This window comes from Pan troglodytes, chromosome 10, assembly GCF_028858775.2.
Source record: "Pan troglodytes isolate AG18354 chromosome 10, NHGRI_mPanTro3-v2.0_pri, whole genome shotgun sequence".
NCBI lineage: Eukaryota > Metazoa > Chordata > Mammalia > Primates > Hominidae > Pan > Pan troglodytes.
Window position 1 is genome coordinate 61,517,414 of NC_072408.2, and position 72,089 is coordinate 61,589,502.

At 35.8% G+C, this 72,089-nt stretch overlaps 1 non-coding gene across 1 annotated transcript; it reads left to right on the plus strand.

Moving 5' to 3' along the window:
• The first annotated feature begins 24,001 nt into the window (after nucleotides 1-24,001).
• Nucleotides 24,002-24,108, plus strand: LOC112205056 (U6 spliceosomal RNA). Its single transcript, XR_002938921.1, has one exon. It is a non-coding gene; the product is annotated as a U6 spliceosomal RNA (small nuclear RNA).
• The last annotated feature ends 47,981 nt before the right edge of the window (nucleotides 24,109-72,089 follow it).

Below are 72,089 nucleotides of genomic sequence, written 5' to 3' on the forward strand. Positions count from 1 at the left end.
TTTCCAAAACATTTTGGGAAGACTGAACATTTATCAAAAAAATACAAAAACTTAGAAATATATTTTTTCCATTTTCTGCTATTTATTTTCAGGGAAGCTAAAGGGGTTTATAGATTTACCAGTTATAAGGAAGCTTGTTATCATGCATGTTTTCTCTACGGCAAATCCTGATCCACAGAATAGCGAGGCAAGAGAAAATGCATCCTTCTGATCCCTCATGATGGCAAAGGACAGACACTTAAACACAGCCAGACCTACCTAAAACGGTGTATGAAGTATTTTGAGGTCAAACAAAAGTTTTCTCCCTAAAATATCATAATTATTCTTGCTTATCAGTGCCTGGGTCATTCACCAATAAATCATTTTTCTACTGTTCAAGAATTTTGTATCTCAGAAGGCAACACTACAACCTGAGAAGCAGCCCATTAGTAACTGTTACAGCTCAGCATGAACTGGCAAGTTGCTTATCTCAGCTTATCAAAGAATAGCATGTTATCCAAGAAGGATAGATTTTAATAGGGCTGGAAACATCTTGAACTTCAACCGTGGCATGGAGAGCAAAAGGGAGGAATACTTTATGGATTTGCATGTCTTCACAGGGCAGAACAGGCGGATCTTTTTTTTTTTTTTAGGTTATTTTCTTCAGCTGTTAGGGAACTGTCTCCTAGAAAGGACTAAATTTAGCATTGCAAACATTATCAATAGTAACTGGAATTCCATTTCTTTATAAGCAGGCTTCCTGTCAACTGGTTACTATTTGAGGGTTTTTTTTTTTTCAAACCAAAATTTGAGGATTTTTTTGGTTAATAATACACTTTGAAATGTTCCAGAGATGTCTTGGTATCTTTTTTTGTATTATGCATCAAACCCATCCTGGGTTGACATTTAATAGAATAATATTCCATATGAAAAATTGCTTACTTCAATTTTCCTGTTAGATAACAGAATCTTAATTATAAAGGTGATATAGTTCATTCAATTTAGTTATCTAGCTGAAACTAACCAAGAAAGGGTTTTATAATTAAGAATTTTATGAAGACAACAAAAAATGTAATGGTGGCTAAATCTACATTATTGTAGAGTAAAATTGTAATAATTATATAAAGCAAAGTACATAATTATTATGTAGGGTCTGACATCAATTTCTCTTCATTAGAGATTGGTAAAACCTCTTTGCCAAGGATTGACTAAAGAACGTGTTTCTACTTTGATCTGTTTTTAGTTTTCCTTTCTTTTTTATAAAAAAAAATAACATCCAAGTTCTGTCTTTTATATGTGATTTACCCTAATAACTCCGATGGTGATATTAGTTATTATTGCTTCTTTGATATTATAAATTTCATTAGTTATTAATCTCTGCATCTGAAATTGCTTAAAGCTTTGAATGTAAAATTTTAAAGTTTCATAAACTGAATTTATTTTAAAAATAAATTTAGTTATTCCCTTTAGCATAAAACTGGCACATGTATAACATAAAAATTTAAATAAGAAAATAACTATCCATTAGTCTACTAAACTGTATATTTCCTTTATGATTTTTAATGCATCTTTATGTACATAAAATTTCTAAGTCTCTGTATGTCTGTTTTGTATCCTTTACCTTTCACACCAGAGAATGTGCAAGGCAGGGTAGAATTTTATTGAGTGACAGAAAAGTTCTCGATAGTGAGAGGTGACCAGAAATGGGTAGCTGTCTGTATGGCTGAGTCCGGGGTTATTATGAGCTTGGAATGGAGGCGTTCATGTGGATTGGTCCATGAGTGGTCTTGGAAAAAGCATCATTCAGTTGGTTAAAAGGCACTATCCAGAAGGAACCAATTCAGAGAGAGAGTAGAGTAGGTAAGACAGGGATAGAAGTTTTCACTCCAGTCATGGACTCTATCTGGAACTGGCAGCTCAGTCCTCAGGTTGAAGGTTGAGTCCTACCAGGGACCCGCTGCTGTCTGCCTTGGAATTTGTCGATCTCCTGTCGCTATCACCATGACTAAGTACTGGGTACCCCTCTCATAGCTCACAAATATTAACTTAGGTATCCCAGAAATGCCTTGGGAAACTTGATTCTTTTCCTGTATCCCAAGTTCTTAATGACTGAGATCTGCCTCATTCCTCTGTGCTCTCACTGACCATGTGTTCTGCCTGGAATCTCATGTTGCCTAGTAGCCTTCACCTCAAATGGCATTTTTCACTCCTGACCCCCTGATCCATCTGTTATCACTCTCTGATAATGATTAGCCAGCCACCTGCAGTGATCTTTTGGAGTTTCACCTATCCTAACTGTACTTGAGTAACCAGTTTGATTTTCATCTCCATTGAGATTCCTGCATTACTATTTCTTGAATGTCTTTGCTTCTGGTTTCCTTAACTCTTTCCCTAGGATAACTCAACTCTATCCTTGACACTGTGTTTAGAATGCTCCTTTTCTTGCATTCCTTCTAGTGCCTCTCACCAGTCTTTGGTGCAGAAATCAGTCTTTGGTACAAAAATCTGTTATATTGCTGGGTTTCATCTTCAATTTCTTCAATGTTCCTAATTTAAATGACAGCGCTAATAGTTTATTGTTCTGACTACTGAAAGTTGCTTTCTTTCAAAGGCATTTTTGTGTTTGTTTACTTTTGAGTAGTGAATCATGAACATTCATACTCACTGAGTAATTTAGCAAGACAATTCAATTTATTATTATCACCAGTTCTACTGATTCTGCAGGGTAATGGTGTTTTCTGACTTAAGTGATTAAAATGTTTTTCACTTCAAAAGCTTTTAGAAACATTTGTTTACTGTTACTTAAAAGACTAATTGTAATGTTGGGCTATAAATATGCTTATTCTTCAGACATTTTTTCTTCAGGGTAGTTGATTTCGTTATCTCTCAGTACTCTTGTGATTGCAATTAAATTGAAAGCAGTGTTATAAAATATACATTATTTTTGTAAGCTGAGATGATAGCTCTCAATCTTACCAAATACAAATTTTGAAAGCTATAACATTTTTTAATCTACTTACATTTATAGGACTATAATTTTTGGACAAGCATATGTCTACGTTATTCACATAACTATTATCTTTGTCAATACACAAATGAATAACAAAAGATAAAAGATCTGATTTATGTATCTAGTTATCAGAATTCAGTTAGGCTTAATAGTCTTTATCAGGAATAGCATAAAAGCCTGTAAGATGGTAATTTATTTAGGTTTGCATAGATGTGATAGAAACACAAAATGACAGTAGCTCAAATATGGTGAAGGTTTGTTTCTCATGAAAGTATGAATTTAGGTAATTCAAGGCTGTTATGGTAATCTGCAGATTTATTTGGTGATGTGGTCTTTATTCTAAAGTTTCAAAGTAGAGAGAGCTCCAAGAATTCCTCTTTCAAACAGTAAGATAAAGAAAATAGGGTCATCAGGGGCACAATCCTGTAGTTTAAGGACACGATCCAGACATTTTATACACCACTTCCATTTACATTTTCTTAGTGACAGCTTAGTCATGCAACCACACCTATTTGCAAGGGAGGGTAGGAAATGAAGTCTTTGTTCTGGGTAGCCATGTGCCCAGGAATAGCCATCAGTCTATGATAGGGTTGAAATGTGCTTTTATATAATATATTCTGTATGAATGTGAATTTTATTGCAGTGAAGTTCTTTAAGACAGTGGTACCCAAACATTTCTTCCAACCAAAAGTGAAATCCAACATATAAACTAGAGAAAGCTGAGCTACCTGATTAAAATGGTGGGTATAGGAATGCTACCTGTATCACGCATCTGCCTCTGCTCCCAATTAATCCAGTCTTGCAAAGGAGTTTGAGGTTTCTAGGCCTTCATGGACCAGTATATAAAACATTCCTTTATAGTTTTAAATAGGTATTGATGTGTAATAAGGAACATATTTTGACCACTGTTAAAAAATCAATAGGTATTGCTAAGAAGAAATAAAATAATTTTATTGAGAGCAAGAAACAACCTCAGATAAGATTCCTTCAACTTTTGGTTAAATAATTTATTTTTCAAATGATATCTATATGGTGATACCTGGGAGAGGCAAGTAATACTTTTTTGTAAACAAATGCTCACAATATTATTTCTGAATCAGGAAGCCATTATTAATTTATATTCATCAAACTGCTAAGCAATGGCATTGTATTATATGTTTGAAATAACCAGATATTTTTAAAAGCTTAACTAATGACTTTTCCATATCAGTAACTGTGTCTGACTTTACAATGTGTGTGTGTTTTTTTAAATTTTATCCTTAAAATAAGTCTGCAAGCATGCCAGGTAAATGAGATTTTGTTAAGCCTAACTTTAAATCTTCAAATGCAATAAAGGAAGCCTTGCTTTTAAGGATATTTATAAGAAGTTTTATTTTAAGAAAGTAGACTGATTCTGTGCTTTGATCTACATCAACAGACGATCATAGAGTTTTTGAATTGCATGCTGGAGAAGGACTTTAAGGACTAGGTCCAATGACCCATCCAATGTTACATGTATTTTCATACTAAAAGGCCCAAGCTATTAATGAACTACACCACAGGGGGACTTCATTTAAGGGACACATACATTATCACTAATAATGTGATTTTGCATTTTCTGTTTCTTCATTACATTTTTGAAAGATCACAAATATTATTATTTCCTTCAATACAGGCACAGGAATGACTTGATAAAGCAAATGTTAAGTTACTAAACCTACTTATATTTATTGTGGGAAAAGTGGCTGTTAATTGTTTAATTGTGGCCTGAGGGAAATTACTTGGAGATACATTTAATTTTGACTTATAGTCACATGAAAGGTGATCTCTAGACATGTCTGTAGAAAATGTGGAAACAAACACTGAAAAATTATTATGAACATTATATTTGTGGGGCTCCTTTTCATTCAGTCTATTAGAAGGTTTTCCAGCAAATAAATCATCTGAACAGCAATATAACTAGAGGTGTAGAACATAGCATCGAGTTCTGATATTAAACCAACCTGGGAGAGATAGAGTTTATATTACCTTTCTATTACTACAGTAACAAATTACTGCAAACTTGGTGGCTTAAAACAATTTACATTGATTCTCTTACAGTTTTGGAGATCTGAATTCCAAAATTATCTTACTGGTTTAAAGTCAAGGTGTCGGCAGGGACATGCTCCCTCTGGAGGTTCTAGGAGATAATTCATTTCCAAGGTTTTCCCATTCCTCAGCTTGCGACCCCCATTCTACATCTTTAAAGTCAGACACATCAGCTACAGTTCTGCCCACACCACATTCATTTTACCTTCTCTTCTGTCTCCTTCTTCCACATGTAAGGACCTGTGTTAACATTGTAAGCACCTGGACAATCCATGCTATCTCTCTGTTTTAGGGATATTTGATTAGCAACCTTAATTCCACCTGCAATTTAATTCTCCTTGTAATTAGCCATGCAGCCTTACATATCCACAGATTCTGGGGATTAGGGTATGGGACCTTTCAGGGGATGTTATTCTGTCTATCTCAAGGTTCTAAGGCAATATTTCCAAGAATTTTACAGAGTTCTTAATTATATTATACATAGAGCTGAAATTTTAAGGAAGGAATAGTTTATTTTCTGGTTAGAGTAAAGAAGACAAAGCATTAAGTTGCCTTCTCAATATCTCTACTTAGCCAACACAAAATAGATTTTCTTCTCACTTGTCTCCTTACTTATAAAAACATCAACAGCACAGAGCAATAAAGTCAAATAAAAATCTCACTATGCTAGAGTATTTGTAAAGAATTAGCAGTAAAAATCTAGGTGGCAAATTTACTTGTTACAATTACTAAAAAATATGAATTCTCAAATTTAGTAGAAATGCTGTCTTCATAGTCAAGGGCCTCAAGTCAGTTCTAAAATATTAATTTCTCTCATTAGTAATGTTCTTGCTTCCCTGAAAAAAAAAGTTAATGTTTATGCCGTCACATAATACTTTAGCATCTGCTTTTTTCATCCATCCCCCAAGGGTAAGAAAATTGTTAAGCTTTTTCCTCCTCTCTTGGAATTCATCAGTTACTGTCAATGAAGGGCCTGTGCTATGCACAGTAATGTGCTATGTTTTATGGACATGAAACGTAAAAGAGCAACAACACATGTTTCTTGCCCTGAAAAATCAGTCAAAACAGTGGCATAAATTTTGAGATACTAAAGACAGCATATGATCCTTCACATCATCACAATATAGTGACCCAATATCTCTGAAGGGAAAGAAAAAGGGCTTATATGAAATGTGCAAACATGAAGTATGATAAAAATGAAAATTAGCTTTTGGTTTGCAAGAGTAAATATTGAAATATTTTCATTAAGTTAGAATTTTAAAACGCCAGTATATGAATCCAAACTCATTGATACATTTACTGTCTCTTTATCAGATCACGCCTCCTCCATGATGCCTGTGAGAGGAAAAGATACTACCAATAAAGGCTGCAGTCTGAGTTTTTACTAAGATATGGACATCCAATACACAGCCTGTTGGACATTTTTAAGTTAAAACAAAAATATTTTCCTAATTAGCTAGTCCAAATGAAAGTGCAGTAGTGTGAAAGACCTTCAAGAAGAGTTATTCCACTAACTTCCAAAGGTTATCAGATCTAGTTTTAAAGAGAGTTGAAAGTTATTATAAATTAGAATCATTCAAGTTTAATTTTGCTAATATTCTGAAATTGGGCACTATGCATAAATATCAGCACTAATAAACATACTGGCCTGGAGTTGGAGTCATGTCTTACATCCACATAACAAATTGATTTCGCCTTTTCTGAAAATGTATAATGTAAAATTCATATGTGTGGTACATATATACTAACACATCTCACCATTTAACAAAGCCAGACATCTCAATTGTAGGATAATACTGTTAGCTAATTATGACTGTAGGGAGAAACTTACTAAAATGAACTTATATTTACAAGGGAGTAATAACTTGTTTTCATGCCTTTGATTGGCACCATAGACTGACCTCGGTCTTCTTTCATTTTTTTCATTATTTGATCCTTGTTATTGACATTTTGTTTGCCACTCTTAGCAGCTGTTTAACAATTACATTTATAAACTTGACAGGAGGCTTTTAGAAAATGGCTGAGAGTCTGTAATTGGGAAATGTACTTCATTTTTCTTGCTTCTGTTTTCTCTTCATAATAAGATGTTTGTTCCTTGTAAATAACTTTCTTAACTGTGTTATTGCCTTGGGGAGTACATGCAGTCACTCTGACCCAGGCAGCCTTATTATGGTGGTGGGGCCCTGGCGTCAGGCAATATTCAGACCAGCCAGGGCCCATTGTCACCTTCTTTCACTGCTGCTTGCCATGGCTGGAAATAAAGGGCAACAGTAATTACTTCTCAAAAGGTAGTTGCTGAGAAGGCATTTTTAAAGCGATATTGAAAGAAAGTTAATAAAGGCATACCTATAGAAAAACAGAATAGAATTTGGAAGACCAGAAGGAAGTTTATTTTAGAAGAGATACTGCCTCTCTTTCTTTCTCTTTCACTGGTGCTGATCAGGATTTACTAGCTCTTTCTACTAGTTCCTGAAGAAGAACAAACTGTACATCACTCCCTTTTATGAAACACTACCTCATTTCTAACTCAGTGAGATATAAATTAGCATAGGTACACTTGAGGCTACAACACATAATTTTCTGAGGTTATTTGAAGGGTTACAAAAGAGAGAAATAGGCTACACATAGGATCGTCTTAGTCCATTTTGTGCTGCTATAACGTAATACCACAGAAAGGATAATTTAGAAATAACAAAAGTTTATTGGATCATGGTTCTTGAGGCTGGGAAGTCCAAGATTGAGGGGCCAGCATCTGGCAAGAGTCTTCTTGTGGCATCATCCCATGGTGCAAGGGGAAAAAAAGGGTGAGAGAGAAAGAATGAGAGAAGGGGGCAAACTTGTTTTTCATAAGGAACCCGCTCCTGTGATAATGATATTAATCCACTCATGATGGAAGAGCCCACATGACCTAATCACTCACTCTAAATACTATTTTAAATACTTAGTGCAGTATTAAAAAGATTCCACCTCTTGATGCTGTTACAATAGCAGCTAAATTTCAACACGATTTTGGAAGAACCAAACATTTAAACCATAGCAGGGGTCATGATTATAATCCTGGGAGAATGCCTATGAATGAGTCAAACAGCCTCCTCTGCCCCATAGTGGGCAAGGCCAAGAGCCTCTCCACTGTGTCAGTGGGGGTTATATTAGTTCTTGTGAATCCTATGGAAACCACAAGGGTCTTATTGCATGGGTTCAATGAGCCTGGTCTCCTCTCCAATTCATCAGGGTGTTGGGCTCACAGATGAAATAATACACCATTGTGTCTTACTCTGCTGGGGCTGCCAGAGCACAACACCTTAGACTGGGTGGCTTAAACAACAGAAATTTATTTTTCACAGTTCTGGTAGCTAGATATCCAGATTAAAACATTGGTGGGATTGGTTTCTGGTGAGGGCTCTCTTTCTGGTTTTCAGACTGCTGCCTTCTTGCTTTGTGCACACATGACATTTCCTCAGCATGTGCTGCTGAAGAGATTGAGAACAAGCTCTCTGATATTTCATTTTTGTAAGGGCACTAATCCCACCATACCAGGACCTTGCCTTCATGACCCAAATACCTTCCAAGGACCCTATGCCCAAATATTATCACACTGCGAGTGAGAGCTTCAACATATGAATTTTGTGGAGACAAAAAATTTAGTACATAACACACTTTCCCTCAGATTGTTCCTAAGAAAACTTTGGGTGCTTGTAATTAGGGTTACACAATCTAAGCAAACTTCAAGATTACAAAAGATTTTAAAAGGGCCTGAGGGTACATTGCTAGCAAAAGTGACAAAATCTGGTGGTCTGATTCTTGTCCATTGAGTGAACAAGGAAGTATAGGGTACTATCTATAACTACAGTTAACTTCTTTTTTATGTTTCACTTCCTCTCAAAACAATTCATAAGTAATTTGATAATATTATGAATTATGGATTCCAAACAATGATACTCTACTGGATGTAAAACTTTGACATACTAGATCATAAATTAGAAAAATATAGACTCTAGCCAGCTTTGCAGCAAGGAAACATTATTAGGAAGAAATGCATTAATCCCATGTATTCTGCGTAATATGCATATTAATTTTTTATAGGATTTTAAGCATTAATATCATCTAAATTTATGTAAGTTTGTTTTACATCTGCACCTGTAGTGTTTATGGTATATCCTATTTATTGATATTTTTAAGAGCTTTAGGCATAAGAGCAGTAGGCTGAAATTGTTAAATTACCTACTTGATATTAAAAATGTCAGTTGATTAATCAAAGGAATTCCATCTAATTAATTAAACACCATTACATTTAACCTTTTCAGCTTAGGAAAATCCAACCACATGTAGGGAGCTGGCTCCTACACTGTATTATCTGTAGCACAGTCTTACTTGTTAGGCTATACCCATATTGTCTTGTCTTATAGTTGGAATAGTTTTCCTCGGGGTGGCTAACAAGAAGAAATGGATTTTTTAGTAATCAAAGTCATACTAAGTAACACATTCTTCTTGAATGCATAGCCAAAGTCATACTTCTCTGTGTTTGCTGTACCTACTTCTATTTCCTGATCAATAAATATTTCATCAGCAATGACACAAGTAATAGAGTTAAAAGAGCATGTTGCACAGGCTTTATATAATCAGTCCTCTAATACTACTTAGATTCTATTAGAATATTTTGTTTGTGTGATTTTTTATTTTTAATAGCTCAGAAAATACTACTTATATTAGGGGCATATCCTAAGTTTTAGAGATTGTAGGTAAGATATACAAATAATGTTTTGAAAATATTGGCCTACAAAGCCCAGAGGTTGTGCAAACCAGAAAGTCTGAATTAGAAGCAGATGTAAAATATTGTTGCCTAAACCCACTTAGTTATAGGAATGCAGTAACTATATGACTAAAAATTCATTTAATTCTTACTGTTTGGGGTCATGTAGATATGCTAAAGCATATATTAATAAAAATATAAGCAAACCAAAGCAAGATTCCAGTTGAAGAAGCAGAAATGGAAAGTTTTTTTGGATATATTATCGTATAGACAATGTCATTTTATAGACAAGGTATTTCTAATAAAAGTTTCATGATCCATAAGCCTTTTGAAATCAAGGATTAATTTTCTTTTTGTTTCCAGGCACTTGCTCAGTATGATTGTTGGTATTATTGATGACGTTGTTGTTAACTTATCTTGGCTTTCACTGTGGAAAATACTAATTTGTGTCTGGGATTCTACATACTTTTCCTTGTCTTTTTTTGTGTGCCGGGAAAGGGGAGGTGACTCCTAGCCATACAAATAAGGATGAAAAGTTGTTGCCAAAAATAGCTATAACTCATTGACACTGAATACATGGAAGGCACTCTGCAAAACACTTAAATTACCTCATTTTATCTCAAGTATTAGGGCCCATCTTTTGCAGATGAAGATACAGAAACAGAAGCACAAAGAGATCAAGTAACTTGCCACATAATACATATTCTATAAATTATAGTCAGGATTTGAACTGATGTTGGTCAAACTCCAGAACCTATACTGTAGAGTTTCATGATTTTGTGGCTAGGGCCTCATTTTAGGAATTGACAAACCAGAAAGAAGGTGAAAGTTGTTCAGCACAACCCCTTTAAGTGCATACTTATGACATGTGAAAAATAGATCTGTCTAGGGAGATTCCATGCCTCAGGGCCCAGAATAAAGTACCTGAGGGACAATTAGCAGCTTAAAGCTTTCTTCTCTAATTCAAATCTTGGGAATTTAAGTTATTATATTCAGGTTAATACAGGTGGGAGATGTAGGATAATGCTAATCTGTAACACTGCTCTAAGAATAAAAATTTTCTGCTAACAAAGTGGCTAGAGGTAGTGAAATATTGATTTATTTTTCTTTTTTTTCTTTTTTCTTTTCTTTTAATTATACTTAAAATTCTAGGGTACATGTGCACAACGTGCAGGTTTGTTACATATGTATACATGTGCCATGTTGGTGTGCTGCACCCATTAACTCATCATTTACATTAGGTATATCTCCTAATGCTTTCCCTCCCCCCCTGCCCCCCCCCCACAACTGGCCCTGGTGTGTGATGTTCCCTTCCTGTGTCCAGGTGTTCTCGTTGTTCAATTCCTACCTATCAGTGAGAACATGCAGTGTTTGGTTTTTTGTTCTTGCGATAGTTCGCTGAGAAAGATGCTTTCCAGCTTCATCCATGTCCCTACAAATGACATGAACTCATCCTTTTTTATGGCTGCATAGTATTCCACGGTGTATATGTACCACATTTTCTTAATCCAGTCTATCATTGATGGACATTTGGGTTGGTTCCAAGTCTTTGCTATTGTGAATAGTGCCGCAATAAACATACATGTGCATGTGCCTTTATAGCAGCATGATTTATAATCCTTTGGGTAGATACCCAGTAATGGGATGGCTGTGTCAAATGGTATTTCTAGTTCTGGATCCTTGAGGAATCACCACACTGTCTTCCACAGTGGTTGAACTAGTTTACAGTCCCACCAACAGTGTAAAAGTGTTCCTATTTCTCCACATCCTCTCCAGCACCTGTTGTTTCCTGACATTTTAATGACCACCATTCTAACTGGTGTGAGATGGTATCTCATTGTGGTTTTGATTTGCATTTCTCTGATGGCCAGTGATGATTAGCATTTTTCCATGTGTCCTTTGGCTGCATAAATGTCTTCATTTGAGAAGTGTCTGTTCATATCCTTCGCCTACTTGTCAATGGGGTTGTCTTTTTCTTGTAAATTTGTTTGAGTTCTTTGTAGATTCTGGATATTAGTCTTTTGTCAGATGAGTAGATTGCAAAAATTTCCTCCCATTCTGTAGGTTGCCTGTTCACTCTGATGGTCATTTCTTTTGCTGTGCAGAAGCTCTTTAATTAGATCCCATTTGTCAATTTTGGCTTTTGTTGCCATTGCTTTTGGTGTTTTAGACATGAAGTCCTTGCCCATGCCTATGTCCTGAATGGTATTGCCTAGGTTTTCTTTTAGGGTTTTTATGGTTTTAGGTCTGACATTTAAGTCTTTAATCCATCTTGAATTAATTTGTGTATAAGGTGTAAGGAAGGGATCCAGTTTCAGCTTTCTACATATGGCTAGCCAGTTTTCCCAGCACCATTTATTAAATAGGGAATCCTTTCCCCATTTCTTGTTTTTGTAAGGTTTGTCAAAGACCAGATGTTTGTAGATCTGTGGTATTATTTCTGAGGGCTCTGTTCTTTTCCATTGGTCTATATCTCCGTTTTGGTACCAGTACCATGCTGTTTTGGTTACTGTAGCCTTGTAGTATAGTTTGAAGTCAGGTAGCGTGATGCCTCCAGCTTTGTTCCTTTGACTTAGGAATGTCTTGGCAATGTGGGCTCTTTTTTGGCTCCATATGAACTTTAAAGTAGTTTTTTCCAATTCTGTGAGGAAAGTCGTTGGTAGCTTGATGGGGATGGCATTGAATCTATAAATTACCTTGGGCAGTATGGCCATTTTCATGATATTGATTCTTCCTATCCATGAGCATGAAATGTTCTTCCATTTGTTTGTGTCCTCTTTTATTTCATTGAGCAGAGGTTTGTAGCTCTCCTTGAAGAGGTCCTTCACATCCCTTGTAAGTTGGACTCCTAGATATTTTATTCTCTCTGAAGCAATTGTGAATGGGAGTTCACTCATGATTTGGCTCTCTGTTTGTCTGTTATTGGTGTATAAGAATGCTTGTGATTTTTGCACATTGATCTTGTATCTTGAGACTTTGCTGAAGTTGCTTATCAGCTTAAAGAGATTTGGGACTGAGATGATGGGGTTTTCTAAATATACAATCATGTCATCTGCAAACAGGGACAATTTGACTTCCTCTTTTCCTAATTGAATGCCCTTTATTTCTTTCTCCTGCCTAATTGCCCTGGCCAGAACTTCCAACACTATGTTAAATAGGAGTGGTGAGAGAGAGCATCCCTGTCTTGTGCCAGTTTTCAAAGGGAATGCTTCCAGTTTTTGCCCATTCAGTATATTGGCTGTGTGTTTGTCATAAATAGCTCTTATTATTTTGATATACATCCCATCAATACCTAATTTATTAAGAGTTTTTAGCATGAAGGGTTGTTGAATTTTGTCAAAGGCTTTTCTGCATCTATTGAGATAATCACGTGGTTTTTGTCATTGGCTCTGTTTATATGCTGGATTACGTTTATTGACTTGCGTGTGTTGAACCAGCCTTTCATCCCAGGGATGAAGCCCACTTGTTCTTGGTGGATAAGCTTTTTGATATGCTGCTGGATTTGGTTTGCCAGTATTTTATTGAGGATTTTTACATCAATGTTCATCAGGGATATTGGTCTAAAATTCTCTTTTTTTTATTGTATCTCTGCCAGGCTTTGATATCAGGATGATGCTGGCCTCATAAAATGAGTTATGGAGGATTCCCTCTTTTTCTATTGATTGGAATAGTTTCAGAAGGAATGGTACCAGCTCCTCCTTGTACCTCTGGTAGAATTCGGCTGTGAATCCATCTGGTCCTGGACTTTTTTTGCTTGGGAGGCTGTTAATTATTGCCTCAATTTCAGAGCCTGTTATTCATATATTCAGGGATTCAACTTCTTCCTGGTTTAGTCTTGGGAGGGTGTATGTGTCGAGGAATTTATCCATTTCTTCTAGATTTTCTAGTTTATTTGTGTAGAGGTGTTTATAGTATTCTCTGATGGTAGCTTGTATTTCTGTGAGATCAGTGGTGATATCCCCTTTATCATTTTTTATTGCATCTATTTGATTCTTCTCTTTTCTTCTTTATTAGTCTTGCTAGTGGTCTATCAATTTTGTTGATCTTTTCAAAAAAACCAGCTCCTGGATTCATTGATTTTTTTGAAGGATTTTCTGTAACTCTATCTCCTTCAGTTCTTCTCTGATCTTAGTTATTTCTTGCCTTCTGCTAGCTTTTGAATGTGTTTGCTCTTGCTTCTCTAGTTCTTTTAATTGTGATGTTAGGGTGTCATTTGAGATCTTTCCTGCTTTCTCTTGTGGGCATTTAGTGCTATAAGTTTCCCTGTACACACTGCTTTAAATGTGTCCCAGAGATTCTGGTATGTTATGTGTTTGTTCTCATTGGTTTCAAAGAACATCTTTACTTCTGCCTTCATTTCGTTAGGTACCCAGTAGTCATTCAGGAGCAGGTTGTTCAGTTTCCGTGTAGTTGAGTGGTTTCAAGTGAGTTTCTTAATCCTGAGTTCTAGTTTGATTGCACTGTGGTCTGAGAGACAGTTTGTTATAATTTCTATTCTTTTACATTTGCTGAGGAGTGCTTTGCTTCCAACTATGTGGTCAATTTTGGAATAAGTGTGATGTGGTGCTGAAAAGAATGTATATTCTGTTGATTTGGGGTGGAGAGTTCTGTAGATGTCTATTACGTCCGCTTGGTGCCGAGCTGAGTTCAATTCCTGGATATCCTTGTTAACTTTCTGTCTCATTGATCTGTCTAATGTTGACAGTGGGGTGTTAGAGTCTCCCATTATTATTGTGTGGGAGTCTAAGTCTCTTTTAGGTCTCTAAGGACTTGCTTTATGAATCTGGGTGCTCCTGTATTGGGTGCATATATATTTAGGATAGTTAGCTCTTCTTGTTGAATTGATCCCTTTACCATTATGTAATGGCCTTCTTTGTCTTTTTTTATCTTTGTTGGTTTAAAGTCGGTTTTATCAGAGACTAGGATTGCATCACCTGCCTTTTTTTTTGTTTTTTTCGTAGATCTTTCTCCATCTCTTTATTTTGAGCCTATGTGTGTCTCTGCACATGAGATGGGTTTCCTGAATACAGCACACTGATGGGTCTTGACTCTTTATCCAATTTGCCAGTCTGTGTCTTTTAATTGGAGCATTTAGCCCATTTACATTTAAGGTTAATATTGTTATGTGTGAATTTGATCCTGTCATTATGATGTTAGCTGGTTATTTTGCTCGTTAGTTGATGCAGTTTCTTCCTAGCCTCGATGGTCTTTACATTTTGGCATGTTTTTGCTGTGGCTGGTACTGGTTTTTCCTTTCCATGTTTAGTGTTTCCTTCAGGAGCTCTTTTAGGGGAGGCCTGGTGGTGACAAAATCCCTCAGCATTTGTTGTCTGTAAAGTATTTTATTTCTCCTTCACTTATGAAGCTTAGTTCGGCTGGATATGATATTCTGGGTTGAAAATTCTTTTCTTTAAGAATGTTGAATACTGGCCCCCACTCTCTTCTGGCTTGTAGAGTTTCTGCCGAGAGATCAGCTGTTAGTCTGATGGGCTTCCCTTTGTGGGTGACCCGACCTTTCTCTCTGGCTGCCCTTAACATTTTTTCCTTCATTTCAACTTTGGTGAATCTGACAATTATGTGTCTTGGAGTTGCTCTTCTCAAGGAGTTCTTTGTGTTGTTCTCTGTATTTCCTGAATTTGAATACTGGCCTGCCTTGCTAGATTGGGGAATTTCTCCTGGATAATATCCAACAGAGTGTTTTCCAACTTGGTTCCATTCTCCCCATCACTTTCAGGTACACCAATCAGACATAGATTTGGTCTTTTCACGTAATCCCATATTCCTTGGAGGCCTTATTGGTTTCTTTTTATTTTTTTTCTCTAAACTTATCTTCTCGCTTCATTTCATTCATTTGATCTTCCATCACTGATACCCATTCTTCCAGTTGATCCAATCGGCTACTGAGGCTTGTGCATTCGTCACGTAGTTCTCGTGCCTTGGTTTTCAGCTCCATCAGGTCCTTTAAGGACTTCTCTGCATTGGTTATTCTAGTTAGCCATTCGTCTAATCTTTTTTCAAGGTTTTTAACTTCTTTTCCATGGGTTCAAACTTCCTCCTTTAGTTCGGAGAAGTTTGATCATCTGAAGCCTTCTTCTCTCAACTTGTCAAAGTTATTCTCCATCCAGCTTTGTTCCATTCCTGGTGAGGAGCTGCGTTCCTTTGGAGCAGGAGAGATGCTCTGATTTTTAGAGTTTCCAGTTTTTCTGCTCTGTTTTTTCCCCATCTTTGTGGTTTTATCTACCTTTGGTCTTTGTGATGGTGATGTAGAGATGGGGTTTTGGTGTGGATGTCCTTTCCATTTGTTAGTTTTCCTTTTACCAGTCAGGACCCTCAGCTGCAAGTCTGTTGGAGTTTGCTGGAGGTCCACTCCAGACCGTGTTTTCCTGGGCATCAGCAATGGAGGCTGCAGAACAGTGGATATTGGTGAAGAGCAAATGTTGCTGCCTGATCGTTCCTCTGGAAGTTTTGTCTCAGAGGAGTACCCGGCTGTGTGAGGTGTCAGTCTGCCCCTACTGGGTGGTGCCTCCCAGTTAGGCTACTCAGGGGTCAGGGACCCACTTGGGGAGGCAGTCTGTCCATTCTCAGATCTCCAGCTGTGTGCTGGGAGAACCACTACTCTCTTCAAAGCTGTCAGGGACATTTAAGTCTGCAGAGTTTTCTGCTGCCTTTTGTTTGGCTATGCCCTGCCCCCAGAGGTGGAGTCTACAGAGACAGGCAGGCCTCCTTGAGATGCAGTGGGCTCCACCCAGTTCGAGCCTCCCAGCCACTTTGTTTACCTACTCAAGCCTCGGCAATGGTGGACACACCTCCCCCAGCCTTGCTGCCGCCTTGCAGTTTGATCTCAGACTGCTGTGCTAGCAATGAGCAAGGCTCCATGGGTGTAGCACCTTCCAAGCCATGTGCAGGATATAATCTCCTGGTGTGCCATTTGCTAAGACTGTTGGAAAAGCACAGTATTAGGGTGGGAGTGACCTGATTTTCCAGGTGCCGTCTGTCACCCCTTTCTTTGCCTAGGAAAGGAATTCCCTGACCCCTTGCACTTCCTGGGTGAGGTGATGCCTCACCCTGCTTCAGCTCATGCTCAGTATGCTGCACCCACTGTCCTGTGCCCACTGTCTGACACTCCCCAGTGAGATGAACCTGGTACCTCAGTTGGAAATGCAGAAATCACCCATCTTCTGCATCGCTCATGCTGGGAGCTATAGACTCTTTATCCAGTTTGCCAGTCTGTGTCTTTTAATTGGAGCATTTAGCCCATTTACATTTAAAGTTAATATTTTTATGTGTAAATTTGATCCTGTCATTATGATGTTAGCTGGTTATTTTGCTCGTTAGTTGATGCAGTTTCTTCCTAGCATTGATGGCCTTTACAATTTGTCATGTTTTTGCAGTGACTGGTACAGTTGTTCCTTTCTATATTTAGTGCTTCCTTCAGGAGCTCTTGTAGAGCAGGCCTGGTGGTGACAAAATCTCTCAGCATTTGCTTGTCTGTAAAGGATTTTATTTCTCCTTCACTTATGAAGCTTAATTTGGCTGGATATGAAATCCTGGGTTGAAAAACCTTTTCTTTAAGAAAGTTGAATATTGGCCCCCACTCTCTTCTGGCTGGTAGAGTTTCTACCGAGAGATCAGCTATTAGTCTGATGGGCTTCCCTTTGTGGGTCACCCGACCTTTCTCTCTGGCTGCCCTTAACATTTTTTCCTTCATTTCAACTTTGGTGAATCTCACAATTATGTGTCTTGGACTTGCTCTTCTTGAGGAGTATCTTTGTGGTGTTCTCTGTATGTCCTGAATTTGAATGTTGGCCTGCCTTGCTAGGTTGGGGAAGTTCTCCTGGATAATATCCTGAAGAGCGTTTTCCAACTTGGTTCCATTCTCCCTGTCACTTTCAGGTACACCAATCAGATGTAGATTTGGTCTTTTCACATAGTCCCATATTTCTTGGAGGCTTTGTTACTTTCTTTTTACTCTTTTTTCTCTAAGCTTCTCTTCTTGCTTCATTTCATTCATTTGATCTTCAATCACTGATACCCTTTCTTCCAGTTGATCGAATTGGCTACTGAAGCTTGTGCATTAATCACGTAGTTCTTGTGCCTTGGTTTTCAGCTCCATCAGGTCATTTAAGGACTTCTCTACACTGGTTATTCTAGTTAGCCATTTGTCTATCTTTTTTCAAGGTTTTTAGCATCTTTGTTTTGGGTTCAAACTTCCTCCTTTAGCTCGGAGAAGTTTGATCATCTGAAGCCTTCTTCTCTCAACTCGTCAAAGTCATTCTCCATCCCGCTTTGTTCCATTGCTGGCGAGGAGCTGCATTCCTTTGGATGGGGAGAGGTGCTCTGATTTTTAGAATTTTCAGCTTCTCTGCTCTGTTTTTTCCCCATCTTTGTGGTTTTATCTACCTTTGGTCTTTGATGATGGTGATGTACAGATGGGGTTTTGGTGTGGATGTTCTTTCTGTTTGTTAGTTTTCCTTCTACCAGTCAGGACCCTCAGCTGCAGGTCTGTTGGAGTTTGCTGGAGGTCCACTCCAGACCCTGTTTGCCTTGGTATCAGCAAGGAGTCTGCAAAACAGTGAATATTACAGAACATCAAATGTTCCCTGATCATTCCTCTGGAAGCTTCATCTCAGACAGGTACCCGGCTGTGTGAGGTGTCAGTCTGTGCCTACTGAGGGGTGCCTCCCAGTTAGGCTACTCAGGGGTAAGGAACCTACTTGAGGAGGCAGTCTGTCCATTTTCAGATCTTAAACTCCATGCTGGGAGAACCATTACTCTCTTCAAAGCTGTCACACTGGGACATTTAAGTCTGCAGAGTTTTCTGCTGCCTTTTGTTTGGCTATGCCCTGCCCCCAGAGGTGGAGTCTACAGAAGCAGGCAGGCCTCCTTGACCTGTGGTGGGCTCTGCCCAGTTTGAGCTTCCCAGCTGCTTTGTTTACCTACTCAAGCCTCAGCAATGGCGGGCTTCCCTCCCCCAGCCTTGCTGCAGCCTTGCAGTTCAATCTCAGACCGCTGTGCTAGGAATGAGTGAGGCTCTGTGGGCATGGGACCCTCTGATCCAGGGACAGGATATAATCTCCTGGTGTGCCATTTGCTAAGACTGTTGGAAAAGCACAGTATTAGAGTGGGAGTGACCCGATTTTCCAGGTGCCATCTGTTACCCCTTCCCTTGGCTAGGAAAGGGAATTCCCTGATCCCTTGCACTTCCTGGGTGGGGTGATGCCTTGCCCTGCTTCGGCTCACACTTGGTGGGCTGCACCAACTGTCCTGCCCCCACTGTCCAATGAGCCCCAGTGAGATGAACCCAGTACCTCAGTTGGAAATGCAGAAATCACCCATCTTCTGCGTTGCTCACACTGTGAGCTGTAGACTGGAGCTGTTCCTATTCTGCCATCTTGGAACCACCCCCAAAATATTGATTTAAGTTTGGAAGCAATAAAATGTATTTTTTGAAATCCACTGTAAATGTATATGAGAAAGTAAAAACTGAATGGCCCATTGCTTAAGGGTCACATCGTTGATGGGATTTAATGCCTAAGTTCAAGGCTGTGCCCAAGAATCTCTTGTGTTCATTTCTGTTAGAAGTCCCACTGGAAGCAGCAGAACTATCAGGATAAAAATAGTGCAAACTGAAAAGTATAAAAGACTGTCTGCTTTCAAAAGTGAGTAAACATTGGGAAAGGTAATACTCACCTAACACTTGTAAGAGGAGGAAAAAAATAAAAGTTATTACTGTTTTATTATGTTATATATATAAATGGAGATCTAATTCTTATAAGGAACTTTTGTTGAGTATGAGGCCAAGAAATGTACCATGGTCATGTTATAGTGAAGGTGATGATGACAATGGTGGGAATCCTTTTAATGCTGGAAGAAGAATTCTGAAGCCAATGTGTAGAGTTATTTTTTAAAAAATAGCTCCGTTCTTAGGATATTGCTAAAGAAACAAAACCATTGTAGCTTTTAGTGCATTAGAACCAAATCATGAAGATCTGGTGGCCAGAGTGACAGAGTATTTACTAACATCTAATACTTCATTAATGACCTAGAACATAATTACTTCCACATTTATATTATGTTATTGCCATATCTCAGGCTACACATTCAATTTCAATTTCACTTTTCCTTATTACTCTAAGATTTTTGGTAATCCAGTCAGGGTCTAAAATTGGTTGTACTGCTGCTGCCTTTTACAGTGGAAAATAAAATAATACTAGTTAGGATAATTGTCCTTTTTGGCTACACTGTGACATAGAGCGACAGAAGTCACTGGCAATAATCAGTTCTTAGCCATAATGTCGGGCCCAATTCAGCAGTGAGAACTAGGGTTAGATGTGGTAAAAGCCAAAACTCAACCCTTGTAGTTAAATGAAAGTCAGAACATGACTAGGGTCGAATGCCAGATTAACACATGAGGATTTGTTAGATCCAAGTAGGCCAGGCTGTACTGTCCAAAAGTTAAGATATAAACCTCTCAATTTAGGTCCAGAAAAATTCTCATGGCCTCCATGAATTCTGAAAGTACCATCATCTAGAATCACGATTGCCAAGAGGAAGGCAGCCATGGCATCACTTGTTAGCAGCAAGCCTCTGCTCACTGAGAAGTTGTCTCACATCTCATCTCTAACCCAGCTTATCTACTTCCTAGCAAAAGGCCACCTCACCCCTGCCCCTACTCCCACCTACATCTTTGTCCTTATTTGAATGGGACAAAAGTTGGAAAGCATAGCTTTATTTGATCATCTTTCCTTAGCCTTCTCTAGACTGTCAGGAGCCATAACTGGGTTTGACCTAAGATTAGGAACTTACAGTGAAGTTGTAATCTGTTTTTTAAAAGTTATTGAAACTGAGGCATATAACAAGAATTTATATTTCTAAAGATATTAACTGATTATAAAAGCCTTTAATATATATTACCTTAGTTATTTTTATAACAATCCTAAAAGATATAATAGGTATTATTACTCCAGTAACATAGAAAATAAAGTTCATAGTGCTAAGGGATTTTGTTTTACATCTTGTAGGTAACAAACGAGGACTCAGACTTTGGTCTTTTGATTTCAAGTTCAGTGCCTTTCCTATGATATTTTGTTTTGGAGTTGGAAGTAGCCCAAGATTGCAGTTACTGGATCAGAACTGTGGTTCAGTTGTACAATACATACATCAGATCAGTTGCTTCAATATTACCTGGGAATTTGTTAAAAATGAAAATTCTAGGCCCCCATCTCAGACTTACTGAACCTGAAACTTTGGGAGAGAAGACATATTATCTATATTAAGTGAGTCCTCCAGCTGATTCTGATGCATGTTAGAGAATCATCATTATAATGATTCTTTACCTTAGGTGTTTACAATAATAAAAATATTTTTGTTTATATCACCCCATATGGTCGGGTGCGGTAGCGCATGCCTGTAATCCCAGCACTTAGGGAGGCTGAGGAGGGTAGAACACCTGAGGTCAGGAGTTTGAGACCAGCCTGGCCAACATGGTGAAATCCCCATCTCTACCACACCCATCACCAGGTTGCTACTTGGGAGGCTGAGGCAGGAGAATCACTTGAACTTGGGAGGCAGAGGTTGCAGTGAACTAAGACCGTGCCATTGCACTCCAGCCTGGGTGACAAGAGAGAAACTCCATCTCAAAAAAATAAATAAATAAATCACTACATACTGTATCAGGCAGGAACTGCATGGTTATATACATTTTGCCAAGATGTTTATATATGGCTATTTATGAAATAATTATATATTATGGTTTTATATTTTCAGTTTATACTCAGGAATTTTGGGGTAACAGTATAACTAACGTCCAGTTTTAATTTTCTTTGAGGTTGCTGGTCCTCAGTTGTTTATACAGTTTCCACCGGGCTATATACTTGTTCCTTTAGGACTTTATTCTTCACAAAGAAAATCTCTTAATCCTTGCATAAATGCTAGGTTTCCAACAATTGATTCCCATGGAGGAATTTGTTTCCCCTCAAAGTATAATGCAAAATGCTGGCTATTTGCTTTATTTAACTGAAGAAACATTTTCTCTTTCTTTCTTCCTCTTCCTTTTTCCTCTCTCATTTCCATTGTCTCCCTCTTTCTGTTACATGCATAACAGAAACAAATGTATACATATGTTTAATTTTATAAAATTGTGATAATGTTGTATATACTACTCTATAACCAATATTTTAAACAATACACATTATTGTAAATCTCATGTTATTAAATATTTTATAAATAGCAATTAATTATCTACATAATATTTTGGAGCATAGATTTTTAACAGCTTTATTGAGGTATAATTAACATAAAATTTGATGATTTGAACATATGCATATATCTGTGTGTAGGAAAACAGCCTGTTGCATGTCAAAAGTGAGGCCATCTTGAAGTGAAACTGACATAATGACCAGTGTTTGACACCCACATACCAAAGTGTTCTGCAGTAAGGCCATTAAACAATCCCTGGTGCACAGGTAACCCCTCGTGAAGATACTTCTGTAAGGTCCACAGTATCCTCTCGGCTCCCTCAGCTTCCAAGAGGAAGGCATATGTCTGCTCTGGGGGTAGGTTTGCATATATTACCCACCCTGAACACTGTGAAACCATTATCACAATCAAGGTAATAAAAATATTCATCATTCCCAAAAGTTTCCTCATGTACATTTGGTATTGTATGTGTGTATATGTGTGTGTGATTGTGATAAGAACACTTAACATGAGATCTACTCTCTCAACAAATTTTTAAGTGCACAATACAGTATGTTAACCATAGATACTATGTTGTACAGGATATTTCTATGATCTCCAGAAGAACTTATTTACCTTGTATAACTGAATTTTTATACCCATTAAACAACTCCCTACATCCTCCTCTCCTCATGCCTTGCTAACCACCATTCTAATCTCTGCTTTTATGGTTTGACTATTTTAGATATCTCATATATAGATTTTGATAACATTCTGGCATTACCAAATTAAAGACATTTAGTTTATTTCCCAAGATTTTGCTATTAGAAGTAACAGTGGTGAACAACTTGCTATGAAAATCTTTGGGAGATATTTTAGATTATCTTCTTGGAATAAATTCCAAAATGTGTGAGTGGGTCAAGAGAGAAAGACATTTTCTTACACTTTGGAAAAATATAATCCATTTTATTCTAGCTTTCAGTTTGTGTTGCATCTATGCAAACATAACTTTTCTTTTGATTTTTTGTTTCATGGCAAAGGTGACAACATTTTGGTAGTGAAATAAACATTTTTTCATACTTTCCCAGGAGACATTTTGATTTCTTGTTAAAGCCGAGAGCTGTGCTAGAGCAGCAGGGTGGCTGGATTCCTCCTGCCATGGGCAGCTGGTTGTCTTACTGCTGATTTTATCCATGAGCCTTCTCAGAATTAGCTGCTTTCAAATTTTGTTTCTAAGAAAGTCAGGGTGGCCCTTGATGAGGAGTAATGGGAGGGAAGCCTAATGACTGAAATCAATAAGAAAAGTAAGTCTGCAGTGCTTTAAAATGGAAGGGAGAGATTGAGGCATTGGAGAAAATGGCTGCAGCTCAGGAAAGCAAACTTTAGGGGGGATTAAAAGAAGGAAACAGACTAAAAATAGGCTAATGTGTAGATATCAAAAGGAAGTAGATAATTGCCTCAGTATAAAATAAATAATATTCGAGCATGTCAGAAATTAGAATGAGTCATCTTGGGAGAAAAGACATTCCTTTTTGCTTAATGGAGATTTTTAGAGAGGATATGGAGACCACTTATGACAGATTTTTAAGGCTTAACAAGATATCCTCTAGCTCTCTTCCAAAACTATAATTTTGTGAAATAAAGTCACTAGTAAAGAGGAGATGTTGTGGATGTAATTGTCTCTTGAACTTATTCTTCTTTCTGGGTGTTTTAACATTACTGTCTTGTCCCTCTGTGGGTATTAATGAGAAGGCACTTGAGATAAAATGAAGAGCTGAACTGCTTTAAAAACTTTATCTGACTGTGAGGAACAGCTTAAAGAACTATGTAAGCAAAAAGAAAAGAGGCTACTGTATGGATTTCATCAGGTTGAATGAATAATTACAAGATGAGGCTTGATTTGTCCTCAAGGGATTCTTTCTTCTGCCAAACAAATCGCTACATTACTTTGTTAATTATACATATTTTTATTAATTGACCATGTTAAATGTAAAAATTCAAACAAATGAAAGTCTATAGTGCTTGCATAAGCAGCACATATACTAAAATTGGAATGATACAGAGAAGAAGAGCATGACCTCTGCACAAGGATGTCACACAAATCTGTGAAATGTTCCATACTTTTAGACCCTGAACAGTGCCTGGGCCCTGTGAAAACATCCAGAAAAGAAGTCTGCTGACTGTACTTACCCTACATCACAGTTGGAGAAACACCCAAACAAAGAGATGAGAAAGAACTAACACAAGAACATCGGCAACTCAGATCTCCAGTGTCTTATGTCATCCAACTGACCACACTAGTTCTCAAACAGGGCTTCTTAACAGGGCTGAGATGGCTGAAATGATTGATATAGAATTCACAATATGGATAGGAATGAAGATCATCAGATTCAGGAGCATGATAAAACCCAACCCAAGGAAACTAAGAATATAATAAAATGATAGAGGAGCTGACTGATGAAATAGCCAGTATAAGAAAAAACCTAACTGTCCTAATATTGCTGAAAAACACACAAGTATTTCACAATGCAATCACAAGTATTAATAGCAAAATAGACCAAGCTGAGGAAAGAATCTCAGAGCCTGAAAACTAGTTCTCTGAAATAATACAATCAGACAAAAATAAGAGAAAAGAATAAAAAGGAATGAATAAAACCTCTGATAAGTATGGGAATTATATAAGAAGGGCAAATATATGAATCAGTGGCATCCCTGAAAAAGATGGGGAGAAAGTAAGCAACTTGGAACATATATTTTAGGATATTGTCCATGATAACTTCCCCAACCTCTCTAGAATGGCCATCAATCAAATTCAAGAAATACAGAAAATCCCTGTAAGATTCTACACAAGATCACCCCCAAGACACATAATTCTCCAATTTTCCAAAGTTGAAATGAAAGAATGTTAAAGGCAGCTAGAGAGAAAAGGCAGATCACCTACAAGTAGAATTCCATCAAATTAACAGTGGACCTTTCAGCAGGAACCCTACAAGCCAGAAGAGACTGGGGGCCTACATTCTACATTCTTAGAGAAAAAAAAAAACCTTCATTTAAGAATTTCATATCCAGCCAAACTAAGCTTCCTAAGTGAAGGAGCAATAAGATCCTTTTCAGACAGGCAAATGCTAAAGGAATTTATTACCACCAGACCTATCTTATAAGAGTTTTTGAAAGAAGCACTAAATATGGAAAGAAAAGACTATTACCAGACCCCCAAAAAAAGACAGTTAAGTACACAGACCAGTGACACTATAAAACAACCATATAAACAAACCTGCATAATAACCAGCTAACAACAAAATAATAGGATAAAATCCACACCAAACTAACCTTGAATGTAAATGGGCTAAATGCCCCAATTAAAAGGCACAGAGTGGTAAGCTGGATAAAAAAGCAAGACTCAATGGTATGCTGTCTTCAAGAGACCCATCTCACATGCAATGACACCTATAGACTCAAAAGGAAAAACAGATGGAGGAAAATTTATCAAGCAAATGGAAATCAGAAAAAAAAGCAGAAGTGGCAATCCTAATTTCAGACAAAACAGACTTTAAACCAACAAAGATCAAAAAAGACATAAAAGGGCATTACATCATGGTAAAAGGTTCAATTCAAAAAGAAGACCTAACTATCTTAAGTACACATGCCCCCAACACAGGAGCACCCAGATTCTTAAAGCAAGTTCTTAGAGGCCTGCAAAGAGAACTAGACTACCACATAATAATAGTGGGAAACTTCAACACACCACTGACAGTATTAGACAGATCATTGAACCAGAAAATTAACAAAGATATTCAGGACTTCAACTCAACACTGGAACAAATAGATCTAACAGACATTTACAAAAATCTCCACACCCAAACAACAGAATATACCTTCTTCTTATCACCACATGGCACATACTCTAAAACTGACCACATGATCGAACATAAAACGACACTCAGCAAATGCATAAAACCCCACAAAATTATATCAGTCACACTTTCAGACCACAGTCCAAAAAAAAAAAATAGAAATCAAGACTAAGAAAATGGCCCCAAACCATAAGAATAGATAGAAATTAACAACCTGCTCCTGAATAACTTTTGGGTAAATAACGAAATTAAGGCAGAAATCAAGAAGTTATTTGAAACTAATGAGGACAAAGATACAATGTATCAGAATCACTGGAACACAAATAAGGCAGTGTTAAGGGGGAAATTTATAGCACTAAATGCCCACATCAAAAACTTAGGAAGATCTCCAATTAATGACCTACCATCACAACTACAAGAACTAGAGAAGCAAGAGCAAACCAACCACAAAGATAGCAGAAGACAAAAAATAAACAAAATCAGAGTTGAACTGAAGATGACTGAGACACAAAAAAAAAACATTCAAAAGATCAGCAATACTAGAAGTTGGTGTTTTAAAAATATTAATAAGGTGGGGTTGGTGCTTCCAAGATGGCTGAATAGGAACAGATCCAATCTACAGCTCCCAGCAAGATCAATGCAGAAGATGGGTGATTTCTGCATTTCCAACTGAGGTACCTGGTTCATCTCATTGGGACTGGTTGGACCCTGGGTACAGCCCATGAAGGGCAAGCCGAAGCAGGGCGCAGCATCACCTCACCTGGGAGGTGCAAGGGCTAGGATTTCCCTTTCCTAGCCAGGGGAAGCCATGAGTGACTGTACCTGGAGGAACGGTAAACTCCTACCCAAATACTGCACTTTTCCCATGGTCTTTGCAACTGGCAGACCAGGAGATTCCCTCCCGTGCCTGGCTCGGCAGGTCCCACGCCCATGGAGCCTTGCTCACTGCTAGCGCAGCAGTCTGAGATTGACCTGGGAAGCTGGAGCTTGGCAGGGGGAGGGGCGTCCACCATTGCTGAGGCTTGAGTAGGCCATTCTATGCTCACAGTGTAAACAAAGTGGCAGGAAATCTCAAACTGGGCAGAGCCCACTGCAGCTCAGCAAGGCCTGCTGCCTCTCTAGATTTCACTTCTGGGGGCAGGGCATATCTGAACAAAAGGCAGCAGACAGCTTCTGTAGACATCAACATCCCTGCCTGACATCTCTGAAGGGAGCAGTGGTTCTCCCAGCATGGCATTCGAGCTCCAATAGTGGACAGTCTGCCTCCCCAAGTGGGTCCCTGACTCCCATGTAGCCTGACTGGGAGACACCTCACAGTGGGGGCCAACAGACACCTCATACAGGTAGGTGCCCCTCTGGGATGAAGCTTCCAGAGGAAGGATCAGGCAGCAATATTTGCTGTTCTGCAGCCTCCACTGGTGATACCCAGGCAAAGAGGTTCTGGAGTGGACCTCCAGCAAACTCCAACAGATCTGCAGCTGAGAGGCCTGTCTGTTAGAAGGAAAACTAACAAACAGAAAAAAATAGAATCAACATCAACAAAAAGGACATCCACACCAAAACCCCATCTGTATGTCACCAACATCAAAGACCAAAGGTAGATAAAACCACAAAGATGGGGAGAAACCAGAGCAGAAAGGCTGAAAATTCCAAAAATCAGAACACCTCTTCCCCTCCAAAAGAACACAATTCCTCGCCAGCAAGGGAACATAACTGAACAGAGAATGAGTTTGACGAGTTGACAGAAGTAGGCTTCAGAAGGTCGGTAATAACAAACTTCTCTGAGCTAAAGGAGCATTTTCTGACCCATCGCAAGGAAGCTAAAAACCTTGAAAAAAGGTTAGAGAAATGGCTAACTAGAAACACCAGCACAGAGAAAAGCTTAAATGACCTGATGGAGCTGAAACCCACAGAACAAGAACTTCATGAAGCATACACAGGCTTCAATAGCCCATTGGATCAAGCGGAAGAAAGGATATCAGTGATTGAAGATCAAATTAATGAAATAAGTGAGAAACAAGATTAGAGAAAAGAGAGTGAAAAGAAATGAACCAAGCCTCCAAGAAATATGGGACTAGATGAAAAGACTAAATCTATGTTTGATTGGTGTACCTGAAAGTGATGGGGAGAATGGAACCAAGTTAGAAAACACTCTTCAGGGTATTATCCAGGAGAACTTCCTCAACCAAGCGAGGCAGGCCAACATCCAAATTCAGGAAATATGGAGAACACCACAAAGATACTCCTCGAGAAGGGCAACCCCAAGACACATAATTGTCAGATTCACCAAGGTTGAAATGAAGGAAAAAATGTTAAGGGCAGCCAGAGAGAAAGGTCGGGTTACCCACAAAGGGAAGCCCATCAGACTAACAGTGGATGTCTCAGCGGAAACCCTACAAGTCAGAGGAGAGTGGGGGCCAATATTCAACTTTCTTAAAGAAAAGAATTTTCAACCCAGAATTTCATATCCAGCCAAACTAAGCTTCATAAGTGAAGGAGAAATAAAATCCTTTACAGACAAGCAAATACTGAGAGATTTTGTCACCACCAGGCCTGCCTTACAAGATCTCCTGAAGGAAGCACTAAATATGGAAAGGAACAACTGGTACCAGCCACTGCAAAAACATGCAAAAGTGTAAAGACCATCGACACTATGAAGAAACTGCATCAATTAACGGGTGAAATAACCAGCTAGCATCATAAGGACAGGATCAAGTTCACACATAAAATATTAACTTTTAATGTAAATGGGCTAAATGCCCCAATTAAAAAACACAGACTGGCAAATTGGATAAAGAGTCAAGACCCATCAGTGTGCTGTATTCAGGAGACACATCTCACATGCAAAGACACACATAGGCTCAAAATAAAGAGATGGAGGAAGATCTGTCTAGAAAATGGAGAGCAAAAAATAAGCAGGGGATGCAATCCTAGTCTCTGATAAAACAGACTTTAAACCAACAAAGATCAAAAGAGACAAAGAAGGCCATTACATAATGGTAAAGGGATCAATGCAACAAGAAGAGCTAACTATCCTAAATATGTATGCACCCAATACAGCAGCACCCAGATTCATAAAACAAGTTCTTAGAGACCTACAAAGAGACTTAGACTCCAACACAATAATAATGGGAAACTATAACACCCCGCTGTCAATATTAGACAGATCAATGAGACAGAAAGTGAACAAGGATATCCAAGACTTGTACTCAGCTCTGGACCAAGCAGACCTAATAGACATCTACAGAACTCTCCACCCCAAATCAACAGAATATACGTTCTTCTCAGCACCACATTGCACTTATTCTAAAATTGACCACATCATTGGAAGTGAAACACTCCTCAGCAAATGTAAAAGAACAGAAATCACAACAAACAGTCTTTCAGACCACAGTGCTATCAAATTAGAACTCAGGATTAAGAAACTCACTCAAAACCACAGAACTACTTGGAAACTGAACAATTGCTTCCTACTGGGTAAATAACAAAATGAAGGCAGAAATAAAGATGTTCTTTGAAACAAATGGGAACAAAGACACAATGTACAAGAATCTCTGGGACACATTTAAAACAGTGTGTAGAGGGAAATTTATAGCACTCAATGCCAATATGAAAAAGCAGGAAAGATCTAAAATCAACACCCTAACATCACAATTAAAAGAACTAGAGAAGCAAGAGCAAACAAATTCAAAAGCTAGCAGAAGACAAGAAATAACTAGGATCAGAGCAGAACTGGAGGAGATAGAGACACAAAACGCCCTTCAAAAATCAACGAATCCAAGAGCTGATTTTTTGAAAAGATCAAGAAAATAGATAGACCACTAGCAAGACTAATAAGAAAAGAGAGAAGAATCAAATAGACACAATAAAAAATGATAAAGGGGATATCACAACCAATCCCACAGAAATACAAACTACCATCGGAGAATACTATGAACACCTCTATGCAAATAAACCTGAAAATCTAGAAGAAATGGATAAATTCCTGGACACATATACCCTCCCAAGACTAAACAAGGAAGAATTTGAATCTCTGAGTAGACCAATAACAGATCCTGAAATTGAGGCAATAATTAATAGCCTACCAAGCAAAAAACATCCAGGACCAACAGATTCACAGCCAAATTCTACCAGAGGTACAAAGAGGAGCTGGTACCATGCCTTCTGAAACTATTCCATCAATAGAAAAAGAGGAAATCTTCCCTAACTCATTTTATGGGGCCAGCATCATCCTAATACTAAAGCCTGACAGAGACACAACAAAAAAAGAGAATGTTAGGCCAATATCCCTGATGAACATTGATGCAAAATCATCAATAAAATACTGGCAAATTGAATCCAGCAGCACATCAAAAAGCTTATCCACCACTATTAAGTCAGCTTCATGCCTGGGATGCAAGGGTGGTTCAACATATGCAAATCAATAAATGTAACCCATCACATAAACAGAACCAATGACAAAAGCCACATGATTATCTCAGTAGATGCAGAAAAGGCCTTTGATAAAATTCAACAGTGCTTCATGCTAAATACTCTCAATAAACTAGGTATTGATGGAACGTATCTCAAAATAATAAGAGCTATTTATGACAAATCCACAGCCAATATCATGCCGAATGGGCAAAAACTGGAAGCATTTCTTTCGAAAACTGGCAGAAGACAAGGATGCCATCTCTCACCACTCCTATTCAACGCAGTATTGGAAGTTCTGGCCAGAGCAATCAGGCAAGAGAAAGAAATAAAGGGTATTCAACTGGGAAAAGAGGAAGTCAAATTGTCTCTGTTTGCAGATGACATGATTGCATATTTAGAAAATCCCATAGTCTCAGCCAAAAATCTCCTTAAGCTGATAAGCAACTTCAGTAAACTCTCAAGATACAAAATCAACGTGCAAAAATCACAAGCATTCCTATACACCAATAACAGGCAAACAGAGAGCCAAATCATGAGTGAACTCCCATTCACAATTACTACATAAAGAATAAAATCCTAGGAATCCAACTTACAAAGGATGTGAAAGACCTCTTCAAGGAGAACTACAAACCACTGCTCAATGAAATAAAAGAGGACACAAACAAATGGAAGATCATTCCATGCTCATGGAAAGGAAGAATCAATATCGTGAAAATGGCCATACTGCCCATGGTAATTTATAGATTCAAGGCTATCCCCATCAAGCTACCAAAGACTTTCTTCACAGAATTGGAAAAAAAACTACTTTAAATTTCATATGGAACCAAAAAGAGCCCCCATAGCAGACAATCCTAAGCAAAAAGAACAAAGCTGGAGACATCAGGCTACCTGACTTCAAACTATAATAGTACAAGTCTACAGTAACCAAAACAGCACAGTACTGGTACGAAAACAGATATATAGACCAATGGAACAGAACAGAGGGCTCAGAAATAACATCACGTATCTACAACCATCTGACCTTTGACAAACCTGACAAAAACAAGCAATGGGGAAAGGATTCTCTATTTAATAAATGGTCTTTGGTAAATTGGCTTGCCATATGTAGAAAGCTGAAACTGGGTCCCTTCCTTACACCTTATATAAAAATTAACTCAAGATGGATTAAAGTCTTAAATGTAAGACCTAAAACCATAAAAACCCTAGAAGAAAACCTAGGCAATACCATTTAGGACATAGGCATAGGCAAAGACTTCATGACTAAAACACCAAAAGCAATGGCAACAAAAACCAAAATAGACAAATGGGATCTAATTAAACTAAAGAGCTTCTGCATAGCAAAAGAAACTACCATCAGAGTGAACAGGAAACCTACAGAATGGGAGAAAATCTTTGCAATCTATCCATCTGACAATGGGCTAATATCCAGAATCTACAAAGAACTTAAGCAAATTTACAAGAAAAAAAACCATCAAAAAGTGAACAAAGGGTATGAACAGACACTTCTCAAAAGAAGACATGTATGCAGCCAAGAGACATATGAAAAAACGCTCATCGTCACTTGTCCTCAGAGAAATGCAAATCAAAACCGCAATGAGATACTATCTCGTGCCAGTTAGAATAGTGATCATTAAAAAGTCAGGAAACAACAGATGCTGCAGAGGATGTGGAGAAATGGGAACGCTTTTACACTGTTGTTGGGAGTGTAAATTAGTTTAACCACTGTGGAAGACAGTGTGGCAATTCTTCAAGTATCTAGAACTAGAAATACCATTTGACCCAGCAGTCCCATTACTGGGTATATACCCAAAGGATTATAAATCATGCTACTATAAAGACACATGCACACGTATGTTTACTGCGGCACTATTCACAATATCAAAGACTTAGAACTAACGCAAATGTCCATCAATAATAGGCTGGATGAAAAAAAAAGTGACACATATACATTGTCAGCAAAATATCACAAGGACAGAAAACCAAACACCACATGTTCTCACTCATAAGTGGGAGGTGAACAATGAGAACACACGGACACAGGGAGGGGAACATCACATACTGGGGCCTGTCAAGGAGTGGGGGGGCTAGCGTTAGGAGAAATACCTAATGTAAATGACTGGGGGAGGGATAGCGTTAGGAGAAAAACCTAATGTAAATGATGAGTTGACAGGCGCAGCAAACCAACATGGCACATGTATACCTATTTAACAAACCTGCAAGTTGTGCACATGTACCTTAGAACGTAAAGTATAATATAAAATAAGAAAATATTAATAAGGTAATTAAAGCCCTAGCTAGACTAATAAAGAATAAAAGAGAAAAGATCCAAATAAACATAATTAGAAACAACAAAAGGAATGGTACCACTGACTCCACAGAAATACCACTATCAGAGACTACTATAAACACCTCTATGCACACAAATGAGAAAATCTAGAAGAAAAGGATACACACCTGGAAACACTCACTCTCAAAACTGATCCAGGAAGAAAAATGAATCCTAAACAGACCAATACAAGTTCTAAAATTGAATCAGTAATAAATAGTCTACCAACCAAAAGAAGCCTAGAACCAGATGGACTTACAGCTGAATTCTACCAGATGAACAAAGAAGAGCTGGTAACATTCCTACTGAAACTACTCCAAAAATTTGAGAAGGAGGGAATCCCCCCAACTCATTCTATGAGTCTAACATCATCCTGATGCCAAAACCTGTCAGAGACACAGCAACAACAACAAAAAACTTCAGGCCAATACCCTTGATGAACATTGATGCAAAAATCCTAAAAAATGTACTAGAAAATCAAATCCAGCAGCACATTAAAAAGCTAATCCACCACAATCAAGTAGGTTTTATCCCTGCAATGTAAGGTTGCTTCAACATACACAAATCAATAAATGTGATTCATCACATAAAGAGAACTAAAGACAATAACCACATGATTATATCAATAGATGCGGGAAAGTCTTTTGATAAAATTCAAAATGTTAAAAACTCTCAACAAACTAGGTATTAAAGGAATGTACCTCATGATTAAAAGGGTCATCTATGAAAAACCCATGGCCAACATTATACTGAATGGACAAAAGCTAGAAGCATTCTCCTTGAAAACCAGCAAAAGACAAGGATGCCCTCTCCTTCTGTTTGACATATTTTAATACTATCGAAAGTCCTGGCCAGAGCAATCAGGCAAGAGAAAGAAATAAAGGGCACCCAAATAGGAAGAGAGGAAGTCGAAATATTCCTATTTGCTGATGACATGATTCTACATCTAGAAAACCCCATAGTCTCTGCCCAACAGCTCCTTAAGCAGATAAACAACTTCAGCAAAGTTTCAGATGCAATATCAATGTACAAAAATTTTCACATTTCTATATACAAACAACAGCCTAGCCATGAGCCAAATAAGAAATGCAATCTCATTTACAATTGCCACAAATAAAATAAAATGCTTAGAACTATAGCTACAAGAAAGGTGAAAGATCTCTACAATCAGAACCATAAAACACTGCTCAGGGAAATCAGAGATAATGTAAACAAATGGAAAAATATTCCATGCTCATGGATAGGGAGAATCAATATTGTTAAAATGGTCGTACTGCCAAAAGCAATTTACAGATTAAATTGCTATTCCTATCAAACTACCAATGACATTCATTCTTTACAGTATTAGAAAAAAAAAAACTGTTTTAAAATTCATGGAATCAAGAGCCCAAATAGCCAAGGCAATTCTAAGCAAAGAGAACACATCTGGAGACATCATGCCACTCGCCTTCAAACTATACTAAGGGGCTACAGTAATCAAAATAGCATTGTACTGGAACAAAAGCAGACACACAGACCCATGGAACAGAATGGAGAGCCCCAAAATAAGGTCTCCCACCTACAGCAATCTGATTTTTGGCAAAACTGGCAATGGGAAAAGGACATTTTATTCAATAAATGGTGCTAGGATAACTTGCTAGTCTTATGCAGAAGAGTGAAAGTTCTGCATTTGAAAGTTTTCTTTCCTTAAGGATGTGGAGAAATAGGAACGCTTTTACACTGTTGGTGGGAGTGTAAATTAGTTCAACCATTGTGGAAGACAGTGTGGCAATTCCTCAAGGATATAGAACTAGAATTACCATTTGACCCAGCAATCCTGGATATATACACAAAGGATTATAAATCATGCTTCTATAAAGACACACGCACACGTATGTTTATTGTGGCACTATTCACAATAGCAAAGACTTGGAACCAACCCAAATGTCCATCTATGATAGACTGGATAAAGAAAATGTGCACATATACACCATGGAATACTATGGAGCCGTTAAAAAGGATGAGTTCATATGTTTGCAGGGACATGGATGAAGCTGGAAACCATCATTCTCAGCAAACTATAACAAGGACAGAAAACCAAACACTGCATGTTCTGGCTCATAGGTGGGAACTGAACAATGAGGTCACTTGAACACAGGGAGGGGAACATCACACACTGGGGCCTGTCGGGGGGTGGCGGCCTGGTGGAGGGATAGCATTAGGAGAAATACCTAATGTAAATGATGAGTTGATGGGTGCAGCAAACTGACATGGCACATGTATACCTATGTATCAAACCAGCCTGTTGTGCACATGTACCCTAGAAAGTAAAGTATAAATAAAAAAAAAGAGAAAGTTTCCTTTCCTTACACCATGTACAAAAATCAACTCAAGATGGATTAAAGACTTAAATGTAAAACCCAAATGTATAAAACTTTTGGGATACAACCTAAGAAATACTGTTCTGGACATAGAAAATGGCAATGATTTCACGTCAAAAACACCACAAGCAATTGGAACAAAAGCAAAAATGACAAATGAGATCTAATTAAACTAAAGAGCTTTTGCAAAGCAAAAGAAACTATCAACAGAGTAAACAGTCTATAGAATGGGAGAAAATACTTGCAAATTATGAATCTGACAAAAGTCTAACTTAAACAAATTTATAAGCAAAAAAATTAAAAAATGAATAAAGGACATGAACAGATACTTTATAAAAGAAAACATATGTGGGCAGGAAACATGAAAAAAGCTCAGTATCACTGCTCATTAGAGAAATGCAAGTTAAAGCCACCATGAGATACCATTTCACATGAGTCAGAATGGCTACTATTAAAAGTCAAAAAACAACAGATACTAGCGAGGTTGCCAAAAAAAGTAAACACTTATACACTATTGGTTGGAGTGTAAATTAGTTCAACCATTGTGGAAAGAAGCATGACAATTCCTCCAATACCTAAAAACAAAACTACCACTTAATACAGCAATCTCAATACTGGATATATACCCAAAGGAATATAAATCATTCCTAAAGACATATTAATATGTATGTTCATTGCAGCACTATTGACAATAACAAAGACATGGAGCCAACCTAAATGCTCATCAATGGTAGACTGGATAATGAAAATATGTACATATACTCCATGGAATACTATGCAGCCACAAAAAAGAGCAAGATTATGTCTTTTGCAGGAACATAGATGAAGCTAGAGGCCATTATCCTTAGTAAATGAACACAGGAACAGAAACCAAATACCACATGTTCTCACTTACAAATGGGAGCTAAATAATAAGGACATAGTGACACAAAAAAGGGAACAACAGATACTGGGGCCTATTTGAGGGTGGAGGATGGGAGGAAGGAGAGAATAAGGAAAAAAAAAACTATCTGGTACTAAACTTAGTACCTGGGTGATGAAACAGTCTGTACACCAAACCCCCATGACACAAGTTTACCTATATAACCTGCACATGAAATCCTGCACCTAAAATAAAAGTTAAAATTCTTTCACTAAAAAAAGTCTGTGTGCAATTTTCAGCACCTATGAATAATAATAATAATTAGATGTAATATCTTCTTTCTCAAATGTCACATGAACAAATTTCCTGTTAAATATCATGATGTATTAGAAAGAGCCCTGAATTTGGAGGCAGCATATGTTATAACGTACATGCCTAGTGACAGAAGGCAAATCATAACATAAAACACATGCCCAATTTTCTTATATAAAAAATAATGATAAAAATACCTGCTGTACACAGGTATTTCTACAGATAGAGAGGAGTTTTGAGGATTAAGCAATACATGTGAAACTATATGGTAACTACAAAGCCACAGCACAAATATAATGACAATGAAATAAAAATAAGGTAATCTCTTAAATCTTCCTACAACCAAAAACACAATATTCTATATTATTCTCAGAACCTTTCTTCTTCTTCTGAAGTGTTATTCAATTTGGTATTTGGTAGCATAGGATCATTTACCAATTACCAAAGATTACTAAGTAAAAAAATCAGAAAGCAGATAATAAGAAAATAAAAATCACTGACAATACAATTAAGCAGACATAAAGCTATTAATATTTATATATGTATATGAGTTTTTTCAGAAATATGTTCTATTTTAATTTTTTTACTAAACCATGAATTATAAACATATTTCCTTATGACAATGTATCCTTCTATAACCTTATTTAATAGTTGTAAAGTATTTCCTTGAATAGACAGATATACTATGATTTATGTTATAAAATATTATAATTAGTTTTGCAATTTTTCACAATGATAAATAACACTGCGATGGGCATTCTTATTTAAATTCTTATATCCATTTAAAATTATTTTTTATAGAATTAAATCATGTCCTTTTCAGTAACATAGACGGAGCTGGCGGGCATTATCCTAAGTGAAGTAACACAAGAAGATAATACCAAATACTGCATGTTCTCACTTTTAAGTGGGAACTAAATATTGAACACATATGGACACAAAGAAGGGAACAACAACATCAGGGATTACTTGAATGTGGAGGGTGGAAGGAGACTGAAGGCTGAAAAACTGCCTATTGGGTACTATGCTTATTTTCTGGGTGAAAAAAATCTGTGTACCAAATCTCTGTGACGTGCAATTTATCTATATAACAAACCTGCACATGTACCCCAAAACCTAAAATTAGAGTTAAAAAAGTTTAAAAAACACACCAGAAAAACCCAAATGGAAGTGAATAAAATTATTTTCTACATGTAATTCATTAACATAATCAGATACCATTTGATTTTCAAGTATTTCTATGTATAATTTTATATACATATATGGATAAATGTCATTGTACTACATATATGGATAAATGCCATTGTACTACATATATTGTTCTTTGGTCTGTGATTTTGCAATTAAAATATATTGTGAACACATTTAAACATCTATACTCAGAGAAATTCTTCACGCTTTGAAGTGATTCCAGTGTTCTGTTATTTGGGTATGCCATAATTTATGTAATGAAGCCTTTATGGATGGATGTTCAGATTGTTTTCTTTTTTTTTTTTTTTGTTCTTACTTTCTACACCTGCATCATTACTTTTTTGCATTAGTGCTTTCAAACTTTTTTGTCAAGACCACTTTTTCCTCTTAAAAGTTATTATTAAGGAAAAAAAACCCTGCCCTTGTGTGAGTGTGAATACAATGACTGCCAATACAGTTTGATGCCAATGACTTAATTACTGATTAAGATGTCATCAATTCTATCTATTATGTGCATCACTGCTTTTTACCATTAGTGCCAATGTCAACACAGAACAAAAGGCAAATGGCATCTCAGTATTACCATGAAAATAGTTTTCGCCTCACCGATTCCCCATAAAACTCTTTGGGACCTCCAGGAGTCCTGTGATCACACTGAGAAACACTAGCTTCGATAAAATAAATAGAGATGGCATTGTTGAATTAAATGATATATTTTCAGATCGAGGGGCAATTTTTATGACCAGATTGTTTAAGGGGTACTAGCTATGTAAGAACTAAAGGACTTTAACACATTTATTTGAAGACAACTTCTAGAACTCTTGGCTTAGTATGGTGAATATAAAGTAGAACTTTCATAGAATTTCCAGGGGAAAAAAGTATCTGAATTTGTTTTTTGCTAAGCTTCTCAGAACAGGGAAGTTAAACACAAAGCTATTGTTGGTCCCTCACTAAAGCATTATACCATTCCTTCTTGTAAAATTTTATTTCATGCCGATAAGTTTATGCTTCTTAATATAGAAATCAAGACCCTCCACAACCTTACTTTAACCTACCTTTCCACCCATACTTCTTGGTTTCTTTTGCACATTCCTTTGTAGCAAGCAAATGGAAAACAAAGAAAAGCAGGGGTTGCAATCCTAGTCTCGACAAAACAGACTTTAAGCCTACAAAGATCAAAAAAGACAAAGAAGGGCATTACATACTGCTAAAGGGACCAATTCAACAAGAAGAGCTAACTATCCTAAATATATATGTACCCAATACAGGAGCACCCAGACTCTTTTTTTTTTTTTTAATTGAGGAACAGAAAATGTTGCAGGAGAGGTGGCAAAAAAGACTGTCTTGTACTATTTTCCAGTTGTTATGTATATCATTCTTATTTTCTCTAAAAAATATTTTCACTATGGTAGAGGCTATGACAAAAGCTCCACGATAAAATGGAATCATTCTAGGAGTTAAAGAGCAGAGAAAATTTGTATAGGTCAAAGACGGAAGAGGGAATGTCAGACTGAGACCACAAAGCAACCAAAAAGTAGGAAAGGGTGGCACACATAGAAAAGCAGGGAAGATTTCTGTTCAGCTGGCACAAAGAAATGTGCACAAGAAAGGCATAATGATAGCTAGATCATAAGTGATAATTAAACAGCTTTTAAAAACACTTGCCTTTTGTACTGTTATGCATGAGATCTAATGTTCTTGCATTCTTGACTTGAATGTGTATGTGGATGTATGCAATTTAAAGCAAGGTACACTACAAATATTTATAACCAAAAGAATAATAACTGGAAAAAAGAGAACGGTGTAAGTGTATGAGCAACATCTAATATTTATTAGGTTCCCAATGCTTACTATGTTAACGTTTTTTTTCAGTTGAGGTAAGTGACATAGTATGTCCTTCAGAGGGTGGAAATTAACTCTAGGTTTTGAATAAAGTGAGGATTACTTATTCTGGCTCCTTCTACATCCTTATCCCTTCCAATAAATTATCCACAGTGAGTCGTATGCGATTCAATAGGCTCTCAGCAAATAATTTAGTCCCGTTTAATTAAGAACTAGATACTTTGACATCTGAATAAGTCAGCACCCTTTTTTTTTTTTTGTAAAATGTCATAGCCACTCTATAATTAGGGCTACCACTGGAATACTGTTACATGAAGACCATTTTTTTGTGCTCTATTAACATTAGTAGCTTTTCTAATCTTGGGCTGGTATCTCTCAGAGCAAGAGAGAAACAAATATACTGAAATGAGGAAAGCAGAATCTTGCTTGTATTAATTGCAATTAATTTCACTAAAGACTGACTATACTATTTTTAAAATTGTCAATCCCAACAAGTCTTCTGACTCTTGCAATAGTTAAGTCCTGAATAGTAAGTCTAAAACTAGGGAATGGTCCTTTAAAGCTGACTTCAAGATAAAAATGAACAAACATTTTAAAGATTAATTTATATAATGACCCAAATCATATTGAGAGGAGGAATTAGTATATTATACTTGGGTGATAAAATTGATAATTCTTTGGCTTTTAAAATATAATGTCAGTCATGGCTATTGTGAGCATCAAGGAAGTTTTAATGTACTGTACAAATAAAAAATATTGTCTGTTACACTATGTTTCCAGAATTACAGACTAGTTTCCAGAAAACAACGACTTTCTAATGTGGTTTAGACCCACAACAAAGGCTCTTGAGTGCAGGGAAAACACAAACATAGAAGTTGATGGGAATAGGGCTTTTATTCTTCTAATTAGCCTAATGAATCCTAATAATTTCACTTCTGGATCCCCTGAAAAATCCCACTTTTTTTTTAATCCCAGAATTGAATTTTCCTATATATGGTAATTGCGAAGTTATTTTTAAACATTCAATGTTTTCCCAACTACTTAATATACTTTATGTGGTTTCTGTTTCAAACTGCTCTTGGTTAAAATCAATGAGCCATACACATTACATTGAGAGATGCTCCATTTCGTACCATCCATCACTTATTGCCACTGCTATTTCATCTCAGTGCTTCACTGCTTATCTTATTAACAGAGATATTTTCTTGGTAGATTCTGCAGCATGCTAGGGTTGCTTGCCTTTAATTTTTACAGTGCTTAGATAATTGTGGCTTCTTAATATGATAATCTGAACCCTCTGTCCATAACTCAACTTCATTAGATCATGCTGATCTTTGTATACAAGCAAAATTGCTATAGTGAAAGTCTTCTTTCTACTCATTTCCCCCCATTGTTCTTTTCTCTTTGTTTTCCTATTTCATGCTCCTTCTATTCTGTTAACATCTGAAATACGCTAGGGGCTTATTTTTTCCTATCTGTTCTGTTCTAAAACCTCCTTCCACTAAGCTGAAAACTTCTTGAGTATGGAAACTACATATTATTAATATTTGTATCTGCTTCGTTTGTTAGTTAAACTCCGTAAGCATTCAGTAACTGGTTTTGCATTATATAAATGTATAAGTAGATTCTATTTCATAGATGATAGAAAAATTAGGTGAATAGCTTTGGTCTCTATTACTTACATGGCAAAAAATTATTTTATGGTATGCTCAGTATCACTGGTCCCTTGGCAGGCATGAAAACTATAAGTCCCTTTGCTTGTTTTAAGTTTTGTATCTAAAAAATCAATATGAAGTCAGCCTGTACAGCCACACACATCTTAAACTTCCATAAAAAGTTAAAGAGTAGCTCTTCCCGGAGTTTTTAATGATTTCCATTCTAACTGGTGTGAGATGGTATCTCATTGTGGTTTTGATTTGCATTTCTCTGATGGCCAGTGATGGTGAGCATTTTTTCATGTGTTTTTTGGCTGCATAAATGTTTATTGCGGCACTATTCACAATAGCAAAGACTTGGAACCAACCCAAATGTCCAACAATGATAGACTGGATTAAGAAAATGTGGCACATATATACCATGGAATACTATGCAGCCATAAAAAATGATGAGTTCATGTCCTTTGTAAGGACATGGATGAACATGTACCCTAAAACTTAAAGTATAATAATAATAAAATAAAATAAAATAAAATAGAGAATAGATTTTAAAATAAAGTGTGACTGATTTAAAAAAAAAAAAAAGAGTAGCTCTTCCAGGAAATGTTTCTTGACTTGCTCCACAAGATCTGAGTAGGGAGGCTCTCCTATGTGCTCTTCAAGGCAGTGATTTTTATCATAACGTGATTATCTGCTTCATGGCATGCTTCTATCTCTGTACTTTGATTTATTCCTGTATCCCTAGTCTCTATCTGAGTATCTGATCCATAACAGGTATTCAGTATATATAAATGGAATGACTAAAGAGAATTTAGAATATCACAGAATCTGGAAACAACCATATCAACTCACCCTCTTTATGAAAATATGTCCTGTACTTTTGCAGGATAGAAGTTGATAATGGATTGAGTTTGAGCTTTAGTACAGTGATGATACTCATTATCATAGGATTTTAAGGTACATTAGTGATAATGTTAACAAATGAGCTTAATCAGGAACTGTTTTCTGGATCAGTGATCCTCAAAATAACATTTCAAGTAGGAGAAGAATAAAAGAACACCTAGAACATGCACTTGGGCAGACTAAAAATGTTCAGACAAAGCATATGGAATTTGGTATGATTGCCCAAGAAGTTGCTTTTTTCTGTAATGGAAAATAGCCGAGGGACATTTTTTAAAACACCTCCCAAAACCTAAAAATTCTTGAGATGGTCATGGAGTAACAGAAGCAGGAGTGGTTATTTCTCATTCCCAGGGTACATCTAAATATGATTTTATTCTTTCACTTTCAGTGACTTCTAATTTACAGCCAGCAGCCAAAAATGTGACAGCTTGGCCCTGTGCATGAAGGCATTGCTGTGTGCAGAAATGCACCATCTAGATCCCTCAGTGCCACCTCTCTCCTTCAATGATGAGGTAAGGCAGAGCACTAAGACCTTATTGGGATGGGAATTCTAAAGGTGTTTTACTCTCTTGGCAAAATATTCTCCATTAACATTGGAATCAGTTTTCAAATTCAGACACATGATTTGACTTTGAAAAAAATTTTGATGCTCATTGTATTTCAGTTTTCTTTATTTGAACATAGTGGAAAATCATCTTATTTTTCTATCTGTTCTAAAAATCTGAAAGAGTCAGATTTACTCCACCCAGGAGCCTGACTGCCTGAGTTCGAATACCAATTCTGCCATAATAAGCTGTGTTATCTTGAGCTAGCCACTGGCTCTCTGCTTTAGTTTAATCATTTGTAAAGTGGAAATATTCATGGTACCTACCTCATGGCATCGTGGTGAGGGTTACATCCATTAATACATAGTAAGTGCTCAGCAAGTATACCAGGTCAAAAGAGTCACAGAGAGTGAGTAACTAAATAAGCCTCTAGATTTCTTCTCATTTACAGAACAAGACCTTCTGAATCATTCACCAGAGATCCCTGTTTGAATGAAATGCCAAATGGGGGCACAGGTTGTGGCAACTCTCCTACCAGATTCAGCACTCATGTTAACTAGGGCTTCCTAGGCACTGCTACACTTATGGAGGTCTACCTTTAATCTGTCATTCTCTTTTGCCTGTGGACATTTGTCTTGTGTCTAGAAAACTGGGCAATCTTCCCAGCCTCCTCCAAGCAACTAGTCTAATCAGCTTTATGATATTGCTGCTAGCTTACTTCTGAGCTGCTATTGCCCTGGGTTTGATACACTTCCTCTGCTCCATCTGATTCTGATCACTTCTCTTACTTAGCACTGTAGCTTACATTTTCAGGTTGGCTACTCAGGGTTATGTTGATTGTTGGTCAGTAAATCAAGCAAAAATGATTGGCATGTTGGGAAATTGACTTGAGAAGTTGGACTTAGTAGTTGTTATCTGAATTAAATAAACTTGGCAACTCCAAGCCCTGCACTGCTTCTTGAAAGAAATGATTATTTTAGAGCTATTATATCATTGCTACTAAAACAATAGTAGGCATCATTTATGAATGTCTCCTATATGATAAATAGGGTGACATTAATTCCACAGCAACCCCAGAAGTTAGATGTCATTATCCAGTTTTCCAGGGCTAACAGACTCAGGAGATAAAACAATCCGTTTAGATCTAACTAGTTAGCAGCATGTGGGGGATTTGAAGCCATATGTTTCTTGCTATAAACCAAGTCACCAATAAGAAACAACGAAAATATTTTGTCGAAGTCTTTATTTTTCCAGTAAAATCTATGGTATCTCATTAACCATATTTTCTTCCCTGTGATATGTTTAAATATTCTTCCTCTACAAATGTACTTCAGATCCAAGGCCTGTGCATTGGCTATTATGAATAAAATGGTTTTAACTAACCAGCTCCCAACATAAAAAGAGCTGTCCAGTAGATCAAGCAACTACTAGAGAAGGCAGGACATAGATAATTAATTTCCTATGACTCTAGCCCATAAAAAGAGTCAGCTCAAATGTAGATTATTAATTAGACAAAAACCGTTTCCCTAATAATTTTGTATGCCATTCTTTTGGTTAGGTATTTTTTCATTGATTAGCAATTAATTGATTAATTTGTTTATACATCAAATATCAGAGTTATATTTACCTTCTGCCAAGTTCTCTATTAGGTAATATAAATGATATAAGTAATATATGCCCTTTATACCTTATATTCTACCAGAGGCAAGATGGACAATAAGCAAACAAATATATCAGTGATGGTAAATGTTATAGGAAAAAAATTAAGGAGATAACTCTTTGAAAAGAGAAAGTGATGGAAATTTAAATAGATTGGACAAGCAAGGCTTGTTGACATCTCTAAGGCCTGAAGATGAGCCATAAGCGTGACTGTGTAAAAATTACTCTAGGCAGAGCAAATGACAAGTGCAAAGGCCCTGTGGAAATACTTTGCGTAATGTTTTCAAAAAGTATTAAGGAGGCCAGCATGGATGGACTATAATATGAGTAAATAGGAGAGTAGTAAGAGATAAGAGAGAAGTATCAGGAAGGCTAGATTGTGTGGAGCTTTGAAAGCTATTTTGAAGAAATTGGCTTTTATTGTAAGTGTTATGAAAGCTATTGAGAGATTTTGATCAGAGGAGTAATAGGATTTGATTTGTGTTTAACGATTACTTTGGCTGTTATGTTGAGAATATAGGGTGAGGAAGGGTCAAGGGCTTAAGCAAATACCAGTTATGAGATTATTACAATAATCTAGGCAAGAGATGATGGGAGTGGTGAAAAGTGTGGGAATACTTATTAATTTTTACTAGAACAAAGGGATGTTCTGATGGATTGCAATTAAGGTATGGGAATAAGACAGATGTCAAGGAGAATTCCAGGGTTCTTGGCCCAAGCATCTTGAGGGGTGTGGTTGCAATTTACTGAGAGATAGGGAAGACAGTGGGAAGAGAAGGATTACAGAACCACTAAATCAGTTTTGGATATGTTTGTGAAGTATATGATTCCTATTAGATTTGCAAGTGGAAAAGCTAATAGGCAGGGTTTTGGAGGTCAGGGGAGAGGTCCAAGCTGGAAATGTAAATTGGGGGTTATCAGCATATAGATTATGTTTAAAAGGTGTGAAAATTTTTTATATATACTTTACGTTCTAGGGTACATGTGCACAACGTGCAGGTTTGTTACATATGTATACATGTGCCATGTTGGTGTGCTGCACCCATTAACTCGTCATTTACATTAGGTATATCTCCTAATGCTATCCCTCCCTGCTTCCCCAACCCTACAACAGGCCCCAGTGTGTGATGTTCCCCTTCCTGTGTCCAAGTGTTCTCATTGTTCAATTCCCACCTGTGAGTGAGAACATGTGGTGTTTGGTTTTTTGTCCTTGTGATAGTTTGCTGAGAATGATGGTTTCCAGCTTCAACCATGTCCCCACAAAAAAAGGATGAACTCATCCTTTTTTATGGCTGCATAGAATTCCATGGTGTATATGTGCCACATTTTCTTAATCCAGTCTATCATTGATGAACATTTGGGTTGGTTCCAAGTCTTTGCTATTGTGAATAGTGCCACAATAAACAAACGTGTGCATGTGCCTTTATGGCAGCATGATTTATAATCCTTTGGGTAGATACCTAGTAATGGGATGGCTGGGTCAAATGGTATTTCTAGTTCTAGATCCTTGAGGAATCGCCACACTGTCTTCCACAATGGTTGAACTAGTTTACAGTCCCACCAACAGTGTAAAAGTGTTCCTATTTCTCCACATCCTCTCCAGCACCTGTTGTTTCCTTACTCTTTAATGATCGCCATTCTAACTGGTGTGAGACGGTATCTCATTGTGATTTTGATTTGCATTTCTCTGATGGCCAGTGATGATTAGCATTTTTTCATGTGTCTTTTGGCTGCATAAATGTCTTCTTTTGAGAAGTGTCTGTTCATATCCTTCGCCCACTTGTTTATGGGGTTGTTTGTTTTTTTCTTGTAAATTTGATTGAGTTCTTTGTAGATTCTGGATATTAGCCCTGTGTCAGATGAGTAGATTGCAAAAATTTCCTCCCATTCTGTAGGTTGCCTGTTCACTCTGATGGTAGTTTCTTTTGCTGTGCAGAAGCTCTTTAGTTTAATTAGATCCCATTTGTCAATTTTGGTTTTTGTTGCCATTGCTTTTGGTGTTTTAGACATGAAGTCCTTGCCCATGCCTATGTCCTGAATTGTATTGCCTAGGTTTTCTTCTAGGGTTTTTATGGTTTTAGGTCTGACATTTAAGTCTTTAATCCATCTTGAATTAATTTTTGTATAAGGTGTAAGGAAGGGATCCAGTTTCAGCTTTCTACATATGGCTAGCCAGTTTTCCCAGCATAAAAGGTGTGAAAAAACAGCTCTGTACTATTCCAGTCATTAGGCCTTGGAGCTTTCTTATCTATACTTCGTCCCTTAAAAGGTATGAAAATTAATGTAATTTGTAAGGGACTAAGTATAGATAAGGAAGCTCCAAGGCCTAATGACTGGAATAGTACAGAGCTGTGATCGGCATTAGTCAGATGTGGCTACTAAAAGTTCACATTTAAATTAATTAAAATTAGGTTGAAATTTCAGTTCCTCTGGTGCAATTGTTACTTTTCAAGTCTTGATAGCCACATCTGGCTAATAACTACCATATCTGAGAATTGAACTATTGAACATTTTCATAATGCAGAATAATCTACTGGGAAGCTCTTATGGAGGCGGGGAAGATAAGGAGAATCCAGTAATGGAAACCAAAAAGGAACAAATTTAAATATAATGACCTAGAGGTTAAATGAAAACTGTATCAGGAAGAATGAAGCAATGAACTGGTGATAGGTCTAGTAGAATGAAAGCTGAGAATTGGTCATTGGATTAATCAGTGCAGAGGTCACTGGTCATTTCTTCACCATGCTGGGAACAAAGAACTAATTGGAGTAAGTTCAAAGAAGAATGAGAATATATATATATATATATATATATATATATATATATATATACATAGTAAATGTCAACTACTTTTTCAAAGATTTCTGCTGGAAGCAGAGAAAGAAGCTAGTATGTAGAGGAGGAATATGAGATTGTGAGAACTTTTTTCCTAATATAGGAAGATTAAACATATTAATGCATATATTTTAATCAAATCAGCCAGAACAAAGAGAAAAATATGATGATATAGAAGGAGAAAGGAGAAGGAGAGGAATGAGAATGTAACTTAAGCAATGTCCTTGCATAGATAAGAAGGGAATGAAATCTAGTATAGAAGTATAGTAGTGAATTGAATAAGACCCAAAGAATAGTCAAAGAACATAGATGCAAGTGAAACTTAAATGTGAGGCTGTGAGAGTTCTCTTCTTATTCCCCTACTTTCTCAAGAAAATAGGAATCAAGGTCATCAGCTGAGAGCAAAGAAAGGAGAGATAGTGTTGTATGAAGAGAGAGGAGAATGCATAAAAGAATTGCTTGGCAAAGTGGGAGAGTGAATTGATTAGCAAATGTAATGCAATTGCTGTGGGGTTATACTGAAAATCCTTTTGTGACAAGTGATTATGATTCTATAGAGTGAGAACATGAAGCATTTGTATATTTGACTCTAGCTATGTTCACCTGCATTTTGTAAGAACCGGTAGAGTTAAATTGTACTAGAATAAGTCAAAGTGAGGGGGTTAAAATTATGTATCAAAGGGAGTTATTATAGTGATATATTATGAATTTTAAGCTGTGTCACTTGGCAAGTGAGGACATAAGGGTGAAAAGGGACAGTGTATTGATGGTAGAATCAATAGGTTATGTGTACTGGATGGAGAGTTGAAAAATAGTAGGAGCGAGGTATTAGTGAGAGTAATGAGCTAACAGAAAGGAGGTAAAAGTCAAAGAACAGTATGTTTAGAACAGAGATTATGGAATGGGTGCAGTAATTGGTAGTGACACATTCAAGAGTGTGACTGTGGGAGTGGTTAGCTAAGGTATAATGGAGATCAAGATATTTGGAGAAAAGGAAGGAGGTCAAGTTACCAAGAAACCAGGATGCTGGAAGAATTATTTGTGTGGATATCTAAATAATGAAAAAATAAGACTGGTGTCATAATGAGAAAGTAGTTAAAATCTATAATGCTTGTAATATATTCTTTGTTAAATAAATATTTATTGAGTATTTCAATAGCATAATATTGTAGATCCTGGAGACAGGATACATATGATTTCTTCCCTTATGGTGTTTTCCAGCCCAAGAAGTGCAAGGTGGTATTAAAACAAATTAAATTGTAATTGCATTTTCATTACTGGTTGAAATGATTGGAATGATGCTTAATGAACTAGCTATTTTATCTACAGATAATTTTCATATTTTGTGTACATAGCAATTTTTTGTTTTGAATTTTTAGTACAGTAAGTGTAGTAATTTAGGAATGGGACTTTGAAAATGAAAAACTAAGAAAAATAGCATAAAAATATTTCCTTTGATTACACCATTTTTACAAGTAAAAAGAGTAACTGTACCTGAATATAGAATCTGCTATATTATAATTCTATAATTCTGTTTCCATGTATTTACTATCACATTAGCCATTGAATTATAAGTTATATTGTTTCTTTCATAGCAGTCATTTTCTACATGACTTTATTTTTTATTATACTTTAAGTTCTGGGATACATGTGCAGAACTCGCAGGTTTTTTACATAGGTATACACATATGATGGTGGTTTGCTGCACCCATCAACCCATCATCTACATTAGGTATTTCTCCTAATGCTATCCCTCCGCTAGCCCCCCAACCCCCGACAGGCCCCGGTGTGTGATATTCCCCTCCCTGTGTCCATCTGTTCTCATTGTTCAACTCCCATTTATGAGTGGAAACATGTGGCGTTTGGCAATAATTAGTTTGTGCATTCTGTTTCCTGCCATGACTACCACTGATGGACTGAGTAAATTGTCCTTTCTTTTAGTGATTCTCTTAGATTTTCTAATTAGCATAGAATTAAAGTTAAGACACAGATCAACTTGCTAAAAAAAGATAAGCTTTGAACATTGAGGCAACATACATAAATATTGGGGGCACTTATAGTCTAATAGCTTTTCTTAAAGCAATATCTTACCAAATCAATACATAAATAATAAAGATAATAAATTTTAATTTGCTTTTCCCTGATGACATATGATGGGAAGCATCTTTTTATATGCTTATTTGCCATCTGTATATCTTTTTTTAAATTATACTTTAAGTTCTAGGATACATGTGCAGAATGTGCAGGTTTGTTATATAGGTATACCGTGCTATGGAGGTTTGCTGCACCCATCAACCCATCATCTACATTAGGTATTTCTCCTAATGCTATCCCTCCCCTGGTGGCCCACCCCCTGACAGGCCCCGGTGTGTGATGTTCCAATCCTGTGTCCATGTCCATGTGTTCTCATTGTTCAGCTCCCACTTATGACTGAGAACATGTGCTGTTTGGTTTTGTTTCTGTGTTAGTTTGCTGAGAATGATAGTTTCCAGCTTCATCCATGTCCCTGCAAAGGACATGAACTCATCCTTTTTATGGCTGCATAGTACTCCATGGTGTATATGTCACATTTTCTTTATCTAGTCTATCACTGATGGGTATGTGGGTTGGTTCAAGTCTTTGCTATTGTGAATAGTGCTGCAATAAACATATGTGTGCATGTGTGTTTATAGCAGAATGATTTGTAATCCTTTGTGTATATACTGAGTAATGGGATTGCTGGATCAAATAGTATTTCTGGTTCTAGATCCTTGAGGAATTGCCACACTGTCTTCCACAATGGTTGAACTAATTTACACTCCCACCAATGGTGTAAAACTGTTCCTATTTCTCCACCTCCTCTCCAGCATCTGTTGTTTTCTCACTTTTTAATGATACCCATTCTAACTGGAATGAGATGGTATCTCATTGTGGTTTTGATTTGCATTTCTCTAATGACCAGTGATGATGAGCTTTTTTTCATATGTTTTTTGGCCATATAAACGTCTTCTTTTGAGAAGGGTCTATTCATATCCTTTGCCCACTTTTTGATGGGGTTTTTTTTTCTTGTAAATTTGGTTAAGTTCATTGTAGATTCTGGATATTAGCCCTTTGTCAGATGGAGAGATTGCAAAAATTTTCTCCCATTCTCTAGGTTGCCTGTTGGGAACAGAACAGAGGCCTCAGAAATAACGCCACACATCTATACCCATCTGATTTTTGACAAACCTGACAAAAACAAGCAATGGGGAAAGGATTCCCTATTTAATAAATGGTATTGGGAAAACTGGCTAGCCATATGCAGAAACTGAAACTGGACCCCTTCCTTACACTTTATACAAAAAATAACTCAAGGTGGATTAAAGACTTTAACATAAGACCTAAAACCATAAAAACCCTAGAAGAAAACCTAAGCAATCTCATTCAGAACATAGGTATGGGCAAAGACTTCCTGACTATAACACCAAAAGCAATGGCAACAAAAGCCAAAATTGACAAATGGGATCAATTAATCTACATGATATTTTTTGAGATGGAGTTTTGCTCTTGTTACCCAGGCTGGAGTGCAATGGCACAATCTCAGTTCACTGCAACTTCCACCGCTGGGTTCAAGCAATTCTCCTGCCTCGGCCTCCCGAATCGCTGGGAGTATAGGCGCCCACCACCACGCCCAGCTAATTTTTGTTATTTTCAGTAGAGACGGGGTTTCGCCATGTGTCCAGGCTGGTCTCAAACTCCTTACCTCAGGTGATCCACCTGCCTCGGCCTCCGAAAGTGCTAATCTACATGATTTTTAAAACATTTACCCAATTCTATTTTTTTTCCCGCTACAGAAACCTGAAGAAATACACTGCTTTTTGAAGTATGATTCCTGTCCCTATACTAAGTCTCTTGGTATACCTCATAAACTTGTTGCCTCTGTGATAAAAAAAGATTTTAAAAAAAACATATGTATATATGCATATGTAACTATATAATTATATATGGTTATATACATATATGTAATGATTTTCATGGTTAATTCTGAAATTTTAGTCCACCTATCACCCAAGTACATTGTACATTGTGTACATTGTACTAACGTGTAGTTTTTTATCCCTAACCCCCACTTCCACCCTTCTCCTTCTGAGTCTGTAAAGCCCATTATATCACTCTATATGCCTTTGTGTACTCATAGCTTAGCTCCCAACATATAGTTTTTTATTTTTCATTTCTGTGTTACTTAGAGTGATGGCCTCCAGCTCCACCAAAGTTCCTGCAAAATACATTATTTCAATCCTTTTAATGGCTGAGTAGTATTCCATGGTGTGTGTGTATGTGTGTGTGTGTGTATGTGTGTGTATATATACATACCACATTTTCTTTATCTACTCATTAGTCAGTGGGTACTTAGGTTGGTTTCACATCTTGGCAATTGTGAGTTTTGCCATTATAAACATACATGTGCAAGTGTCTATTTTATATAGTGACTTATTTTCCTTTGGGTAGATACCTAGTAGTGGGATTGCTGGATCAAATGGTAGATGTACTTTTAGGTCTTTAAGGTATCTCCATACTGTTTTCCAGCAAGGTTATACAATTTACATTCCCACCAGCAGTGTATCAGTGTTCCCTTTTTCCCATATCCACTGCAGCATTTATTTATTTATTTATTTTCACTTTTAAATAATGGCAATTCTTGCAGGAGTAACGTGGTATCTCATTGTGATTTCAATTTGCATTTTCCTGATACCTAATGATGTTGAGTATTTTTTCATATGTTTGTTGGCCATTTGTATATATTCTTTTGAGAATTGTGTATTCATGTCCTTAACCCACTTTTTGATGGGATTGTTTCTTTTTTTCTTGTTGATTTGTTTGTTTGAGTTCCTTCTAGATTCTGGTTATTAGTCCTTTGTCAGATGCATAGTTTGCAAATATTTTCTCCCACTCTGTGGATTGTCTGTTTCTTCTGCCAACTAATTCTTTTGCTGTGCAGAAGCTTTTTAGTTTAATTAAGTCTCATCTATTTATCTTTGTTTTTTGTTGCATTTGCTTTTCTTGATCATTAAGTCTTTGCCTAAGTCAATGCCTAGAAGAGTTTTTCTGATCTTATCGTCTAGGTTTTTTATGGTTTCAGGTCCTAGATTTAAGTCTTTGATCCATCTCGAGTTGATTTTTGTATAAGGTAAGAGATAAAGATCCAGTTTTATTCTTCTACATGTGGCTTGCCAGTTATCCCAGCACCATTTATTAAATAGGGTGTCCTTTCCCCACTTTATGTTTTTGTTTGCTTTGTTGAAAATCAGTTGGCTATAAGTATTTGGCTTTATTTCTGGGTTCTCTATCCTGTTCCATTGGTCAAAGTACATATTTTTATACCATTACCATGCTATTTTGGTGACTATAATCTTACAGTACAGTTTGAGGTCAGGTAATATAATTCCCCCAGATTTGTTCTTTTCGCTTCATCTTGCTTTGGCTATGCATGCTCTTTTTTGGTTCCATAAGAATTTTAGGATTGTTTTTTCTAGTTATGTGAAGAATGATGGTGGTATTTTGATGGGAATTACATGGAATTTGTAGATTGTTTTTGGCAGTATGGTCGTTTTCACAATATTGATTCTACCCACATATGATCATGGGATGTGTTTCCATTTGTGTCACCTATTATTTCTTTCAGCAGTGATTTGTAGTTCCTTTTGTAGAGGTCTGTCACCTCTTTGGTTATGTATATTCCTAAGAATTTTTTTTTTTTGCAGCTATTGTAAAAGGTGGTGAGTTCTTGATTTGATTCGCAGCTTGGTTGTTATTAGTGTATAGCAGTGCTACCAATTTGTATGCATTAATTTTGTGACCTGAAACTTTACTGCTTTAGTTTATCAAATCTAGGAGCTTTTTGGATGAGTCTTTAGGGTTTGTACATATATGATCATATCATCAACAAACAGCAACAGTTTTCCTTCCTCTTCACCAATTTGGATGCCCTTGATTTATTTCTCTTGTCTGATTGCTCTGGCTAGGATTTCCAGTACTGTGTTGAATAAAAGTGGTGAAAGTGGGCATCCCTGTCTTGTTCCAGTTTTCTAGGGGAATGCTTTCAACTTTTTCCCGTTCAGTACAATATTGGCTGTGGGCTTGTAATAGATAGCTTTTATGACCTTAAGGAATGTCCCTTGTATGCCGATTTTGCTGAGGGTTTTAATCATAAAGTGATGCTGGATTTTATCAAATGCTTTTTCTGCATCTATTTAGATGACCATATGATTTTTGTTTTTAATTCTTTTTATGTGGTGTAGCACATTTATTGGCTTCCATATGTTAAACCATCCTCTCATCTCTAGTATAGAACCCATTTGATCATGGTAGATTATCTTTTTGATATGCTGTTGGATCCAGTTATCTAGTATTTTGTTGAGGATTTTTGCACCTATGTTCATCACAGATACTGGCCTGTAGTTTTCTTTTTTTGTTATGTCCTTTCCTGGTCTTGGTATTAGGGTGATAGTGGCTTCATAAAATGATTTGGAGAAGATTTCCTCTTTCTCTATCTCTTGGAATAGTTTCAGTAGAATTGGTACCAATTATTCTTTGAATATCTGATACAATTCAGCTGTGAATTCATCTGGTCCTGGACTTTGTTCTGTTGGCAATTTTTTTTTATTATTTCAATCTCACAGCTTGTTATTGGTCTGTTCAGAGTTTCTATTTCTTTCTGGTTTAATCTAGGGGAGTTGTATATTTCCAGGAATGTAACCAGGTTTTGTAGTTTGTGTGGATGAATGCGTTTATAGTAGCCTTGAATAACCTTTTGTATTTCTGTGGTATCGGTTGTAATATTTCCCATTTTGTTTCTAATTGAGCTTATTTGGATCTTCTCTCTTCTTGGTTAATCTTCCTAATCATTTATCAATTTTGTGTATCTTTACAAAGAACCAGCTATTTGTTTCATTTACCTTTTTTATTTTTTTTGTTTCTATTTCATTTAGTTCTGCTCTGATCTTTGTTATTTCTTTTCTTCTGCTGGGTTTGGTTTGGTTTGTTTTTTTTTCTCTAGTTCCTCGAGGTGTGACTTTAGATTGTCTATTTGTACTCTTTCAGACTTTTTGATGCAGGCATTTAATGCTATGAACATCCCTTTTAGCACTGCTTTTGCTGTATCCCAGAAGTTTTGATAGGTTGTGTCACTATTATTGTTCAGTTCAAGGAATGATTGAATTTCCTTCTTTAATTTCATTGTTGACACAATGATCATTCAGGAGCAGGTTATTTAATTTCCAAGTATATGCATGGTTTTGAGGGTTCCTCAAACCATGGAGTTGATTTCCGATTTTATTCCACGGTGGTCTGAGAGAGTACTTGCCATAATTTCAGTTTTCTTTTTCTTTTTCTTTTTTCTTTTTTTTTTTGAGATGGATCTCACTCTGTTGCCCAGGCTGGAGTGCAGTTCTGCCTCCCAGGTTCACTCCATTCTCCTGCCTCAGCCTCCCAAGTAGCTGGGACTACAGGCACCCACCACCACACTCGGCTATTTTTTCCTTTTGTATTTTTAGTAGAGATGGGGTTTCACCATGTTAGCCAGGATGGTCTCAATCCCCTGACCTCGTGATCCCCCCGCCTCGGCCTCCCAAAGTGCTGGGATTACAGGCATGAGCCACCGCATCCAGCCCAGTTTTCTTAAATATGTTGACACTTGTTTTGTGGCCTATCATATGATCTGTCTTGGAGTATGCTTCATGTACTGATGAATGCAATGTATATTCTGCAGTTGTTGAATATAATTTTCTTTAAATATCTGATAAGTCCATTTGTTCTAGGGTATACTTTAAATCCATTGTTTTGTTGTTGTTGTTGTTGACTTTCTGTCCTGATGACTTGTCTAGTGCTGTCCGTGGAGTATTGAAGTCCCCCACTATTATTGTATTGCTGTCTATCTCATTTCCCAGGTCTAGAAGTAACTGTTTATACATTTGGGAACTCCAGTGTTAGGTGCATATATATTTAGGATTGTTATATTTTCCTGTTGGACTAGTCCTTTTACCATTATATAATATCCTCTTTTGTCTTTTTTAACTATTGCTGTTTTAAACCTTGTTTTGTCTGACTTTAAAAGCTACTCCTGCTTGCCTTTGGTGCCCATTTGCATGGAATATCTTCTTCCACCCCTTTACCTTAAGTTTATAACAGTACACATAATTCTGTCAGAAACTACCAAACTGTCTTCCAAAACATCTGTATCATTTTGCATTCCCACCTTTAATGAATGAGTATTTGCTGGCATTTGGTATTTTCAGTGTTTTGGAGATTGCTCTCTTTAATAGGTGTGCATCTCAATGATGTTTTAATTTGTAATTCCCTAATGACATATGATGTTGAACATCTTTTCATATGCTTCCTTGTCATCTCTATATCTTCTTGCTGACATACCTGTTCAGATCTTTTCCCTATATTTTAATCTGGTTGTTTGTTTCTCATTGTTGAGTTTTAAGAGGGCTTTGTATATTTTAGATAACTTTTTTTTATCAGATGTGTGCTTTGCTAATATTTTCTCCCAGTCTTTGGCTTGTTTTCTTATTTTCTTGAAATTGTCTTATACAGAGTATTAAGTTTTGCTTTTAATAAAGTCCAGCTTACCAATTAGCTCATGTCTTTGATGTTATATTCAAAAAGTCATCACCAAACCCAAGGCCATCTTAATTTTCTTGTATGTTATCTTGTAAGAATTTTATAGTTTTGTACTTTGCATTTAGGTCCCTTGTCCATTTTGAGCAATGTTTCATGAAGAATGTAAGAACTGTGTCTGGATTTTTTTTTTTTTTTGGCATACAGATATCCAGTTGTTCCAGTACCATTTGTTAAAAGTCTATCTTTAACTTCATTTTATTGCCTTTGTTTCTTTGTCAAAGATTGGTTATCTTTATTTATGTAGATTTATTTCCAGGCTTTTAGTTCTGCTCCATTTATCTATTTTGTTGGTTTCAACCAATACCACGCTGTCATTATTACTATAGCTTTATAGGAAATCTTACAGTCATGTAGTATCACATGGAGGCAATCGTGTTCTCTTGAATATTCAGTTGGCTACTCTGAGTCTTTTGCCTTCCCATATGAAATTTGGGATTACCTTGTAAACACCCACAAAATAACTTGCTGGGATTTTTAATTGGCTTGAATCTGTAGATCAAGGTGTAAAATACAAAATCTTGACAATATTGAGTCTTCCCATTTATGATCATGAAATATTTCTCCACATATTTAGTTCTTTGAAATCTTTCATCAGAGTTTTGTAATTTTCCTCATATGGCTCTTATACATGTTTTGTAAGATTCATATCTAAGTATTTTATTTTGGGAGGAGTGCTAACATAAGTGGTAAAGTGGTCTTAATTTCAAATTATACTCATTTATTTTTGTTATAAAGGTGATTGATTCTTGTATACTAACCTTGCATCCTGCAATCTTGCTATAATTGCTTATTAGTTCCAAGAAGTTTTTTTGTCAATTCCTTCAAATTTTCCATGAAGTTGATCTTGTAAAGTGTAGACAAACACAGCTTTATTTCTTCCTTCCCAATCTGTACGCCTTTTATTTCTGTTTCTTCTCTAATCAAGTTAGCTAGGACTTTCAGTACAATGTTGAAAAGCAGTGGTGAGAGAGGACATCCCTGCCTTGTTCTTGATCTTAGAAAGCTCTAAGTTTCTTACCATTAACTATGATATTAGCTGTAGAGTTTTTTTGGTAGATATTCTTAATCAAGTTGAGGAAATTCCCCTGTATTCCTAGTTGACTGATAGTTTTTGTCATAAGTAGGTGTTGGGTCTGTCAAATACTTTTTTCACATATGTGGATAAGTTTGTGTGATTTTTCTGTTTTAGCTTGTTGATATGATGCAATACATTAATTGATTTGTGGATGTTGAAGCTATCATGCGTACTTAGGATAAATGCCACTTGATCATAGTTTATCATTCTTTTTATACAGTGTTGGACTTAATTTTCTAATATTTTGTAGAAGTTTTTTGCATCTATGTTTATGAGATATATTACTCTACAGTTTTCATTTCTTGTAATGTCCTTGCCTGGTTTGGGTATTAAAATAATGCTGGCCTGGTAGAATGAGTGGGCAGTATTACCTTGCCTTTATATTTTGGAAGAGACTATAGAGAAATCCAGCTTCCATTTTATGGCAGAAAGACAGGATTTTCACTTCTGTCCCTGCCTAATTTGTTTCCATGAAAAGAATTGTGTCAATTGAATTTTTTTTTCCTTTCTTATTCTAAACAACTTTGACAATGGACACCATCATTATTTGGTAAACCCAGTGCACATGATTCTGACATGGAATTTTAAGTGAGTAAAATACATTTCATCATTAAAAAGAAGATCTGAACCTTATCTGTCCATTTAAAAATCTGGGAAGACTAATCTAGTCTGCTCAAGTGATTTTATACCCTTTAACTCATCCCAGGGGATCTCAGAAGTGACTCAAGAAGATATAAATATAACTAAATGTCAGCAAGTTCCTTATGTAACATTCTTAATTAATTTTAAATCATTTATCTCTCTGCTGAAATTACACCCTGAACCATCATCCAGTAAAAGTTGTTTTCAATGGATTTGGAGTTCATTTTTTTTCCACCTTGACTTTCAGAACTCAGGACACTGGGGATTAAGTCAAAGGGTAGGTCTTGATTGCACCAGTGTTAGTTTGTCCAGTCTGTACCATCCCTTTCTTGATATTCCCTGTCTTCTCTTCCTTACTTCAAAGGCTTATACTGAAGACATTCATGTTGCAATACACATCTATAATCAGCCTGCCCTAAATGATGTCTTTCTCCATGGTCTTGGAGTCTAAATGGCTCTTCGACTAGGTTTTCCAGTAACCAACAAATAAGAGAATAGAAGTAAATTCACTATTGTGAAATTTACAGAAATATAATTTTTAAAATTTATCATACTAGCCGGAAGAATAATGCCTGAAATCAGTTCAGTCTCTTTGAATCCAAGTCTAAGTCCCAGGATTTATTTTAAAGACATGTGTGTGTCTTTTGGAATCCTAAGGGGGAGATAAATATAGCTGGAATTGAAGAAGGAATTAGTTAATAAATTAAAAATCCATGAGAACTAAATGTTTCATCGTTTGTCTTTTCAAATTTGTGTCTCTTCCTATAGCTGTTTTCTCTGCTTTTCCAGTCACTTTGTGGTGACTGCCTGGCAGTTTGAGGGTGATAATTAATCACACCCCTTTCTCCTTATGGGAAACCAATTTTAGAGGTGTAGGAATCATACAGATGAAGATAAAAATATTTATTCCTGATAAGACTGGATTAGAGAATATGCGTTGGATTTAAGGCCAAATGGACTTTCTACAGTTTTACTTCCTAAACTAAACCCTCTCAGAGATACAGCTCTCATCCCTGCAGGGACAGAGTCTTTCCAGGAAACTTACATAAAGAAAAAGGTGAGGAAAGGAGATTCTAGGGAGAGGAGCTACAAGGTTTTATCTCTGCTCAATAGAAAAGTAAGGGACAATGAAGGCCAGTCTCACTATCTAACCATGCAGCTAAATGATTATAAGTAATGGGTGAAAAGAGGGACTGAAAGTGTTATTCCGGAAAAAGCTACCTGTGAGAACAAAAGGGCGTGCATTTCTTCTCAAAGCAATCATTTAATCCTATTTTTAAAAACCTGATGAAAAAAAATCATAGTTACTTAGTTTGAATCAGTTGTTTTCAGCTTCAATCAGTGAGGGCCTGAGGTAGATGTACTATACAGGACAAATTTCACTGCCAGAAACAACCTTCGTTGGAACTGGGGGCAGGACCCCAAAGAAAAGCAAAAGTTTGAGCTCACTAGACCCCTTCAAAATGTCTAATACATGCCTCTACTACCCGCAAATGAATAAAACACTTCTTTGGTCACTTGGTGTATTCATATAATTTGTTACTTATAGAAAAAATGCAAAAATAATACAACAAACTCCCAGGTTTATCAGTGGTTTACATATTGTCCCAGTTGCTTTATCATTTTTCTCTCTATATGTGTATTTTTCTGAATTATTTATTTCTGAACCTTGAAAGACAGTTAGAGATACTATATACCCTTATTACTATTTAGTGTGTTTTTCTTAAGAAAAATGAGATTTTTTAACAGAACCAAAGAATAGTTATCATAATCAGGAAATTTAACATTAATATAATACTATTATTTAATCTAGAGTTTATATTCAAATTTAAAAAATTTTTCTCAATAACATTCTTTATGGCATTTTTTTTCTGCAGAACAGAATTTCTTTCAGGATTCTATATTGCATTTAGTTGTCAAATCTCTTGTCTCCTTTAATGTGGAACAATTCCTTAGCCTTTCTTTGGCTTTCTTGAACTTGACATTTTTGTGGTGTACAGGCAGTTATTTTGTAGAATGTCCCTGAATGTTGTCTGATGTTTCCTTAGAATGAGATCATGCATTTTTGGTCAGGAAAATCACTGACATAAGGCTGTTTTTCATAATGCATTATATAAGGAGGCCTATGATATCAGTTTCTCCCAATTAGCTTTGATTAATTGGTGAAAGTGATAACTGCTAGGCTTTTCTATTGTAAATTTTCTATTTTTTTCCAATTTATTAATGCATAATATGTGAGAAGACATTTTGAGATGATGCAAGTTTCCTGTTTGTAATCAAATTTTCACCTACTTGTTTTATCATCTACTAGCCTCAATGCCATATATTTATTAGTATTCATGCTATTGTGGAAAACAGTTTTTCCTTTCCCCCTAGATATTTTATCTGTTCACCCTATTTTTATACATATGGCCTAATTCACTCTTATTTTGTGAAATGGGTCATAGCATTTACATTTACTATTGCTATTTATCTCCATGTTTAAATTATTCAAGATCTGGCCAGTAGGAATCCCTTCCAACTAACTCTTGGGTCTCCTTATTATGGCCTCATCATTTTTGTGTACTTTAAAGTTTTTTGCTCCAGCAAGACGCTCCAGGCTCAGTTTATATTTTCTCTGCCTCAGCCCTGCACATAACAACCCAGTTTCCTTTTAATGGAGAGTCTGTTCATTTCAACAGACTCGTTGCAAGTGGTATGTCGTTGTTTCTAAAAGAGCTAAGAAAAAGATAAATATAGATATATATATTTCTATAAATTATACATTCCTATATTCAATATATTAAAAATCATGGGTGCATACTGGTACAATTCCAATCCAAAACCATAGAGTGTGTTTTAGTATTTGTCATTTATGTATTTATATAAAATACTACTTTGAACGAAACTTCAGAGTTCAATATTTATTGTCAGTTATTTTTGGTAATATTTACATACAATGAAATGTAAAAAGGTGTGTTCAATTTGATGGAGTTTGACAAATGAGTTCACCTATGTAACCCATATCTTATTAAGACATAGAGTATTTTCTTTGTCCTAAAATGTTCTTCATTTCCCTTTCTAATTTTTTCACCATATATTAATTTTAGCTGTTCTGGAACTTCACGTAGATGAAATTATAATTTGCACTCTATGTGTATGGCTTCTTTTTGCTCAACATGTCTATGAAATTTATCCATGTGTTTTGTGTAATATCAGTGTAGTAGTTCATTCTTTCATGGCTACTAATATTCCATTGCATAAATACGCCATATTTTTAAAATCCATTCTCCAACATGTGGGTAGTTTTTTATACAGCTCCTATAAACCATACTGTTTTCATTTTCCTTGAGTGCATAATTATGAGTGGAATTGCTAAGTCATAGAACAGAATATGTTTAACTTTATTAAAAACTGTCAAGCTATTTTACAACATTGTTTTATCATTTTATGTTTCTACCAGCAATGTATGAGAGTTCCAGTTGCTCTGCAATCTTATCAATGCTTGATATTGTCAATATTTTTTATTTTAGCTATTTCTGGTGTGTCTTATGGAATTTCATTGTGGTTTTAATTTATATTTTCCTGGTGATTGATGATGTTGAGTATCTCTTATACACGAATTAACCATTCATATATCTTTCTTTGTGAATTAGGTATTCACTTCTTAGTTCTTTTTAAAAACTACTTTCTACCACGTATGCATTCTAAATAAAGTCCTTTGTCAGACATAGTACAAATATTTTCTCATAATCCATTGCTTGCCTTATTTTCTTAGTGATATAATTTGATAAGCAGATGTTTGAATTTTTGACAGTTTAGCTTATACATTGTTTTCATTTTATGGTTCTTTCTTTCTTTCTTTCTTTTTCTCTCTTTCTTTCTTTCTTTCTCTCTTTCTTTCTTTCTCTCTCTCTCTCTCTGTCTCTCTTTCTTTCTTCTTCTTTTTTTTTTTTTGACATAGTTTCGCTCTTGTTGCCCAGGCTGGAGTGCAATGGCGCAATCTCAGCTCATCACAACCTCCGCCTCCCAGGTTCAAGTGATTCTCCTGCCTCAGCCTCCCAAGTAGCTGGGATTACAGGCGTGTGCCACCATGCCTGACTAATTTTGTATTTTCAGTAGTGACGAGGTTTCTCCATGTTGATCAGGCTGGTCTCAAACTCCCGACTTCAGGTGATCCGCCTGCCTCGGCCTCTCAAATTGCTGGGATTACAGGCGTAAGCCACTGCGCCCAGCCTATGGCTATTGCTTTCTGTGTGCTGTCCAAAACACCTTTGCCTATCTAAAGTCACAATCTCCTACGTTTTATTCTAGAAGCATTACATATTTAGCTTCCATATTTAAACATATATTACTATCTAGAATTAATGTTTGTGTATACTGTGAGGTAAGGGTTGAGAGTCTTTTTGTTCTGTATAGATATCCAGTTCTTCCAGCACCATTTGTTGAAATACTTTAATCCTCCATTGTAGTTGTATTGGTGTCTTGGTCAAAAACTAATTAATTGTATATGTGTAGATCTATTTCTAGATCCTATTCCTTCATGATCTTACGCCAATATTATACTATCTTTTTTATACTATCTTGATCAGTGAAGTTTTATACTAATTCTTGAAAATTGCTATAAAAACGTGAATTCTCAACATATTCTTTTTTTTTTTTTTTTTTTTTTTTTTTTTTTTTTTTTTTTGAGACGGAGTCTCGCTCTGTCACCCAGGCTGGAGTGCAGTGGCGCGATCTCGGCTCACTGCAAGCTCTGCCTCCCGGGTTCACGCCATTCTCCTGCCTCAGCCTCCCGAGGAGCTGGGACTACAGGCACCCGCCACCACGCCTGGCTAGTTTTTTTTTTTTTTTTTTTTTGTATCTTTAGTAGAGACAGGGTTTCACCGTGTTAGCCAGGATGGTCTCTATCTCCTGACCTCGTGACCCACCCGCCTTGGCCTCCCAAAGTGCTGGGATTACAGGCATGAGCCACCACTCCCATCCAACATATTCTTTTTAGGGATTGTATTGGCTAGTCTAGGTCCATTGGGTTTTGATTTTTTAAAGTTGGAAATAGCTTGTCCATTTCTATTTTTTTAATATCTCTGGATTTATGTTTGGGGTTGCAGTAAACTTACAAATCAATTTGAAGAGAATTGATAACTTACAAATATTCAGTAATTTTACCCATGAAAATGTTATAACTCCATTTATTTGTCTTTTTAAAATTTTCTGCAGTATTTTTAAAGTTTCCAATATAGAGGCCTTTCAATTTATTTAATGCATTCCTATGTAATTAGCATTTTTAGCGATATAATCAAGATAAATTATTAAAATTCCATTTTCAAATTTTTCTGCTATGATACTGAAATACATGGATTTTAATTTAGCTCTTGTATCCTGTAATCTTCATAAATTTACATAGTAGATTTAATAGTTCTTTTAAATCTACTTAGAGTTGAGAATCTGGCATGCTGGACAAATCTAAGCCCACGTTTATTTTTTTAAAATAAAGTTTTATTGAAACACAGACATGCCCATCCATTTACTTATTTGCTATGGCTGCTTTAACACTACAAAAAAGTTGAATAGCTGCAATAGAGACCATATATATATATGTCTATATATAATATATTATATATATAATTATATATTATACAGATACAGATATTATATTATATTATATATATTATACAGATACATGCACATATATATGTCTATATATTATATATGTATATAATATAGATATTATATCTATATTATATATAGATAATATATCTATATTATATATAGATATAATATCTATATTATATATTATACATTATATATATTGATATATTATATATATATCGATATATATCTATATATTATATATAGCTATATATATTATATATCTATATTCTATATATATTCTATATATAGATATATATTCTATATAGATATATAATATATATAGATATATATTCTATATATAGATATATATTATATATAGATATATATCTATATATAGATATATTTATATATAGATATATATTATATATGATATATATCTATATATAGATATATATTATATATAGATATATATATAATATAGATATAGACATATATATGTGCATGTATCTGTATAATAAAATTATTTATATTACTTTGGGTATATACCCAGTAATGGGACTGCTGGGTCAAATGGTATTTCTGGTTCTAAATATACATATGTATATACATATATATATACACACACACATATATACACTTGGAAATTGTTTGCCAATCCATGCAAAGATTATCTACATATTTAATTATAATTTCATGGGAAAGGTTTTCTTCTGTCTTTCTATTATGCCTTCTATTTATTTTATTTTTTATTCTTTTGCCTTATTGTATTCACTGGCTATGACAGCCAGTATAATGTTGAATACAAGTAGTAAAAATGGCCGTCCTTGCTTTGGCCCTGTTCTGAGGAAAGCATATTAATGACTTCATTATTAAGTATGATATTAGCTGCAGGTTTGTCATAGATATTCTTAATTAAGCTGAACATTTTTCCTTTTATTTCTAATTCGCTGAGAATTTTTTTTTATCAAAAGTGGAGTTTTTATTTACCAAATGTTTTTTTCTTCATCTATTGAGAATATCGTATTTACCTTTCTTCTTTATCCGGGTAATAGTTTCCTTAATTACATTTTTTGAAACATAAATCAGCTTTGAATTTTCTGTATAAAATCCCAGTTGATAGTAATGTACTATTTATTTTATATAAACTGTGTTTGATCTCCTAATATTTTTCTGAGAATTTTAACATTTATGCAAATGACATTTTTAAAAAATATTCTTTTCTTATAACATCTTTATCAGGTTTTGGTATTTTGGTTATACCAGTCCTAAAAAACAAGGCAGTGATTTTGATAGATCATAGCTCTGTTGTTTTCTTTTTTAATCCAAATTGACAATCTCTGCCTTATAATTGGGAGTTTTAAATTCACTTACATTTAATGTAATTATGAATATGTCTGAATTTAGAATGACCATTTTGGTGTTTACTTTTTATTTATTCCATCTGTTCATTCAACACAAAATCTGTTTGTTGTTTTGTTCATTTCATTTTGCCATCTCATAAACAAATGTTTATTCCAATTCTATTGTAATTTTTTTAGGAGGTTGTAAGCTCTACCCTTTTGTTTTTTATTTTATTGGTTGCTCTAAGGATTAGAATATGCCTCCTTAATTTTTAAAGTCTACTTACAGTTGATAAGTATGCCAATTCACAAGAAATGTAAAAATCTGGCAATTGTGTCATTTGCTTTAATCCCCTATACTTGTGCTATTTCAAATAAATTGAGATATACATATATACATATACACATATATATTAAACCCTGCAATGATTATTAAAATCTTTGTTTTAAAAAGTCACTAGGCCTCTAAAGAAACTAAGAAGAAAAATGTAGTTTTTATATTTACTCATATATTCACTATTTCTGGTGGTCTTTATTCCATCCTCTACATACAGGTTTTCATGATATGTGAGTGTTCATCATTGGAAACAATACATTTTAATATTTCTTATACTGTAGGTCTGTTAATTAAAAATTTTGAATTTTCTTATCTGAAAACTGTCTTAAATTTTCCCTCATGGTTTAAAGATATTTGCACTGAACACACAATTCCAATTCATTACCTCTATCCTCTGTACTTAAATAATGGTATTCCATTATGTTCTGACCTACATTATTTCTTATTAAGGTATGCTGTAATTTGCATGGTTTTTCTCCTGCATGCAATATATATCTTTTCTTGCTAGATGTTTTCAAAACTTTCCCCTTATCTTTGGATTTTGCCAGTTTGACTATGTTGTACCTAAGGGTATTTTTCTTTATATTTACACTTTGAGGTTCAACATGCTTCCTGTATTTATAAGTTGGTATTTTTCTTAGTAAGTTTGGACGATTTTTGACCATTATTTCTTTAGGTATATATTAAACTTCTTCTTCTTCTTCCTCTCAGACTCCACAACACACATGATATACTTCATAATAAATTTCTATATATTACTGATGCTTTATTTTCTTTATTTTTTCAGTTCAGAATAGATAAGAACTATTCATAAATCTTTGAATTTATCAACTCTTTCTTCTTCTGTATCCAATCTTATGTTAAGGCTATCCAGTGGATTTTTCATTTTATTTTATTTTATTATTAATTATTTATTTATTTTTAAGTTCCAGGGTACATGTGCAGGGTGTGCAGGTTTTGTTGCATAGGTAAACATGTGCTATTGTGGTTTACTGCACTAGTCAACTCATTATTTAGGTATGAAGCCTAACATGCATCAGCTCTTTTCCCTAATGCACTTCCCACCCCTCCCTCCATCAATAGACCCAAATAAGTGTTGTTCCCCTACCATGTCTATGTATTCTTATTGTTCAGCTCCCACTTATAAGTGAGAACATGTGGTGTTTGGTTTTTTGTTCCTGACTTAGTTTGCTGGGTGAGGATACTGGCTTCCAGCTTCATCCATGACCCTGCAAAGGACATGATCTTGTTCCTTTTTGTGGCTGCATAGTATTCCACAGTTTGTATGTACCACATTTTCTTTATCCAGTCTATTATTCATGGGCATTTGGTTTGATCCCTTGTCTTTGCTATTGTGAATAGTGCTGCAGTGAAAATACATGTGCATGTATCTGTATAATAAAATGATTTATATTCCTTTGGGTATATACCCAGAAATGAGATTGCAGGGCCAAATGGTATTTCCAGTTCTAAATCTCTGAGGAATTGCCACACTGTCTTCCACAATAGTTAAACTAATTTACATTCCCACCAACAGTATAAAGGCGTTCCTATTTCTCTGCAATCTCGCCAGCATCTGTTATTTCCTGACTTTTTAATAATTGTCATTCTTGCTGGCATGAGAAGTTATCTCATTGTGGTTTTGATTTGCATTTCTCTAATGATCTGTGATCTTGGACTATTTTTCGTGTGTTGGTTGCATGTGTGTGTTTTTTGAGAAGTGTCTGTTCTTATTCTTTGTCCACTTTTTAATGGGGTTGTGTTTTTTCTTTTAAATTTGCTTAAGTTCTTTATAGATTCTGGATATTAAACATTTGTCAGATGGATAGATTGTAAAAATTTTCTCCCATTCTGTGGCTTGTCTGTCTGCTCTGACAGTTTCATTTGCTGTGCAGGAGTGCCTTAGTTTAATTAGATACCATTTGTCAATATTTGCTTTTGTTGCAATTGCTTTTGGTGATTTCGTCATAAAGTTTTTGTCCATGTCTATGTCCTAAATGGTATTGCCTAGATTTTCTTCTAGGGTTTTTATAGTTTTGGGTTTTATATTTAAATCTTTAATCCATCTTGAGTTAATTTTTGTATAAGATGTAAGGAAGGCATCCAGTTTCAATTTTCTGCATATGGCTAGCCAGTTCTCCCAGCACCATTTAATAAATAGGGAATCCTTTCCCCATTGCTTGTTTTTGTATGGTTTGTCAAAGATCATATGGTTGTAGATGTGTGGTTTTATTCATAAGCTCTCTATTCTGTTCCATTGGTTTATGTGCCCATTTTTGTACCAGTACCATGCTGTTTTGGTTACTGTGGTCTCATAGTATCATTTGATGTCAGGTAGCATGAAGCCTCCAGTTTTGTTGTTTTTGCTTAGGATGGATGTGGCTATTCTAGCTATTTTTTGGTTCAATATGAATTTTAAAATAATTTTTTCTAATTCTGTGAAGAATATCAATAGTAGTTTAAAGGGAATAGTATCGAATCTATAAATTGCTTTGGGTAGTATGGTTATTTTCACGATATCGATTCTTTCTATCTATGAGTATGGAATGTTTTTGCATCTGCTTATGTCCTCTCTGATTGCTTTGAGCAGTGGTCTATAGTTCTTAAAGAGGTGCTTCACTTCCCTTGTTAGCTGTATTCTTAGGTATTTTATTCTCTTTGCACCAGTTGTGAATGGAAGTTCTTTTGCGATTTGGGTTTTTGCTTTTCTGTTGTTGGTGGACAGGAATGCTTGTGATTTCTGCACATTGATTTTGTATCCTGAGGCTTTCCTAAAGTTGCTTATCTGCTTAAGAAGTTTTTGGGCTGAGACAATGGGGTATTCTGGATATAGGATCCTGTCATCTGCAAACAAAGATAATTTGACTTCCTCTCTTACTATTTGAATACACTTTATTTCTTTCTCTTGCCTGATTGCCCTGGCCAGAATTTCCAACACTATGTTGAATAAGAGTGGTGAGAGAGGGCATTCTTTTCTTGTACCAGTTTTCAAGAGGAATGAGTTCAGCTTTTGCCCATTCAGTATGATATTGGCTGTGAGTTTGTCATAAATGGCTATTATTATTTTGAGGTATGTTCCTTCAATACCTAGTTTAATGAGAGTTTTTTAACATGGAGGGATGTTAAATTTTATGAAAGGTCTTTTCTGTGTCTATTGAGATAATCATGTGGTTTTTGTTTTTAGTTCTGTTTATATGATGAATTACATTTATTGATTTGTGTATGTTGAACCAGCCTTGCATTCCAGGGATGAAGCCAACTTAATCGTGGTTGATAAGCTTTTTGATGTGCTGCTGAATTTGGTTTACCAGTATTTTATTGAGGATTTTTGCATCAATGTTCATCAGGGATATTGTCCTGAAGTTTTCATTTTTCTTGTTGTCTCTGCCAGGTTTTGGTATTAGGATGATGCTGGCCTCATGAAATGAGTTAGGGAGGAGTAACTCCCTTTCAATTATTTGGAATAGTTTCAGAAGAAATTGTGCCAGCTCCTCTTTTTACCTCTGGTACAATTCAGCTGTAAATCAATCTGGACCTGGGCTTTTTCTTTGGTTGGTAGGCTATTTATTACTGCCTCAATTTCAGAACTTGTCTATTCAGGGATTCAACTTCTTCTTGGTTCAGTCTTGGGAAGGTGTATGTGTCCAGGAATGTATCTGTTTCTTCTAGATTTTCCAATTCATTTGCATAGAGGTATTTATAGTATTCTCTGATGATTGTTTTTATTTCTGTGGGGTCAGTGGTAGTATCCCACTTCTCATTTCTGATTGTGTTTATTTGAATCTTCTGTCTTCTTCTTCATTAGTCTCATTAGTGGTCTATCAATTTTATTAATTTTTTTCAAATAACCAGCTCCTGGATTCATTGATTATTTTGGAAGTTTTTATTTATGTCCCTATCTCCTTCAGTTCTACTCTGATCTTGGTTATTTCTTGTCTTCTGCTAGTTTTGGGGTTTGTTTGCTTTTGTGATGTTAGGTTTCAGTTGTGATGTTAGGTTGTTGATTTGAGATCTTTCAAGACAGGCCAATATTCACATTCAGGAAATCCAGAGAACTCCAATAAGATAATCAAGGAAAAGATCTACCCCAAGACACATAATCATCAGATTCTCCAAGGTCAAAATGAAGGAAAAAATGTTAAGGACAGCAGGAGAGAAAGGCCAGGTCACCTACAAAGGGAAGTCCATCAAACTAACAGAGGACCTCTCAGCAAAAACCCTGCAAGCCAGAAGAGATTGGGGGCCAATATTCAACATTCTTAAAAAAAGAAAAAAGGAAATTCCAACCCAGAATTTCACATTCAGCCAAACTAAGCTTCAGAAGCGAAAGAGAAATAAAATCTTTTTCAGACAAGCAAATGCTGAGGTATTTTGTCACCACCCCACCTGCCTTGCAAGAGCTCCTAAAGGAAGCACTAAACATGGATAGGAAAAACCATTACCAGCTACTACAAAAACACACTGAAGTACACAGACCAATGACACTATGAAGCAACTACATTAACAAGTCTGCCAAATTAACCAACCAACATCATGATGACAGGATCAAATTCACACATAACAATATTAACCTTAAGTGTAAATGGGCTCAATGCCCCAATTAAAAGACAGAATGGCAAGCAGGATACAAAGACAAAACCCATTTATGTGCTGTGTTCAAGAGACACATCTCATGTGCAAAGATGCACATAGACTCAAAATAAAGAGATGATGGAAAACTTACCATGCAAATGGAAAGCTGAAAAAAGCAGGGTTTGCAATCCTAGTTACTGACAAAATACACATTAAGTCAACAAAAGTCAAAAAAGACAAAGAAGGGCATTACATAATGTTAAAGGGTTCAATTCAACAAGAAGAGCTAACTATCCTCAATATATATGCACCCAATACAACAGCACCCAGATTCATAAAACAAATTTTTAGAGACCTATAAAGGGACTTAGACCCCCACACAAAAATAGTGGAAGCCTTTAATATCCCACTGTCAGTATTAGACAGATCATTGAGACAGAAAATTAACAAAAATATTCAGGACTTGAACTCAGCTCTAGACCAAGTGGACCTGATAGATATCTACAGAACTCTCCACCAAAGACAACAGAGTATACATTTTATTCAGTGCCACATGGCACTTACTCTAAATTCAATCATATAATTGGAAGTAAAACACTCCTCAGCAAATGCAAAATAACTGAAATCATAACAGTCTCTCAGACCACAGCATAATCAAATTAGAACTCAAGATTAAAAAGTCCACTCAAAACCATTCAACTACATGGAAATTGAACAGCCTGCTCCTGAATGACTCTGGGTAAATAATGAAATTAAGGCAAAAATTAACAAGTTCTTTGAAACCAATGAGAGCAAAGACAACATATCAGAATCTCTGGGAGCAGCTAAAGCAGTGTTAAGAGGGAAACTTTTAGCACTAAATGGATTTTTTTTTATTTTACATATTTTATTACTTTTAGAATTTCAATTTGATTCTTTCTATAGGCCCTCTATCTCTGCTAATATTCCCTCATATGCTCATCTGCTCATTTATTATGGTCATTTTTTAAAGTCCTTGAACACTTTTGAATTAGCTGATTTAAAATCCTTGCTAATTCCAGCAGTTGGATCATCTCTCAGAGTTTTTGTCTGCTGACTGAACTCTTCCTTCAGTTACTTATATTTATCTGCTTCATTTTGTGTGTAGATTTTTTGTATTGTCTGCCAGAAATTATGGATACCAGAGGACTGAGAATCTGGAGTTAGTGTCTTCTTCTAGAGAGAGTAGAGTTGGGTTTTTGTTTTGTCTTTTTTTTTTTTTTATTTCACAGATGGTTAATTTTGTGGTCAATTAATCTTATCCTTTTGAATTTTGTGCTTAAATTTTGTTAGAATTTTCAGAGAGTAACCATTACTATAGTGGTTGAAAAGTCCTTCCCTAAGTTTCTTTCAATATCAACTGAAGTGACTGTATTTTTCAGCAAAGTATCTCTCATTTAGCTATTTAGAACGTCCTATGTATTCCAACACTGTGAGAACTTCAGATTTCAGCTCACAGATCCCTAGGAGCTTTCCTTTTCTTTTCCTTTTTTTTTTTCCCAGCACCAAGTATTGAACTACATGATCTTGAACATCTAAAAAAAATTTCCATATGTAGCTCATATACATATATATGCACACACAAAAATTAGATATACATAGTCATATAGAAGCAATATATACATAATACATACATATATAATTTGTATAAATTATATGCATATATGTATATTAAAATATACATGTGTCTTGGCTAGAGTGGAATTATAATAAACCATTTTAAATGGCTAGTTTTTCCTTTATTATACAAGTATTACATGTTCATTACAGATAAATTAGAAAAGCAAAAAATTTATTTGATAAGAAAACTACCTCTAATACTAGCAATCAGAGGCAATCTTTGTGTTATATATGTAGTATATATATATAAAATTTTCAAATTATATACACACGAATTATTATATGTGTATAATATATATGAATGTTTTAAATACAGAATATTTTTCCAATATGTTTATTTACCTAGTTTCCTTTTAATATATCTTAAACTATATAAACTAATCTAATGCTATAATATTAAAATACTAATCATAAAAGAGATTTTATAATCTACTTTAAGTCATTTAAAGCCCCAACATAGGCTCTGTGCTTTTCTTGATAGAGTTATAATTTTTCTTGATGAATCTAATCTTTTGTCACCTGCTAGTTCCCATGGATGAACAAATTCTTAGGTAAATGCTGTGGTATTTGATGAGTTTATAGATGTGCATGTATAAGAGGATATTACTTGAATTACTAACATCAATTCCAAAAAGAAAATATGACATAAATATGTGAATGAAGCCCCTTGGTAATTTTTACTTCATATTTATCATTTCAGAATAAATTTAAACAATGGGAGTTTAAAAATTGTAGCATTAAGTTACTAGGAGGAGGCAAAATAAGCTCTGAATAAAAAATTAAAGTAACAGGGCTAAAAGTATCATAAGAAATGAGAGTCATTTGTAGATATAGACAAAGTTCAAGACTCTTTCCAAAATATATAGTGAAATGATAATCTGGATTTATCTTAATGTCCATGATGTGCATTGCTGGTTAACGAATAAACTCTGGAAGCAACAGGTTGCTCTGAAGGTAATTTAAATTATCTCAGTAAAGATTAAGGTAAGGGTTTTACTGGTCATTGGCCCAGTGATAAATGGAGTGAGCTGAAGATTGATTGCTAAACATTCACTGCCAAATTAGAGATGATCACTATTTTTCTCTTGTCCTCCCATAGTTTCTGATTACATTAAATCAGCTTTTTCTAAAATTCCCTTTTTTATGTAAAGCTTTTTCTAAAATTCCCTTTTTTATTTATGTATTTATTTATTTATTTTCTTCTCTTCACCTATATCACTCAGACTGTGAAGGAGGTTTTCAGTAACTATGAATTCTGGGAAATTGTGTCGCTTAGGACAAAAATCATTGGAATTGAAGATCAAAACAAATAATAACAGAATAATTGAAAAACATCTAAATATTGAAACTATTGGTTGTAGCAGTGTAATCTTAGGTCAGTTACTTAGCTTTTTTGAATATCAGTTTCTATATTTATAGGTTTAAGATAATAATCCTTATTTCACATTATGGTTATGAGAATTAAATGAAGATTATATATTTTTAGCTAGAAATAGGGTGATGGCTAACACATAATAGTTGCTCAGTG